This window comes from Quercus lobata, chromosome 4 (assembly GCF_001633185.2).
Source record: "Quercus lobata isolate SW786 chromosome 4, ValleyOak3.0 Primary Assembly, whole genome shotgun sequence".
Lineage (NCBI taxonomy): Eukaryota > Viridiplantae > Streptophyta > Magnoliopsida > Fagales > Fagaceae > Quercus > Quercus lobata.
In genome coordinates this window covers 13,382,034-13,454,122 of record NC_044907.1, presented here as the reverse complement: position 1 = coordinate 13,454,122, position 72,089 = coordinate 13,382,034, and the positions used below count along the sequence as shown (strand labels likewise).

The 72,089-nt window shown below is 32.8% G+C and overlaps 4 protein-coding genes across 5 annotated transcripts in view; 2 read left to right on the top strand and 2 right to left on the bottom strand.

Moving 5' to 3' along the window:
- The window catches only part of LOC115984632, a 6,707-nt gene extending 4,010 nt beyond the window's left edge, over nucleotides 1-2,697 (top strand). Inside the window, exons 13-15 of the mRNA XM_031107656.1 lie at nucleotides 1,093-1,158; nucleotides 1,376-1,450; nucleotides 1,935-2,697. Of these exons, the coding sequence (XP_030963516.1) occupies nucleotides 1,093-1,158; nucleotides 1,376-1,450; nucleotides 1,935-2,342 (549 nt within the window). The 3' untranslated portion in view covers nucleotides 2,343-2,697. The remainder of the gene's footprint in view (nucleotides 1-1,092; nucleotides 1,159-1,375; nucleotides 1,451-1,934) is intronic.
- A 13,547-nt stretch (nucleotides 2,698-16,244) lies between these two features.
- LOC115984631 lies at nucleotides 16,245-18,579 on the bottom strand. Its single transcript, XM_031107655.1, has 5 exons — nucleotides 17,948-18,579; nucleotides 16,992-17,704; nucleotides 16,853-16,941; nucleotides 16,498-16,746; nucleotides 16,245-16,415 (listed from the first exon to the last, which is right to left on the bottom strand). Exons 1-5 carry the CDS (start codon nucleotides 18,577-18,579, stop codon nucleotides 16,245-16,247), a joined length of 1,854 nt encoding a protein of 617 aa, XP_030963515.1.
- A 4,544-nt stretch (nucleotides 18,580-23,123) lies between these two features.
- Nucleotides 23,124-39,662, bottom strand: LOC115984134 (F-box protein At5g49610-like). Of its 2 annotated transcripts, none has more exons than XM_031107055.1 (2): nucleotides 39,597-39,662; nucleotides 23,124-24,689 (listed from the first exon to the last, which is right to left on the bottom strand). In XM_031107055.1, exon 2 carries the CDS (start codon nucleotides 24,653-24,655, stop codon nucleotides 23,411-23,413), a length of 1,245 nt encoding a protein of 414 aa, XP_030962915.1. In that variant the 5' UTR covers nucleotides 24,656-24,689; nucleotides 39,597-39,662; the 3' UTR covers nucleotides 23,124-23,410. The 2 variants fall into 2 exon arrangements, with proteins under 2 accessions (XP_030962915.1, XP_030962914.1); XM_031107054.1 differs by lacking the exon at nucleotides 39,597-39,662 and adding an exon at nucleotides 26,952-27,121.
- A 7,538-nt stretch (nucleotides 39,663-47,200) lies between these two features.
- On the top strand, nucleotides 47,201-54,999 carry LOC115988100 (probable inactive purple acid phosphatase 27). Its single transcript, XM_031111737.1, has 13 exons — nucleotides 47,201-47,550; nucleotides 47,668-47,755; nucleotides 49,208-49,474; nucleotides 49,607-49,718; nucleotides 50,964-51,078; nucleotides 51,254-51,386; nucleotides 52,185-52,372; nucleotides 52,839-53,025; nucleotides 53,150-53,217; nucleotides 53,759-53,849; nucleotides 53,945-54,133; nucleotides 54,504-54,584; nucleotides 54,702-54,999. Exons 1-13 carry the CDS (start codon nucleotides 47,201-47,203, stop codon nucleotides 54,753-54,755), a joined length of 1,923 nt encoding a protein of 640 aa, XP_030967597.1. The 3' UTR covers nucleotides 54,756-54,999.
- Nucleotides 55,000-72,089: the final 17,090 nt, after the last annotated feature.

Sequence of the window (72,089 nt, the reverse complement as noted above, 5' to 3'; positions counted from 1 at the left end):
ACTTTAGGGACAAAAATGAATACAAAATTTTAGGGTGCAATTTAGGTTTTAACCAATGGTTGCAGAATTTATGAGAACTGCACATATATTGCTAGTTTCTTTTCTGACTTGCAAATTAATACCTGCTTTTGGCTATGGTTTATGAGAACAAAGCACAGTGGCATGGTCTGATGCTAGTAGCTAGCCACAATAATCAAGGCTTAAATTGGCAACACATTAGCTTTCTTTGCATATAGGAAGAGGAAATAACTATTAATTTTACTGTTGGTTTGAAAGCTATAGGCAATTATGTTTGCAGTAGGAAAATCAGTCACAGCCAATATCCTTTTTAAAACTTTTAGAGTTATCTTTTGTAATTAAGCCATGTCAAGAGTATTCTTGTTTCCAGAGTCTCTTATATGGGCTTCCTTGGATTTTAAGCTAGCCCGTTAGCTTTTCCTTCTATTTTTCTTAAAGTTTTTGTCATGCTTCACCTTTTTGATTGTTTCCTGGTTTTTGGTTGGTCTGGAAATGGGGTCTTGGTGGATTAGGAATGGTTCCCTAGATTCTTTCCCTCTTGTATGTCTTTGTTTTGATTCTGAACTTTTCTTGGGTTACCGTTTATAGTCAAGGAAAACTGCATTAGGTTCATGGCTGTATTGTATTTCCAGGTCTTGCCCCTTACTTTACACCTTTTACAATTATTAATGCTGCATTTTTTGTATAGTTCTTCACCTTTAGTTGATGATGCAATAGAACATTAAAACATCACTTTATGTGGGTATCTAGAATTTCCTGAAATGTGTTACTTTGCAATTTTTTTACTCTTTTTTTTTTTCTTCATATGCTCTAAGTCACTAGAGTTGAACTATAAACAAAATCACTCGCCCTAAACCCATTCTTCCATCATTAGATAGGTTTTCGGTTTTCAATTCTGTCCTCACTGCTCTGCTAGGGGGAAAACCAGAAAAAGAAAGGGGGGGGTGGTGGGCGCAGTCTTCTTCCTTATGTTCAATTCTGCTCATCCCAAAGAGTACTTTTTGAATTTCCAATGTTGACTGGAATACATATATACAACATTACTGATTGGTCAATTTCATTTCTATTGATTAGCTTCCAAACAGTCACAATCTGGTTCAAGTAGGATCTCAATCAAGTTCAAAACCCATATCTGGTGCGGTAAGTGTTTATATTTTAAACACCTATAAAAAAAAAAGTGTTTATATTTTAAACTATATATTATTTAAGCATGCTGTTATCTCTTTGCAACGTTTGTTGTGATTAGAACTGATGAAACAGTGAAGCATATCAGTCTGTTTGACAATTACCACTATTGTTTGTTTTTCTATATATTATTGTATTGAATAATATTGAGAACATTTTGTTGATTGCATAGTGGACTAAAAAAGCAAAAAGAACTATAGGAAGGAAGAGGCCAAGGCAGCAGATCAACCCTACTGTACAACACCAGGTATGAAGGTATTTTTGGGGAACTTATATAATATAATTCTTGAAGTTCTTTGAAGAGAACTTTCAATTTGCCAGTATCTACAAAGCAATTATAATAATCACATTATTCGACAAACTTTAGTTCTAATGATTAGCTAGCAAACAATCAAAAATTCTGGTTCAAAGAGATCATCTATCAATTTTTGCCAAACCATATCTGGTCTGGTGACTAAGTATAGTTGCTTACGTTTTGTACTTTAGGGTCCCTAATTAAATTCAACCACTTGGCTATATTGACCAATGCAACATAAATCATATTATCTTTTTCCAAGGACAATTAATTCAGTCATGTGGTTCATTTATCAATGCAACTAGGTGGTTGAATCTAATTGGGGGACTTAAGGTTCACTACCTAAAGAACAGTATGCAAGTTTTTCCAGTTTGTTTTTACATGCATGGTGTAATGCTAGAAATTCTGCTTTGAGAACATTGTGTTCATTGAATAGGATTTGGAAGAGAATGAGGAAGGAGATGAAGCTCCTGATGAAGAGAATGAGGAAAGAGGGGAAGTTCCTGCTGCATTAGAGCAGAGAAGGCAATTGGGAGAGAGCGAGGAAGGAGGGGAAGTTCCTGCTGTATCAGAGCAGAGAAGGCAATTGGGAGAGAACGATGAAGGAGGGGAAGTCCCTGCTGCATTAGAGCAGAGAAGGCAATTGGGAGAGAACGAGGAAGGGGGGGAAGTTCCTGCTGCATTGGAGCAGAGAAGGCAATTGGGAGAGAACGAGGAAGTTCCTGCTACATCGAGGCAGAGAAGGCGAATCAGAATCAGGGGCAAGGAAGTTCCTGCTGCATCGGGGCAGAGAAGGCGAATCAGAATCAGGGGCAAACGAGAACGAAGATATGCTGGAGGGTAATAAGATATGGGACTTTGCAGCTGACTCATTCTCTTCCCCCATATAGACAAACCCTGCCATACCATTTGACTTAGTATTCCAGGTTGATAACTTTGTTCTACACACATACTTTTGAATGATCCTAAAGATTCATTGTTAGCTATCAGGTTGTGGAAGGAACAGAACAAGCTTTTAATACATTGAAAAATGATTAATCACACAAAAAAAAATGGTGAAAAGGTTAGGAATTTCAAATGTGATAAGTCATAAATGACTTATTGTCTCAAAAGTTTAAGTTGTTAAGAAATAGTTAATTCAATCATTTAACTATAATTCTAACAAAATGGAATTAAAGTCTTGATTGGGTTTGGAAGTTACGTACCTCAAAGTGAATTCTGCAAAGTTAGTCACTGTGTCCCTAGTAGGCAACACAATTGGTATTTCAGGGCTTGAATCTCTTCATTAGGGCTGTAAACAATTCAAACAAAGTTGAGTATTAAAATTCAGACTTGTTAATTCAATTTTATTTCATGTACAAGTCAAACTTGAGTTTATCATCAAATAATATCACATATGTAATATTGTGTCATTTTCATGTTGAACAAGCTTAAGCTTGTTCATAAGTTACTCGATTAACTTATTCTTATCTCATATATAGTAAAACCATCACTATATTTTTTTTTTTTTCTTTTTTTACCATTTTACAAATTTACAAATTTTACAATTAATGTACTATTTATATTATCAATAAACTACAAATAATAACTTATACAATATAATCTCAAGTCTATATAAATATAATTTTAAACAAGTATACGCATAAAAATATAATATATATAGTTAATTGAACATCATATTCAAAAGCTTATTCACGAGCATCTTATTATATTTGAGCTTAACTTATTTAATAGTAAAGCCTCAATTTGGACTTGAGCTCGGATTGTTTGATAAGAAAATAGATATAAACAAGACTTCTCTGTTTATAAATAGCTTCTACTCTTAGCTGAGCCTTTTGGTGCCCCCTTTTCTCTTTTGTGTGATTTTTAAAGAAAATGAAATGAATTTAATAAAGAATTGGTACAAAGAGAAATATACAAGGCTGCAAGTCTTTTTAAGTTCATTGGAGTATCTTTTGAACTGGATTGATCTATATATATTTTCAGTCACATAGGAAAAGTAGGACCAAAACAAAGGTTACATTTGTATAAAAACGTTACAGGTTTTTTTTTTTTTGGGATAGTTATATATATTATATTGCAACAAAAAAGCATACAAGAATTTTCGGTTTCCGAGAAAAATTTCTTAAAAATAGAGTGAAAAAAGTTAGTGTCATAGTGCAATAAATTATTTTCTTTAGAAATACGTTAGCAAAAAAAATCTATATTTTTTAGAAATTGCACTGGACTGATGCTGCGCCTGCGCATAAGCTTTTCGCCATTTAACCCTTTTTTTTTTTTTTTTTAATATTAAGTATTTAACACATGAGGAGAGAGAAGAAAATGTTTTCAAATACTGAAAGTTGTGTATATCTAAAAAAATCTAACTCTTAACTTCAATTATCTATTATATAACCAAAAATAAAATAATAATAATACTAATTAAAAATATTACTGTCAGTATAGTTATTTTCCATATTGATAAAGTTGCAGTTTCAGTTGTATGGCCAGAAAATAAATATTGTATTGGGAAAGTGTGTCAGTGTGTGTATATATATATATATATATATATATATATATATATAAAACAAACAAAATAAAAATTGAAATCAGCAATGGTAGGGGAAAAAAACATGGCTAACCAAAGCGAATTTGGCACTCCATATATGCTAAATCATTTTTGCATATATGAAGGGTAAAAAGAAAATGATTTAGCATATACGGAGTACCAAATTTGCTTTGGTTAGCCATGTTTTTTCCCCCTACCATTGCTGATTTCAAATTTTGTTTTGTTTTGTTATATATATTAAGGGAAATGTTTACTATTATCCCAAGAACATTGGTTTAGGAATTTTTATAAACATTTTATAGGAGAGTGATAAAGCAATTAAATTTTTTTAATGTGTTTAATAGTTGTTCTAAGGATACTCATTAACATAACCCATTTTTTAACATAAAAAACCGTCAATGATTTTCTTGGTGGAGCTGATTGCAGATGATTTTATTTTTAACAGGTTCGTTTTTGCATCCTCTATCTCTCTCTCTCTCTCTCTCAAATTGAAATTGAACAGTATGAAATCAAGAAAAGTTAAAAAAAGATAATAAAAAACTATAGTACGTAAGATTATATCATTTTTTTTTTCAGACGCATGTAAAAAATAAAAAAAGTAGGGGAGAGAGAGATATCACACATTATCAATTTATCATGCTCCAAAAAAATGGTCATATATTTAGTACACAAATAGCAAAACAACCCACTCTTGAAGAGATGATTGATAATATTTGATATACAGTCTTGCCCTCAATTTACATTCATGAATATGCATTAATAGCCTCATTCCTAATCATGAGATAAGATTATGACATTTTTTATTCACAAATGCATGCAAAGCAAACATGTAACATCGTGAACATATATATATATATATATATATATGCAAAATAAACAAATAAAGTGCAGAAAACAAGTATAATTAAGGAGGTTACTTATTATGTGTGTGCCGCTTTGATGACTTAAAAAATAGTGAGTGAGAAAAAGAACGGAAATTATTTAAAGATGATAAGAGGCTGATAAGAAGAAAATTATGCGCCCATGACGTGAATGAGTGAATGCATTGTCAAAGATATATATAAGAAAGAAAAGCCTAAAACAAACCGTTTTCGACCAGTGAATGCAATTAGAAAACCATGCAAAAAGTGAAAAAAGTGAATGTAAAATCAGCTTAGGGAGCGTGCTTTTATATTTTATATTTTATTTCCCAATATATATTATTCTCTTTTATATTTCAAACTTCATTGAAAAAATAGAAATAAAATCTTTTTAATTTATCAATGTTTTTTAAAGTTTAAAATTTATAAAAGATAAGAATAATAAAAAAAAAAAGAAAATTAAATGATAAAAAAAAGTTTTAGTTTTAGAAGAAAAAAAATATATATATACAGTTATCTTTCAAAAGTGTCAAGAGCTTACTTTTCATAAAAGATGAGTAAGTAGTAAAAATTTGGAAAAAAATTAAATATAATATACTCCATTATTTGATATCGTTTTCAAGTTAATTAAACTCTAATATTTTATAGATAAAAATGGTTACTGCATGATTTAAAATTGATATAATTTATAATATTGTGGGTTTAACAATTAACTCTATTTGAGGTTTATCTAATTATAGAAAATCATTGCAAGAGAATTGCATGTAAAATTTTGACAATTAAAAAAAATCATAACATGGCTAATTCATCCCAAAAAGAAAAAATCCTAACAAATAAACACAATTTAATAAATATGCTCTTCTTCTATAAATTTTTTGATTGTTAAAATATCTCTCAGTATTCACATAAGTGGCATTTCATTGTCCATATATATTAGTCTTTAAGGAGTATAGTGCGTTATGTTTGTGTACAATGTGTGTATTTACAAGACTTCTAGGACTTGCACACTCATATTCTCATAGCATACTCATACATTTCATATAATTATTAAGTTATTCCTGCGATACACAGATAATATTGTAATATTTTATATAAGATGGTTTTGAAGAATGTTATACATATTATATTATTATAGCACAATTGTTATAGAATTTAATTAGTAATGAGTTCATCATAAAAAGTAATAATTATAAAACAGATCATTATACAATCACCAATAAACCAAAACTCAAAAAAAAAAAAAAAAAAAAAAAACCATTAAACCAAAAGTCAATATGTATTTCTTTATTGAAATATCAAGAGACTTACTTGAGAAAGAAGCTTAGAGTCTAGAGAATGCGGATTGAATAGTCATGTTGTTTTTCCTCTACAAATTCAATTGCCATTGACTAAATCCTCTCCACCCAAGACAATACTTGCTTGATGCCTATAATCCAAAATTAAGATATACCATAGGTTTAGCTTTTGTTATTTTGAAAAGACCAGTCTACTCAAGCCATATGCTAAGATTAAACAAACTTGAAAAAGACATTGACAATGAGACTTTTACACTAAAATAAACAATTATCAACCTTTCAATTCTAAACTTCTAGCATCTTTTGGAAATCGATATACACAATAACATAACCTATAAAAAGAAAATAGCTAAACAAAGAATTTCACAATCTTAACCTTACCTATTGTAAGTGAAGAACTCAATTTTTGAAAGTAGCAAAAGATATCTTGAACTCATACATATCTAGGCCACTTAATGTGCGATGGATAGCCACTAGCTCTACAACGAAAGATCACAAGAGCAACAAGTTTCTTCTATTGGCATGATTTTTTAAAAAATTGTGAGCTTGGAAACAAAATTTGAGAAGAGAAGTAGTTTAGGAAATTTAACTATTAAGGGGTTTTTTATTTTTATTTATTTTTATATAGAGAAAAAAGGTGTTTTTCAGAGAGAAAGAAAGAGAATGGAGACATATAGTTAAAGTTGAAAGGGGAAGGCAAAGTGTGAGAGAGAGGTTGGGGAGTCAAAGGTTTAGGAAATCCTAAATTAATCATTACAACAGATGATAAAATACATTGTGTGTAAACAAAAAGGCAAAAACCAAAACATCATTTTTGGAGGCAAGCTGTGATTAGTGCATCTACACATTCACAAAGGCAGAAACTCTTTTAAATAACTAACGAAAAAACTTGCCTTACCAAAAAAGAAAAAGATTGATAGTGGAGGGAGACTCTACTACGAGATGTGAGTATGTAACTACATCACCATAAAATAATAATGGTTGCAATGGAATAAAATAAAATAATTATTATTATAGTAAATAAAAGATATGAATTTGTGTAATTGAGGCACCAGAAATGCTAAAGACTATCAAATTCGATATCATTAGTTATTAGTCCTTTTTTAAAAAAACTGAAACAACTGGTATACTAAATTAAAGATATGAAGAATAGAGAGAATCTGGTGTAAACTCAGACAATTAATGGAAGAGTTGGATTATTGTAGAAACTTCATAGAAGATGCCACTTGGCAAAAGCTTAGACCCTCACATAATGAAGTCTTTTTTTTTTTTTTTTGCTGGGTCACATAATGAAGTCTTTGCTTTTATATATAAAATAAAATATATTGATATTGATGATTTGGTCAATGATTTATGCATCTTATATTAGATTGCCTCCTTCTCAAAAAAAAAAAAAAAAAAAAAAAAAAAAAAAATAGAGTAGAAGATTAGATTGCCTTGCGCGCATATCTTTATTTCTAATTCATCCTTACTGGTATGTTATCAATTAATTATTTCCTTTATGTCTAGCTCTTTTGTGCTATAACTTATTAACAATGTCTTTCCACCATCACATCATGTGAACAACTTCTGCGTGCGGTTACTTGTCTTTCCATCACATAAGTACTTGTTTTTGTATTCAATTAACTCCTTATTATGTTTATATAGATAAATAAGATAGAAATTCTACTATAATCTAATTTAAGTATATATGTGTGTGAAACTTCTTTCTAAATATTTGAATCCCGACTCTTGCGCTCCATACTCCACAATCACTTATACTTATGGTATAACTATCATATCAAAGATGTGCAGTGGTTTAGTGGTTCCCTTATTATGTGATTGTATTATAGGATAGGTGAATTTGTTTATCATTTTTTTTCCTAAACTTTCAAACTGCCTTTTTCAATCCCTTAAAGACGAAAATATGGATGAGAAAAGAATTTCCCCCATCCCAATAGTTTAAGGATAAGAAAAAAAAAAAACATTTTAAAATTTAAGGACAAAAAGTTTATTGTTTTTAGTAGTTTAAGAATGAAATAAAATTTTTAAAGATTAGGGACAAAAATCAAAATTCATACAAAGTTTAGATTTTTTTTTTAATGAAAATAATATTTTAACCTTAAGAAATTAAAGGATTTTTTTTTTTTTTTTTTTTGAGAATCAAGAAATTAAAGGAGTTGAATAAGGGTTAGTGTGGGGGGAGGGGGGAGGAATTAGTGGAGGGAATATTTTCTAATTTAATGGAATCTGGATGTTCAACATCCATAATCCACATTGATAGGGAAACGAATAATTTATGGAATTCGAAACATTTGAATTAAATTGGAGAGAGAAAAAAATCTTTAAAAATTAAAAATAAATTCCAATTAGAGAAAATAATCAAGCAGATTCCATATATGTGGCATCTATTTTTTACCGTAAGCCCACAATCTGAACCATGAAGAGCCAGATTAATCTATATATATAATAATAGGTGAAGCAGAGAGAAAACCCAATTAGATTTCAATTGGATTCTCAATTTTGCGCCACTTGTCCTAACCAAAACTCAAAAAAAAAATTTAATTAGATTATAAATTTGACTTCAATTTTGTGTCATGTATCTTATCTAAATTTTCTAATTTTTGTGCCCAAATAAATGATGCATTAACATTTAACACGGAAGCCAATAAAACCACAATAATAATGCTCATTGGCCTAAGCAAAAACATCTTACCTGCACACTTTCATGGAGATTATAAATGGGACTCCAATTTTATGTCATGTATCTTATCTAAATTTTCTAATTTTTGTGCCCAAATAAATGATGCATTAACATTTAACACGGAAGCCAAGAAAACCACAATAATAATACTTATTGGCCTAAGCAAGAACATCTCACCTGCACACTTTTATGGGTGATCTCAATAGAGTCTAGAGCTCTTCTAATCCCACGACCAGAACCAAGGAGTCCAACAAGAAAGACTATAAAAGTAAAACATCATCTCCTCCTAATTCCATGTCTTCATCCCATGTCTCCTCCTCTCTCAACCTCTACCAACTAGATCCACACACTGCCCTCTCCTCCTCCTTACGGATTTTTTAGAGCAAGGCTGGGTTAAACACAATGTTCAATCCCACTCTTCCTTGCTTCACACTCTCATACATTAGCGCTTCATTGGCGCCTCCAAGAAGATTCCAAGCTCAATGATTAGTTCTTATTTTTTAATAGTTTTTAGTATGTCTGGATTAAGATTTTGTTAATTTGTTAAAAGTGACAAAAATATAATCATATATATTATATTAAGTTGAAATTCAATTTTAGAATTCAAATTGAATCAAATTAATTTCTAATTGTAGTTTAATTTTGTGCTATGTGTCCAATTTGATTTTTAAATGTTGGTGTTAAGTTACTTCCATTCACAATGCTCAATGTGGAAATTGAATCTACTAAGATAAACATCTTATCATCACAATTGTTAATATTTCCATGCATAAGCACGGACTATATGCTAGTGTAATATAACACTTCAACATTTAATAAGTTATAATTTCTTCCCATCAAACCCCAAATTTTTATTTTTCTTACTTATAAACAATTAACTGTTAAATTCCCCCAAGTATAAGGGTTGTTCAAGAATCGACCTCCTTCAATTGTAGCTGACCTCACCAAGCCGATTCAACAAGTACTGACAACTTCCGATGAGGTCAGGCGGCGGTCAATATACACCGAATCTAAGAAGTCTTTGAAAACCGCCTAAAATTCCAATGCACTGACTTCTCTTGTAGTTGATTCTCTCTCAATGCAGTGGTCGCCAAATTCTCCGCAACCAAACATATCACAAATCTCCAACAAAAACGGCGGATCCGCTAATGAAATCACCACAATATTGAGGAGTTTACAGTCCACAATAGCAATAATTGATAGGTTTTTTTTTTTTTTTTTTTCCTCCAAAAATCAAGGGGCCAGTACTGTAGGGTGTCCTCGGAGGGTCCCGAAAATTGGTTGCACAACCAAACACTAGGAATGACAATGACAATGAGGTAGGGTAGAGTCAAATCATGAATGTTTCGTCCCCTCTTTAAGGTGGAGCGAGGTTCAAGCCGATCAAATACGTTTTCTTAATTCTAATTAAATGGCTTCGACATAGAATATAAATAAATTCCAACTAATACATATTTAGAAAAGACTAAATCATATGTATATATTTATTTCGAGCAAGAAGAGATAAAATGGGGAATCAGATGGAACGGGGCATTTTTGCTATCCCTAATTGAGAGTATTCGGCGAAAAAAAAAAAAAAAAGAAGTAATGGAGAAATGGGTTGTAGAAACGTGAAAACGTGGTGGACTATAGTGAAGAGGAATCTGGATACCTGGTTTACATATCTAAGTTATTTGCTTGTTGATTTCTATCTTAGGGGTAGTATTTTCTGAAGAAACAATTTATTTTCTCTCTAAACATGCGTAGGTTAAGGCGAATCATCCCATTTAAGTGTAATTCTTGAACATTATACGTAGGTGTGCTTCTGAATCTTCCAAAAATCATCAACTTAAATTAGTGGAATGATTTTTTTTCTTTTTCTCCACTTCTTTTCATTAAGCATATAACATTCAAAGCTCAAAATTACGTGCCGTGCATGAACAAGGTTAGGTCCTTATTCTAACTAGAACAAGAAAATATTAGGCCCCTCATTATATCATAAGCAATTAGGAAGGAATAGTATCCAAAATTAAAATTTTCGATCAGAAAAAAGAAAAGTGTATATGAAAAGCTTAGATTCACAAGAAACACAATTGTATGTCAAAATATGCAGCAGAAGAAAATAGGACTTACCCGGGAAGATTACATGTAATAGATCTATGGCCGAAATCAAGCTTGGATTGATCTCATAATTTGCTGCCATCTGAGAGAGCGAGAGAGAGAGGATAATCTGCTCCAAAAAGTCATTGTATTATTGTGTGTAAAAGCATGAGAAAGAAGATGGAATGGAGAGGAGTGGCAGATCTATAAATAGATATTACATTCCAATTTTTACCTGGTTGCTTCAAAGAAAGATCTTGAATTAGATCCCAAACTGATGGTTCAGTGTGAGCTTATCCCATCTTGACTTTATTTGGCAGCAAAAGAATAGGTGAAGGTTTGTCCCTATAAAAGCGATCCAAACCAATCCCTTTCCACATTAATTGAGGACTGTAGAGAGAGAGAGAGGGAGATTCTCAACCCAAAAAAAAATAGAGAGAGAGAGAGAGAGGGGGGGGGGGGGGGTTAATGCATGTCTAAGGTATGGGTTAAAAAACCATTTCAAGAAATTTTTTATGAAAAAAAAAACAATTAATTAATTTGATAATTTTTTTTAATTTTTTTAAAAAAGTTTTTTATTATGCATAGTTAATATAGTATGCATTAAACAGACCATACATATATAATTTTTTTATTGCGTAATAAATTACCAATTATTATAAATGTTTAAGTTATTAAAAAATACCTAGTAAATTTAATTATTAAATGTAATTCTAATTTCTAACAATAATAATAAAAGTTGGTATTTGTTCATTTTCTCTATTTTAAAAAAGATACTTAGTATTACTAAGTGTTTGTATGATCGAAATTTATTTGGATTATGTTCTTAGATACGACTTTTTAATGATTCACCAAAAGAAAAAAAAAAAGATAAAATTTTTTAAACCCAATTGTTGATTTAAGTTTAATAAAATTTTATTTAACATTTTTTCCAACCCAATAAATCCATAATAAAATAAACTATACCAAATAAATAGCTTTTTTTTTTTTTTGAGAAACCCAAACAAATAGCTTGAACATTCTATAAAAATAAAAATAAAAATAAAAAGAGTAACTTGAAGAACGTTAGGTATAACAACAACATTTCACGAACATCAAAGCGGAACAACTTTCACTTTTCACATCTTTTGATGCACCGCACTGGTGACCAAGTCTCCATTTATTATCAATTAACATGGACCGAGCGGTTTGGTCAGGTTTGTAAATACCGCCCTCTCCGTCCTGCTCAGGAGTCACGACAAAAAGAACTGATTTCAATCAATCAATCTCAAACTTCACCACAGGTGATGCAAAATTGTACAAAAATATTTATTTAAAGAGTTTTAGTATATTTTAGAAAGTAATTAAATTTTCTTTTTTACAGTTTTTTCAATTGTTAAAAAAAATATATATTATTGACATAGCCTCTTATTTAACTACTATTCATTATATATATATATATTAAAATATTTTAAGGACAAAGGAATTAAGAGAGTAAATAATGGTTGTTATATATAAAGAAAGATAAACAATTAAAAAGTATAAATAAAAAATATTTTAATAAAATATAATGTAAGATAGATAATATAATATGAAATTAAGAGTGTTTTGAAAAGCAATAATGTAAAATAGAAAAATATAAGCTCTAACACAGTGATAAACCAATGAACCAAAGAAAAAGTTCTAAAGTTTTTAAACTCATGTGAGTTTAGTGGTCAAGTTCCTCATCTACCTTACCATAGCATTTGGATTTGAGTAGTATGGGACTCATTAGCGCCAAGGCCGCTAGTTAATGGGAAATCTTGTTGTATATTATGTTCGATATGATGTCATTTATCTCCATAATTCTACATTTTTTAATGAAAAAAAAAATCATAAAACTTGTTTTTTTATGAGAAGAATAAATCATAAAACTACAGTATGTGCAGTATATTTTATTTCTCAATTAAATTTAGAAAGAACAATTAAATCTAAGCATATAATAAAGCTAAACAAATTGTATCATTTTATTTTATTTCCTTAAAAAATGATAATATTATTTGTGTTTGACTAATCAGTATAGCTATGTATTTAAATTTAATTAGCAATCTAATATTACGCATAGTTTTAAAGCTTAGTCCGTTCAAAAAGTCAAAAAATGGGAAAGATTCAATATTTTTGAGGTTAAATTGGAGCTTTTTTTTTTTTTTTTTTTTTTTTTTTTTAGAAGGAAATTGGAGCTTAATTGAGGTCAGATTGTGATGTGATATATACTACATATTAATTTTCCATTCTTGAGCAACAAAATATGCGTGGCTCAATGGTCTAGCTTCAAGTCATCCGGTTGGACCGGGCGGTCTGATGGTGCTATTCTTAATAGTAAACAAGCTATCAAGTATCAACTTAGGAAAGGTTTCTTGAGACAGTTATTTTGGGATATGTTATGTGTTTTGTAGAAGCACATTTGGGTATTAAGACCACCTTTTCTTCTATTTTCCTTCTACAATAGTAGGATTTGGTCTAAATTGATGGCATCGTGTGACATTCACCAGATTGGTTCCTCTTGGTCAGAATGTTTCCAATGGAAAGCTTGAAGATTGGAGGATTTAGAGATATTATTTGTTTTTGGGATTTTTTTTTTATTTTTAATTTTTTTAAGCCAAGTTATAGCTACTGTGTTTAAACAAATATGGGGCTACCAGAGAGTAGTAGTATCAGAGTATCACATACAGTTGTAGAGCTATTTTAAAGTATGTGGTATCTGTATACTGTCACAGAAAGCAATAGTTAGACGAAATCAAGAATGATGATTATTCCAAAGTTTAAATTGTTAGAAAATGGTGAATTTTATCATTTAGCTATAATTCTAACAATGTAAGATGTAGATCACAAAGTAGTGTCAAATATCTTATAGTTATATAACAGGGTTCTCTAGCAATTTATTAAAAAAGAAAAAAAAAAGGGGGGGGGGGGGGGGGGGATCTCTAGCCATAAGATAAAAGCATAGGCAAAAACAAAATTAAAATCCTAAACTAACATAATTTAAATAACGAAGTCATCAAGTAGATCTCATTCGGTCCATTTTTGTTAAGAAGAAGGTAGAGATAAATAAAAGAAATGCAAAAATATCGCCACTTTAAAGTATTTTTAAACAAAAATACAGGTGTCAAAAAACATGAAAATCATGCTTTTATATAATATTTCTCTCATTGTTGTTGGTCTTTTTTTTTTTTTTTTTTTTTTTTTTTTTTTTTTTTTTAAGTTTCTCACGGGATAAAATGTAATTTTTGAGGACTCAAGCATATATATATATATAAAACAAAATTTGAAAAAAGTTTACTACACAGCAACCAAAAAAAAAGGAAAACTTGGGATCAATGGTCCCGGGCCTCCCGGCCCCTTTGGGCCTAACGTGAAACCACCCTGGATTGGTGGACATGTTATTAAGCCATAGATGATAATCATGATCCAAAAATCAGGTTAATGGTCTTGAATTTTGGAAAAAAAAATGCTTACACACCTCCTAAACTTTTAACTACTAGACAAGACACCTCTTAAACTTTTATACTGGCCAATTTATTCTATAAACTATACACATCTGTCAAATCAATACCTCTGTTAGTTTGGTGTTAAAAAATTAACGGTTAACTCATGTGAGAGACACATGAGATTTAAAAATTAACAAACTCAATTTCATTAATTTGAAACCGATGGAAAGAAGAGAAAGCTGGGTCTGAGCACTAGAGAGAGAGGAGAGAGAGACAGATAAACCAAAGCCATTGTGACAAGTAGCATCGTCGTCTCGTTGCCAGTGTCTCAACTGTGCCTTGTGGTTCCGTCACCATTCAATAGCCACCACATGGTATGTTTGTTTGCTTTTGTCTTTCTTTATTTCTTTTCCAAGTATTGTTATTTAAATCCATAAAGAACCCCCCCCCCCCCCCCCCCTTTTTTTTTTTTTATCCCCAGGTGTGAATTTCTATAGGAATTTTATTGGGTTGGTTTAATTTTTTGGTATAGGGTTTTTGTGAGCTTGTGTGCTTTATGGAAGTTAATAGAACTTACAAATGAAACAAACATTAAATTTGGGGTTGAAATTATAGTATACATATCAGGTGAATAGATTATACTCTTTATATTGTTTTGCAATTGATGTTTATGTGACCAGTTTTCTAGTGAATGTGTATTTCATTATTACTTTTGAGTATGCTATGCAGCTGTTTGATTAAATGTCTGATAGAGATATCTAAGAAATATAAGAAAACAGAGTAAGGCTTTCTAGATTCTCAAGTTTAGTCTTAAAGTTATGGCTTTTGGAAGTCTTTTTCTAGTAGGTGATATAGAACACTCATACCAATTCTTATATAATATAAAAAAGTATCACATTTTAGTCAATCAAGCCCAAAATTCACCAACATCAATCTCTGCGTGGTGGTGAAAAAAAAAATACATGATTGTTAAAGTAATCATGTAAATTTACACTAAAACTATTCATTTTGCATTTTTTTTTTTTACCTTTATGTATCCCAAGGATGAATGAAGAAAGTGGATAGTGATTATTGTGTGTAAAAAAAAAAAAAAAAAAACAGTTTAAAAATCATGATGGACAAAAAAAAACTTTATCCAAGCTTATGCGAATGCTGTATACTAGTCAAGTTTTGGTGTAGGTAGGAATTGAACCTCAAATTTCTTATTCAACTATTAGAGATACAAATACAAGTACAATGATAGACTTTTTGGTAGTTATTGTTTTACCAAAAATAATAAATATATTAAAATTGTATGCCATGTTTAAAATCTGGCAATCATGCCATATACTATTAAAGGAGAGTTTAAGACATCAAAAGATCAAAGTAGCATAATAAAAAGGAGAAATTAAGATACTAAAATATTAAATTAATATAATAATAAAAAATCAATTACTTATGAGCAAACTTAGGTATAATACTTAGGTGCTGTTCTATAAGTTTTCTTATTACAATTCAGCCATGTGACTATTCATAATTAAAAATATACTTATATTCCATGAGAAAAAAGTCACATGGTTGAATTTTAAGAGGAAAAGCTAAGGAACAGCATGTAAGTACTGTACCGAATTTTTGTTTTCTATAACTTATATTATAAGAAGTTTAATACCCGTCTCCTCCTTTTGAGGATTGGCCGCATCACTTACATGATAAGAAAAAACCTACCTCTTGGGAATAAAAAAACTAATTTCTTTTGTCTATAAAAAGGGCAACTCTTCTCATAAAGAAGGGTTTTCTAACTAAATATATATATATATATATATATATATTTCTTATTGAAACCGGAACCAATATCATTAATTTAGAAAAGAAGAATCCAAATACAACGCATCCACAGCAGGTGGAGGATCCTCCTCCAACCAAACAATTTCATTGTCAAGTAATCTAGCAAACCTAGCCAAAGAATGAGCAACACCATTAGCCATTAGCACTACGCCTAATACAATTATAAGAGATGGACCTGAAACCTGCAGCCAAACACCAGATGTCTTTGTAGATTAAGCCAAGTCGTGATAGGTCTGGTTGGGCCTGAGAAATCATCTTCATCACCAAAGCATTATCGCCTTCCAGTACTATCTCTGTAAAACCCGCATCAATGGCAAACTCAAGCGCTTTACGGCACGCCATCACTTCCACCTCCTCACTGTCACGCACAGCTCCTCCTCGTGCCGCTAAAGCAACCATGACGTCACCCTTTTCATTCCTAATCACCGCCCCATAACCTGATGCAGCACCCTCATCAAAACAAGCACCGTCGAAGTTCAGTTTGAAAAACGTTTCTGGTGGAGGCTGCCATGTCTGCTACACTGGACCATGATTCGGAATAGGCACATGCAAAGAGTCTTGTGCATCCGTATACTCCTTCAAATAGTCAACTGCACGTTGGGCTGATCTTAAGGGATGCTGGAAAACCCCTCCATGAATAACCGTATTCCTTTGGTGCCATATCAACCAACAAGTAATCCAGAACAGATTCCATTCCTCCTCGGAAAGCTTCACCAGAAGACCTATGACCAACTACAAAAAATCATTCTGTGCTGTACCAGATTTCTGAAGTCTACCCAAGCTCCCAGCCCAAACATCTTGTGCCGCTCCACAAGTCCAAAGAACATGCAGAACTGTTTCAGTTTCTTGATGACAGAGACAACAACGTGCATTCTCCATCACCCTTCTTCGAATAAGATTATCTTGTGTGGGCAGAATATTAAGACACGCCCTCCATGAAAAAATCTTTATCTTGCTTGGAACAGCTGCTTTCCACAGACATGACCAAAGGAACCCAAGTGCTCTGTGCTCTGAAGACTCCCCAGCATTTAACTCATCCTTCCTTAATTGTTTTGCCACAAAATACCCAGACCGGACAGTATATCTGCCTCTTTTTGTAAAAGACCAAACCAACCCATCCTGAGCAACCCGCCTACTTAAAGGAACTTGAAGTATCGCTTCCGCATCAAACTGGTGAAACAAGGCCATTATTCTTTCTCTATCCCACTGATGAGTCTGCCAATCAACTAAATCAGATACTCTCCATTCCCAAATTTCCTCCTCTGGTGGAAACAATATTTTTTTTGTTGGATGGTTTGGTAGCCAGCAATATTTAAGCACACGAATTGAAGCCCCATTTCCTACTCTCCAATAACACCCTTTCTTCAAAATTGGTTGAGCTGCTAACAAACTTTTCCAAACATAAGAGCTATTTTGGCAATCCGTAGCATCAAGAAAATCACACCGCGGAAAATATTTGGCTTTAAAACACCTGTACAACAAAGAGCCTTTATCCTGTAACAACCTCCAACCCTGTTTTGCTAGTATAGCTAAATTAAATGATTTTAAGTCTCTGAAGCCTATTCCGCCCTCTGTCTTTGGCTGCGTTAAAAAACTCCAACTTTTCCAGTGGATTTTCCTTTCCTCCCCAACCTGGCCCCACCAAAATCTAGCACACATAGAGTCCAACTCATCACATAATTTCCCCGGCAACTAAAACACCCCCATGGTATACGTGGGAATGGATTGAGCCACAGCTTTTATAAGAACTTCCTTGCCAGCCTTAGAAAGCATTTTCCCCTTCCAACCCTGCAATTTCCTCCAAACCCTTTCCTTCAGGAAAGCAAAAGTCTCATATTTTCTTCGTCCTATCAAAGTAGGCAGCCCTAGATAATTATCAAACCTCGCCACTTCCTTAACCTTTAATTTGTCAATGATCCATGTTTTCTGCTCCACAGACACATTACTACTGAAATAAGCAGAGGACTTCTCAAGATTTATACATTGGCCCGAGGCTTCAACATACAACTGTAGGGTATCAGACACCACCTGCACTTCATCGTTATTAGCTTGACAAAAAATCAAAGAATCATCAGCAAAGAGCAAATTAGAGATAGACGGCGCATTTCGACATAAAGCCACCCCATGTAGTCGTCCTTCAAGCTCTTTTCTAGCAAGAAGTGAAGTAAAACCTTCAGCACATAACAAAAACAGATAAGGGGATAGCGGATCTCCTTGACGAATACCCCTAGAAGGAGTGATATTCCCATAAGCTTTCCCATTTATTTGGACAGAAAAGGAGGGTGTAGTGACACAACTCATGACCCTATCAACCCAAATCTCTGGAAACCCCAATTTAAGCATCATGCCTTTAAGGAAACCCCACTCCACCCTATCATAGGCCTTACTTATATTATTATATTATTTTGTCTTATGAGTAGGGCTAACTTAATCTCTTGGGAGTAGTATACCCTAGAAAATTCACTTATTAGAATCCAATTTTGATTAAAATTACTTGCAAGGTTTTTTGCGTTGGGTAATTACTTGAATTTCAAATCGAGATTACTTTCAAAGTCTTTTGTACTATCTTTTTGGAGCAGTATAACATAAGAAATTTCACTCATTGGAATCTAATTTTGATCAAGAAGTCTTCTTTCAAGGTCTTCTCCAGGTATTTTTCTTGTTTGCGGAACATTGGCTAGTTTGCATAATTACAAAAACAACAATAACAAGTTTTAATTTTTTTTAGGTCAGTTATAAATCTTTAATGGATTAATTAGAGTCGGTCGCATCTATATTTTTATTTTGTAATATTATATCTAAAGCTATATTCTCTATTACATCCTTTAAAAAAAAAAAAAAAAAAAAAAAAAAACATGTAGTATGAGTACTTGAGCCCAGGCCCACTTGTGATCTCTACAAGATGAAACATAATCACAGCTGTCCATGTTTGCACACTCAAAATTACGAGAGCCCCAAAGACAAGCTTGGCCTAATATTTATCAGTTATCAAAAAAAAAATCTTGGTCTTATGATACACTCTTTAACCCAATTGACATACTTTGGTGGACAACCAACAGCCATCAATATTATCAATATAAAATTTCATTCAATGTAATTTTAGGCCTTTTCCAAATCAACTCTGAAAACACATCTAATCTTCCCAATTTTTCTTCCCTCTGTTTCAAATAATGGTGGCAAGGTAGATTTTCGATTTAGGTCATAAATGAATCGGGTATATCCGTATATAATTACCCTTGCAACCTACCCATTTAAAATTCATTCATATACATTATTACAAACACTAAAAACTAAAGAAATTACCAACCAACAAACGTTGAGATTTTTTTTTTTTTTTTAAGAACACAAAGAATAGATAGAACTGAGATTCCAAAAATCCTAGCTCTGAAGTACTAAGAAAATTGGAAAAAATGTGTAATAATAGGGAAGAATACCGACATTCTTACCAGCTTAGGTGGCTTTGTTTCTCATACATGATAAGATCTTTGAGAGCTCTCATCTAAAGAATTCATAATTGGTGATTGGTGCTGGTAAAACGTTTAGGTTTTGGGGATTTGCAAATAGATTATAAAACCATTACACTTTATGATATTTTTGCCACCCCTAAATTTTCAGGGGTAACCCCTCACCAACTCACGAGCAAGTTGGATGAAATGCTTTCAAAGATACTCATCCCCTTGACAATGTCACAGTTAATTGTTTCATTCAAGCAGCCATGGAGTCTATTAGCAAGGAATTTGGAAATACACTTATATAGTAAATTACTTTTTTTTTTTTTTTTTTACAGGTAAAAATAATATCATTCAAAAGAAACTATGTAATGAAAGGAACACAAAGTAGCCTAAAGAATTACAAAGGGGTAATATCTACTTATGAATTGGCTCTATGAAGGAGTGAATAGAAATACTATCGGTAAGGCTTGATGCAAAAGGCCACTCATAATATATGTTCGTAATCATCAACTCTTGAGAGTTCTCAACTCTGAGGATCGAAATAATCATAGAAAAATTTTCTTCCCCAAGAAATCCATCAAATTGGTATAAGTCAATGCCAAGCACACATTTTGTTGCACCACTAACCAAGAATTTTGATTTTAAAAAAGAAAGTTAATCCATCAGGTCCACAACTCCCAAAAGAGAATTTTATGTGGAGATTTTAATAGATTTTCTCCTACTTTAAGAAAAAGAAATGACGAACTTCTACCTCAACTGGGAAAAGAGAATCCAAGTTCAACTAGAAAAAAGAGAGCAACACAAAATCTCATTTTAACTAGGAAAATGAAAACAGTAAAGATACATAAAATTTGTTACAATTGATATGCACCAAACATGCAAAGCAATATGCTCGTGCTCTATCAATTGGTAATCTTTCTCAATTGATTTATATTGATCTTTCTCAAAATACGTGGTTTGTGTTTTATCTTTTCTTTTGGACTGGTTTGAGCTTCAAAGAGAAGAGTTTATGTTTCGGCACGAAGAAGAAAGTGAACAAATAGAGAACATGGAAAAAAAAAAAAAATCATTTGGAGAGAGTGAACAAACGGCAGTACTTGCCATTTGTATTTAAGTAGCAAATTGGTAATTTTCAAAAACTTTTGAATGTGCTTGGCAATTCTCCAAACCTTAGGGGAGGTTACTGGAATTTACCCAAATAAAAAATAAGTAGAAATTAACGTCGTCAAACAGTAAAACCTTCCATTAATATAAATATGTTTGTTCTCGTGAAGCTCATCCTTGCAATAGCAAACTTCAAGGGAAGTTTTCCATTTCCCTGTCTCCGATGAGTAGATCACAAAGGAGTAGGAATTTTGTTCATGTTTTGGACGCTGAATCAATGCTGACCACTTCAAAGCAAGGCATCATCTTTGCTGAAGAACCAAATGGGTAGAAAGCCAATCCAAAGACGTTACCAACATGACAGTCAGTAGGTCACAAGGTTAACCGTTCCTGGGTCATTGGGTTCCAAACAACTATGTCCAGCACCTCTACATGCCTAGTTCGACGACTTCTATAACAGATGAGTCCATCACATGAAGCCATAATGACAGAAGTCGGTCGAGGGAAACTTTCTTCCATCAATTTAAATATGCCCAATTCACCATTAACACTAGCGTAAAGGAAAAAATCATCTCCACATAAATTCCCCCCACACTCCTTACTGACACATCAAATAAAAACTGGGACAAATTTTGAGATAAATCCAAAGAGTTGGTGAAATGTTTATTTGTATGAATTTACGTGTTTCTTTCCTAAATGTCACGTGTTTCTTTCCTAAATCTAAAGAGTTTGACAACTCTTTTAGTGTTCTTAACAATTCGCCACAAATGATATACTGAAGCCCACAATGTCACTTTGCAAAGGGAGGCAATAAAACTTTCTCCCTCGAGATTTTTGATACCCAAGCAGGCCATACCATCCTATTTAGTAGGGAAATAATTCACCAGGCAACCCCCACGACATGCTTCTAAATTATCTTTGTAAAGAGCACTCAAAGAACAAGTGACTCCTCTCTATAACCCCTCCTACAGAAAAGACAAGCACAGTCCCCTGTTAAGCCCCGTTGCACCTACCTTGCTCTTGTTGATCATATGTCCTATTTACCAAGTTGCCCTTCAACAACACCTCATGGACCTATGCTACCCACAAGAAACCAGCTTGAGTGGACATATTCAGTATGTGGTTTGTAAGTACAGCCATATTCCAATTTTCCACCCTTTTAGGCCCCAAACCTTCCATTTTGAGTGCATATTTGATCCCACTGAAGGCTGAGGGAGCACTGCATGAACATTCTTGACCAGTATAGGAAAAAAAGAAAAGAAAAAAGAAAGATAAACCTTATATATCAAAAGAAAAAATACATCACAAACCCATCCCACCCAACCCACGCAACCCACCCATTTAACATTCATTCACATACATAATTACAAATGCTAAAAACTTATAAATTACCAAGAAACAAACACTGAGGAAAAAAAAAAAAAAAATTGGAGAACACAAAGAACAGATGAAACCAAGATTCCAGAAACCCTAGCTCTGAAGCACTAAGAAATTGGAAAACAATGTGTGGTAATGTGGAAGAATGTTGGAGTTCTTGCTGGCTCAGGATGCTTTGTTTCTCATTCATCATGTGGTAAGGAATTTGTAATTGGTGATTGGCTTTGGTGAAACGTTAGGGTTTTGAGAATTCACAATCAGTTATGAAGCTGTTGCACTTTTGGATCAATTTTACCACCCCTAAATTTTCAGTGACCCTCACAAACTCATGAGCAAGCAGGATATTTTCAGAGATACTCATCCCCTTGACAAAGTTTTTGTCAGAGTTAATATGATTAAAAAAAAATTAGTCGGTATTAATTATTTCATTCTAGCAGCCATAGAGTCTATTAGCAAGGATTTTGGAAATACACTTATGTTGCACATTGCAACATGATATATGTCTGTAATCATCAACTCTTGACGGGTTCTCAACATTGGGGATCAAATTGATCACAGTGGAATTTTCTTCTCCAAGAAATCCATTAGATTGGAATAAGGAAGTCACTGCCAAGCACACATTTTGTTGCACAACTAACCAGTAAATTAAATAATAATAAAAAGAACCTGAATCCATCAGGTCCATCACTCCCAAAAGAGGATGTAGATATTTTCTCCTATTCCTTTAAGAAAACAAATAACGAAATTCTACTTCAACTAGGAAAAGACAAACAACACAGAATCCTAATTCAACTAGAAAAAGGGAAAGATCGTAAAATCCAAATTCAACTATAATAATAAAAAAATAAAAATAAAAAACACAAAATCTCATTTTGGCTAGGAAAATGAAAACAGTAAAGATGCAAAAAATTGCTTACAATTGATCTGCAACAAATATGCAAAGCAATATGTTCATGCTCTATCAATTGGTTAAAAATTAGAAGTCAATGATCAAAATTACATGGAAACCAAAAGTTCAACAAATCCCATATAATCTTAGCAACAAATACAAGAAGAAATAAATAAGTAGAAGTTAGTACCGCAGGCAAACAGCATCCCCCATGGGGCCATGTCAAAAAAAAACTTAGGCCAATGAAATTGACCGGTCCATGCTTACTAATTTATATAAATGCACTGACTACTTCCATTTCAATGAGCAGCGGTTTAAAAATGTGGTGACCTTAAAGGGTTCTTTCAATTTTTCTCTAGGTCTTCCTTGTTTTCAATTTTTTTCTAGGTCTTCCTTGGTAATTAAAAGATGTTGAAGCAAAAGAAATAGAAGCACTACCAGAATTCTGTTTCAACCAGGGAATGCCAATTGTTGCCAAGGTTGGTGTATATGGGAGCACAGTAGCCTGAACTTTAGTCATGTGCCTCAGGTACGAACCATTAAAGAAGAATCTTAGCCTTCCAATTTTGAAATCGTACGAACATAACCTACCTCGTATAGACAAATACACAACTTCATCATGGAAAGTTTGAGCATCCACTACAAACGAATCCCCAATCATTTCAGGAGAGTGCCGTACACGATGGATATAATGATCCCTTGATTCTTCACCAAATTGATCTATATTTATATGGTGCTTAAGAACCCAAATGGGCTTGCAAGGATCTGTTAACATCCAGACCCTAAGTTCAGACATATCTATACACACATAATGAAGATACCCATCTGAATCCCCAAGGCAAGCCAATCTTGCACCTCCATCCAACCACTTAGAACCTGGCACTGTAATGACTCCAGATAACTCCTCATCCACCTCAAAAGTGATAATGTTCTGATTGCTCGTCAACCAGTAAAACCTTCCATTAACATAAATATGTTTGTTCTTGTGAAGCTCATCCTTGCAATAGCAAACTTCAAGGGAAGTTTTCCATTTCGCAGTCTCCGATGAGTAGATCACAAAGGAGTAGGAACTTTGGTCATGTTTTGGACGCTGAATGCTGGCCACTTTAAAGCAAGGGATCATCTTTGTGGAAGAACCAAATGGGTAGAAAGCCAATCCAAAGATGCTACCAACATGACAGTCAGTGGGTCTCAAGGTTAACCGTTCCTGGGTCATTGGGTTCCAAACAACTATGTCCAGCACCTCTACATCCCTAGTCCGACGACTTCTATAACAGATGAGTCCATCACATGAAGCCATAATGACAGAAGTCGGTTGAGGGAAACTTTCATCCATCAATTTAAAAATGCCCAATTCACCATTAACACTAGTGTAAAGGAAATAATCATCTCCACGAAAATTCCCCCCATACTCCTTAAACTCTTGAACAAGGAGTCCCAAAATGCATCTTGACCTCTGATGGTGAATACGCACAAAGGATGGATCAGATATAAGGCCCATCCATCTCTTGGAGACACACTTGCACCTTAAAAGGTTCTTAGCTGACAAGCGACTTAAAATTTCCATTGCTAAATCTTGGTTTGAAAAAATGACTTCCATTTTTCTTATGAACAAAAACCCAAGTTATAACAAGCTGCAATTGACACAAACAAGAAAGTATTACTATAAAGTATAAACCCAAGTCATAACAGAGATAATCACTTCAAAAATCTGCAGTGACACCAAATTGTAACAATATAACAGAGGTCCAAACTAATGTCCCAGTTAGTACAGTTTTCAAGACCTGTAAATACAGTTCATTTTTGTCCTACATTGACATTTGACTCCAATTGAAGAAGCAGAGTGGAAGACATTTGGAGTGTTTAATTTATTCTCCAAATTCCATTATATGTTAAGGGTCACATAAAAAACATTTCATAGACATATTTGACCGGGATAAGTTATTATTGTATTCAATCAGTTTCCCATAATGCTTCTCTGTTTCTACAAAGTATGGAGGATGCATAGCTAGAAACTCTGTTAAAAAGTAAAGTTGGACCCTTTGGAATTCCAAAGGAAAATTAAGGCAGCTATGGCAAGTTTTGCCCAAAGAACACAAATGATAAGTATAGTATAGTAAGGGATAAGGAAGCAGAGTGGTGTCCGCCGGGGCTGGATTAAGTTCAATATCAATGCTGTTTGGAGGAAGGGAAAGGCACAACACAAGAAAATTGGTAGGTTCGGAACTAGATCAGAATATTAACTATATTAGAAGTGTAAGAAGGAGTGCAAGGATGCCAGGTTTTGTTTGAACTAAAATTTTTCTGCTATTTCGGTCCCTGAGTCTCTCCCATCTTTTGTATCTGATGTTTTTTTTTATCAGTAAAATAAAATTTTATTGAAGAGGAGAGAGGAAAACAATAGGTCCAAGTATACAGGCAGTGTACTACGGAACCCTAAAAACAAGAAAAGAAAAGAAAGCTTGAAAGTATATCAGATAAAGTGCCTACCAATTGTGACTTAAGTTGATTCATCAAACATTCTTTATCTTCAAATATGCGTGAGTTCCTTTCTCTCTAAGTCCAAACAGCCACATCAAAGAAGTAGAAATTACTCACCATATAGGCAGATATCCAAACTAGACCATATCCTCCTACCAGATTTTCACACTCAGTTATTCATATAGTTAAAATTGATGTAGGAAAATTTGGAATTTTTGTCTATGTCTGCTAGTGGTGGATTTAGAACAGTTACAGAAAAGGGTTATGAGGTTTTTTTTTTTTTAATAAAAACTCAAAAGTGGTTGGGTGAGTTACATGAAGGTTTTTTGCTATAAAAAAGTATGTGGTTTCAATAGGGAAAAAAAAATAATAATAAAAAAAAAAAAAATAAAACTTTGATTTTTGATTGAAAAGAGCTTAAGAAGAGCTGGGAATTGAATTTCTGCACAATTTGTGAATAGTGTGCAGTTGAAAAAAAAAAGAACCATAATCAAATTTCTCCCAAACCTCAAAACTCAATATTTCATTGATCAAAAATATTAAATTCTTTAATAAAGTTGTCTTTGAAAACCAAAATCATGAAAATTCTGAGTCCTAATTTCTCAAAAGATTTTTAAAATGCAAGAAAAAAAAAAAACCAGCATTAACATAGTCCTCTCTTAAAGTTGATTTCTCTCATTTTAAATTCCAAACTTCTCTCTCAGCAACCAAACAAAGCAAGAAGATTAATCCATATAAATTCTCAAAAAAAAAAAAAAAAAAAAAAAAGAATCTATCTTTACTACTTAAGATAGATTTTTTTTTTTTTTTTTTTTTTTTCTTATAAGTACCTGCAAAAATATTTTAAAGCTTATCTTTTTATTTAAAAAAATGTATTAAAAGAAATATGTGCCTCCTCTCTTATAACTACAACCCCATCCCCTATCTCAAATTCTACACTTACATCACATAAATAGACAACTGATCTTCCCACGCTAATGCTCTCAGTTTCTAGCCTTTTTTAGTCCCTCAAATTCCTTTCTAAACTCAGTAAAATAGGCCTTTGCACAGCCACAGCATTAAATTCTCCAAAATATAGTTTTGTCTTAGAAAACACGAAGCATGAAATTCAGAGGCCTAAACGTCTCAAAAGTTTTGAAAAACAAATAGGATTAAAAGGGATTCCATAAAATTGTGACAATCATAACATAGTCCTCCTCTTGTGACAGTAAAATTGATTTCTCTCAATTAAATTCCAAATTTCTGTGTCTCAGTCAAACGGAGCATGAAGATTCATCAATATAAATTCAAACAATACAAAAGAAGCTACCTTTACTACCTGTGTGGTTTTTGCATCACATCAAAGAATCATTCAGAAAGAGAAAGATGAAAGTTCTGATAATAAAAATCAGATGAAACAGAGTTTTTTTTTTTACCTTTTTAAATAGCAGAGAGACCGATCATAGACTATGTTTTCCGGAGAGTGTGGAAAATAAAACATCATCGTACGCCGACCAAACTGGTTTTTAGATTCGGCGATATGTACTTAGTGAAAAGTGTTTAACTTCGATGGTTTCTAGATTCGGTGATAAGTTATAAGTGTTTTGTGGTGAGTTATAACTTAACTCGAGTTAGTACTTTTCGGGTTCCATGCATTCATGTAATTATTACGATATAGTGCCTGTGAGCTGTGAGTTGTGAGTTGTGACTTGTGATTGTGAGATGTAAAAATTTGATAAGTTAAAAATAATAATAATAATAATAATAATAAATGGTTTGATCCTCAACTTTATATCTCACCCACTAGTTTAGTATCAGTATACGGTACAATTATAAATATATATGATTTGAATTATATTTAATGTTTTTTTTAAAAAAGAAAAAATTATACCTATTGTAAAAGTTACATATTTTTAAACTATAAAAAGGCTAAAATGGATAAGTAACCCTATGATGCATTTGAGAACTTGGATATGGATTTGAAATTAATAGATTTGAAATCAAAGGATTTCAAATCTATTGATTTTAGGAGTTATTTTAAATTCAAGCATTTTAAAGGTTTAAAATTCTTGATGGATTTGTCAAATCTAAATTCTTGACATTTTTTTAAAACTTTTTAAACAAGTTATTTAGATTTTAATCACTCAAATTCAAATCCAAATTTAAATGCCCTAATTATGTCATCCAAACATGCCACTATTTTCAAAAATATGTAGGAAAATGTCATTTAAAAAAAAAAAAAAAAACTATTTAGCAAAATGTTGTTGTTTTGAAACTCAATTTTGGCAAAATTGAGTTTTTCTAAACTGGATATCATTAAAATCAAATTCCATGTGCTTTGTGCCATGGTGGATGTCGCTAATGCGGCTTTTCCGAAGAACTCATTTTTAGAAAAATCGAGTTCGGTACAATTTCTTTTTGAAATACAACTTGATATATGTAACCTCAAGTTCTTTGATAAAAAAAAAATTTAAAAGAGATCAATACTGAGAGCAATGGTCTAGTAGTTTTGTGCAGTAGTACCTTAGGCTAGTATTGATCTTTCTTTCTGTTTCTTAGATTCTCACACTGATGCAAGGGAAAGAGGAAAGGCCCAAAATGTACTACCTCAATTAAAACTTATAAATTCACCTAATTGTGGTTAAACTAATGGTTAATGGTGGTTTACCTAAAAACAAAAAGAATAACTTTGAAAGACATTGGGCTATTGTATTGCGGCCACTAGGGTTGCTAGCTATGGCGATGGTGGACTACTAATTCTATGGAAGTTAGGGACGGAGTGAGAACTTGGAATTATGAGAGGCGGCTCTACTGCTTGCTATGTGCGATGACTCTAGCATTTGACTCTGCTACTTAACCACTATAGATTTTTGTTTAAAACTTTCTAAAGCATTAGGTTGTTTGTTTTGAGTAAAATAGGTTGATTGGGTATAATTTTTGTTAGCTTTATCATTGGTAATTTTTGTTGTTGAACTTATTTTTTTAGGCTTGTATATTTTGTTTTAGATTTAATCTATTAATTTTTTATGGCCTTTAAAAGGTAGAGAATGCTAAAACTACAAAATTTTTACAAATTGCTAATGTGGTAAATGATTATTGGTAAGTAAAAAGTAATGCAAGTGTACGAACTAATAATAATTTGCTACCACAATAGTTTCTAAAAATGTTGTAAAAAAGTTTGTGGCAATAATATTACTCTTAAAAGAATTGATGACATTGTTAAGGGGGGTAAAGTGTAATTTTATTAAAAAAAATGCTAAAATTAGTACCTATTAATATATTAATATTTTTTTATTAAAAAAATATGGAGGGGGTCATTGCCCCCCAAGTCCATATGTAGCTCCGTCCATGCTGGAAGCCATCCTCATATACATGAAAGATAGCACAAGAACAATCTCAAATTATGTACACAATCGACTCTCTGAGTTTGTTGTAAACAAACAAATCTTTGAGTTCTATTATTTCTCTATTACAAAAATGTTGATGGGTTTTTTGTGAATGATAAAAAAAAAAAAAAAAAAAAAATTGAAACAATTCCATGTTGAATTAGCAATAAAAATTACTTTATTGGATGTGGTTTTTTCTCATTTTCTCCAACAAACCCACACAACCAGTAAACCCACACAGCCTGCAACCACTACCACAGTAACATCGAAACTCACCATATAGCCAGCAAACCTACACAACAACCAACCACCCACCACAATCAGCAACCATTGAAACCTAGCCCAAGCACCACCATCAGCAATCATTGAGGTCAACCAACCTAGATCAAGGCCACCACCAAGGAAACCCAGCCATCACAAAAAATAAAGGAAACCCAAACACCACCAAGTAAACCGAGCCACTATAAATCGAGTTTCGTGTTTTTTTTTTTTTTTCCCTTAATTGAGAACACCACATCAATGACTTTTGTCGTGGCAGAAATCACACAAAACTCAATCATAAGGAAATCAAATTCGATATAGATATAATATTCATAAAATTGAGTTTCGAAAAAGGGATAGTTTGCAAAATAGTTTGAAAAGGACATTTTGCTACATATTTTTCAAAATTTGGGTATTTACCCGTTTTGGCCGCCATATATATATATATACACATAAGTTTTACTTCTTTCTTTCTTTTTCTTTTTTGGATATACACATGAGTTTAATCTAGTTGGTAATTACGCGTATCTTACACGTAAAATACGCGTACGTACATAACAATTAATAAAACTCCCGTTTGCCGATTTGTTTCCAACTATACGGTAAATTAGTAAATTATGCGTTATTTTGGAATGAGAGTTTCATTCCCGTTTGTAATGCACAAAAGTTATAAACTGCGGAAACATACGGGCTATAAAATACTAAAGAGATAAAGTTGAAGTCAACTACAACAATAAATGATTAAACAATTCCTAAGAAATAGCCTTAAAAGAGTGAAACACGTATCCTTTGTTACAATTCCTAAAATATAGCAATAAGCAATTAAACAATTCCTAAAAAATTGCAATAAATGATAGCTAATAATTCAATTATTAACTTTTGAATGAATATTAATTATTGAGTAATGCTACAGCCACAAATTATTTTACAACATTTTTACAAACTATTGATGTGGCAAGTTCTTATTAGTTCTAATATGGGCCCACTACTAACATCACATTTATGCTTATCAATAATTATTTGAAAATTACTAAAGCCACATCAGCAGTTTGTAAAAATGTTGTAAAATAGTTTGTATCTATAGCATTATTCTTAATTATTACTTAATAATGTTGCTATTAACGTCTATTGAATGCCTTGTGTGTGTTTATTTCTAAAAAAAAACAGTTTTTATACTAAATAGATTATTCAAAATTAAATTGGTGAGAATCTTATGCAATATAAAAATTATTGTATTTATTTAAAAAGAAGTATATTTTCATAAATAAATTTTAAAAAGAAAGTATTTGACAAAGTAATGCTTCGTCCATAGTAATTTCATAACAAATTTTAAGTGATAAGTTATTAATGGTTCTAATTTGAGTCACCATTAATATCACTAATAGCTTGCCATCTAGGATTTGTTGTAAAATTATTGTGAAAATATTGTGGATGTAGTATTGTTCTATGACAAATGTTTCCATATTTTAAATGGCGATTTTTTTAATAATAAACGTGTTATACACGTACCGTTATTTCTCCATTTCTGTATTTTTCTGCCAAATTTTTAAAACGTACTTTTCTTAAAAATGCCGAATTATATCCGTCCGTATACTTATCGTAATAAACACGCATCATATTTTACTAACTATGGAGTTTATTTTGTTTTATTGGGCTTTCTATAGTTTATTTATATTAATTAGACTATTCGTCTTTTGCACAACATTAACTCACATAGAACAAAAAAATAAAAATAAATAGGACACGTGGCAAAATTATACAACAATTAGATCCAATTTAGAATCTAATTGGATTTTCTCTAAGTTTTAACTTTATATATATTATGTTAGTTTGGCTTATTAAACATAGAGGAAATAGTTTAGTCAGGACATTTGGAGGTACTAAAATATTTTTTTCTTGCAATTTTTATGATATTAGCCACACCAAGTTTCTCATTACATATATAATTTTATAAATTACTATTGGATACTACATATACAATAGTAATTCACAATTATTGTTTGTGAAATTCTACTAAATAAAACACAAAATAAAATAATATATTGGTCAAATAGTATCTCCTAAATTGAATGGAGATAGGTGCATGAAATCGTTCAGCTCAATTACAATTTGTTACATTTAATATATTTGCCAAAAAAAAAAAATCTGAATAGAAATAATTTAAAAATTATGTCTATTAGTTCAAAGAAAAAATAATAACAAAAATATATATAATTTAATCTATATGGAAAGCTAACAAAAGAAAATTTCAATTTTGATTGTAATTGAATTTTTCTAAACTTTGGTTTCATAACACACACACACAAAAGAAGAGGATGAGTTAAAAATAATGATAAAAAATAAATAAATCTCAATATTATTTAATAGTTTGAGATATTAAAAGGGTAAAATATTATTTTTGGTAAATAAACTTTAGCAAAATTAGTTATTCATCTTGAGACTTTGAAAAAAAAAAAAAAATTCCCTCTTTAAACTTTGTAAATAGTTTTTATCAATTGTTTAGAGACAAAAATTGTAATGAAAGAAAACATTTAATAGTTTAGAGGTGATTTTTTTTTTTTTTTTTTTTTTTTTTAAAGTTTAAGGATGAAAGTGAAATATTTTCAATAGTTTAGGAATAAAAAACGAACTTTTCTATAGTTTAAGGGCAAAAAATGAACTTGTTAAAGTTTTTGGACAAAAAAAAGAAAAAAAAAACTTTTAGTAAAACTTAGAGACTAAAATAATATTTTAACATTGGTTAAATAAAAATCCCATATATTTTTTTTTTTTGAGTTCAAAAAATAATAATAATAAATAAATAAATCTCATATTACATGTTTGGAAGTTATTTACTTTTTAAATTTTTTTTAATTGTTACAACAGGTTGAAGAGGACGGATTTGAACGCAGATTCTCCTTGTTCAAACATACGCCTTCTTAGTTAGGACTCCTTGAAGGCTTTATAAAAATGATATAGTGGATACTGGATATTAGGACTAATTTAATTTCATCGAGACCAAAAATTCTTGCTAATGATAAAATTTAAAATGAGATTTGTATAATAATTTAAAATAAAATATATTTTATATTCATTAATTTGATCCATTATATACTCTTCGATCATAGAACAACTTTAAATTCAGTTAGGGCTTGAGAACCCAATTAAGCTTGCAATTTTCAATTAAGATTAAAACCATAAGTTTAGATATATTGACAGATTCATAATGATTTAATCCATTATTGCATGTTCTTTAAAATAACTTAAAACTTTTTTGATTAAGACACCAATTGGTTTTTTAGTATAGGTGGAAATCAAACTTAGATCTCTTATTTGAGAACAAAAAAACTTTATTAACTGAGCTAATTGGAATTCACAAACAGCTTTAAATTCAGTTAAGCTTTAAGAATCTAATTAAGCTTGTAATTGTTAATTAATATCCAAACCATAAGTTTAGATATATTGGAGTGTCATTCTTAAAAAGTACGGTATGAAATTGGTTTTTTTGGTGTTTTGTTTTGTTTTGTTTTTGTTTTTATTTATTTATTTATTTTTTTTTAGAGCATAGTATTTGCCTATTTGGTAAAAGTGATTAAAAAGTATTTATTTTATTTTATTTTTAAATGGAGTGTTTGGCTAACGCTTATCAAAATTGCAGTTTGAGATGTAAATTATCAATATGGACTATATATATATATATATATATAGTTTGGGATCAAATTACACCTAATATAACTCTAAATAATATTACATCACTTAATAACTTGTTATTAAATTCGTACACATTTGGATAGTGTTTATGACTGGCGTTTTTACGTTTTGCTGAAAAAATGTGAGTCCCATGGCATTGATCATGGACCCACAAAAGTCATCCAAACACAAATTTCAATATAAATTTGGGTCTCACAGCACTATTTACACATTTAAAAATTATTTTACTACAGTGTTTTCAGTTTTCAGCAAATAAGCGGTATCCAGACACACCCTTCATATTTTGAAAATCAAACCGTTGAATTACATGTTTTATATGTTCTTAATATTCATGCCAATTTTCATTATAATCAGATGTAATTTACCATTCAATTCATAAGCTCATCTTTTGTGTATTATTTTAACCAACAAAAACTTGAATTTAAACTAGGGGTGTCCATGGGTCGGTTTGGGTCAGGTTTGTGCCCAACCCGAGACCGACCCGATAAAATCAGGTTGAGAAAATCTTGACCCGCCGCCGACCGACGAGGGAGTCGGATCGGCGTGGTCGGTTTTGCGTTGGAAACACAGTCGGTTCGGTCGGAATCGTCCACGATAAAAATCCAGCCAAAATAGTTGATTTCAAGCGAAAAAACGCCAAATCCAGCGGAGATCTAACCGAATCTGGTGAGATCTCACTAGATCCGGTGAGATTTCCCTAGATTTGGTTGAAATATCACTAGATCTACTTAATAAGTCGCCGAAATATAAAAATTTGTTACTAGAATCTAAAAATTTGAAGTCAGAATCTGGAAGTTTGAGGCTGGAATCTGGAAAATTTTGCCGGATTCTGGTAAATTTCACCGGAATCTAGAAATTTCTGCTGGAATCTAGAAATTTTTTGCTAAAATTTCTTAGTACATCGGTCGGATCAGGTTTTTTCGGTTTTTTGGATGAAAATCGAGACTGACCCGCCGGAGTTGGTTTTTGGAACAAATGACCCACCGTCGACCGATGACTTGATTGGGTCGGCCGGTTTTCAGGTTGGATCTGGTCGGAACCTTCGGGTGGGTTGGGTCGTCAGATTGGATGGACAACCCTAATTTAAACAATTGATTGATGACATGGTTATTGATTTTTGATCATCTTTAAATTATGTAATTATGAAGAATATACAAAGATAATGTAATACATTAATGAATTTATCAAAATTCATGTATAATTAAAAATATATTAGATTGTGTAATATTACTTAAAATTACACTGGATTGAAACCCCTCACACTCCTCTCCAAGCCATTTATAAGCGACCTTGTTTATGGTTCTCATTTGGCTTATAAACTGGCTACCCTTATTTCCAAGAACATCATCTCATGCCAATTTTGCTAACAAAGCTAGATTGAACTCCTTGAAACTTCTAAAACCTGAACCCCTTAACTTCCAGATGGATTCGTCTTCATTAAAAACAAGTTCATAAACAGTGAAAACAGGTATCGAACAAAATATGAAAAATGCAGATTCAAGGAAGATTTATTGCATTGTCCTTTTCCTTTTCCTTCAGCAGATTCAGCTTGCCTTGGATTCTAACTAGGTTTTCAGATCTTGTTGGCTCCCAGATTCAATCTTTATTCTTCAAAACATTAACTAAACTAACTTAACCTCAATGGCATTTGCATTTGCTGTATGTAAGACTATTCTATGTCCATAAATTTGATACAAAATACCATCAAAGATGCCATCTGTCTAGCCACACAAAAAAAAAAGGGGGGGGCTCTTTCATCTCAAAACTTTATAGCATAGGAACTGTTTAGCCACTTCCCTAAGTTTCAATAATTTCCTCCACCCCAATGTCACTCTTGGGGACCTTCACTATCTAGAGACATTTAGCGAGTTGCCTTCAACAGCACCTCATGGATCAATGCTACCCCCAAGAGACCAGCTTGAGTGAACATATTCAATATTTGGCTTATAAGTACTGCAATATTCCAATATTCCACCCATTTAAGTCCCAAACCATCCATTTTCTGAGTGCATATTTGATCCCACTTAGGGAACACTGAATGAGCATACTTGACCAATACATCTGGGCGCTATGGAGCATCGAGTGAATTAGGAGTTTGCCTATGAAAGAGGATTGCAATCCAAGAGTTAAGTCTAGTACTGATCTTCTCGGTTAGGGGATTGCATTCCTTTGAGCTAGGCTTTCTAGTGATAAAGAGGTCTTTCAAGAAATATGATTGGGAGGTTTCCTGCTTTGAATGGCTGAACAAAAAGGATTTGTTGCTGGAGATTAGGAGTTACAGTAGCACAAAATACCCCGCTCTTGTTCCCAATTATAAAAAATCTAGCTAGAGAGACCATTATCTCTTTCAGGACATCATTTATCAGTTGTTTTAAAGGTAGATCAGCAACTACAAATAGTAATACCACCTATAAAGGTCAAATAAGTAATTCACTGCCCCGCACGTTGGGATGGAAAGTTCTGAGATTCACTAAGAGTGCGTTTGGGAAGCGCGTTTTGCGCTTCCCAAACGCACGTTTGCGTTTAAGAATTTTTTTTTTTTTTTTTTTTTCAGCGAATGAACAGCAAAAGTACTGTTCATGCACTGTGCGGGAGACAATTTTTACTTTGCAGAGACAAATTTTACTGTTCATGCACTGTTTGAACACTGTTCATGAGACCCACAATCACTTTATTCAGAAAAAAATATTAAAAATGGGTCCCACAGGACCATTTACACATTTAAAAATTATTTTGCTACAGTACTTTTCAGTTTTCAGTTTTCAGTTTTCAGTTTTCAGCTGTATCCAAACGGACCCTAAGAGTGCGTTTGGATTGGGCGTTTTCTGCCCAATCCTGCGTTTGCGTTTTTCAGATTTTTTTTTTTTTTTTTTTTTCACGCATTTTGGGTGTTGCGGCTACTGTTCATACACTGTTCAATGAACAGTAGCCGCAAACTTTGGACCAATCACAGCACATCGTGTACTGTTCACGGACCCACAAATTTCACTTTTCAGCAACTTTTTCATTAAAAATGGGTCCCACGATACTATTCACACATTTAAAAATTATTTCGCTACAGTGTTTTTCAGTTTTCAGTTTCAGTTTTCAGTTTTCAGCTGTATCCAAATGGACCCTAACTCTGGATCTCGTTATATTAATAAAAGCCTCCATTTCAAGGATAAAAGGATAGGGAAAAAAGAGCCCCTTGTCTAATACCTTTCCCACACTTAAAAAGTATCCAACCAAACCACCATTTATAGTTATAGAGATTAGAGAATTTTGGGCTTATGATACACCTTACTTATAAAAAGAAAAGACACCTCGCAAACCCATCCCATCCACCCATTTAACATTCATATACATAATTACAAACATTAAAAACACACACAAAAGAAAAAGAAAAAAAGAAAAAAAATACGCTGAAAAAAAAAATTTGAAGAACACAAAAACCAAATAGAACCAAGATTTTGGAAACCCTAGCTCTGAAGCACTAAGAAAATTGGAAAACAATGTGTAATAATATTGAAGAATGCCGGCATTCTTGCCAGCTTAGGAGGCTTTGTTTCTCATTCATGATAGGATTCTCGAGAGCTCTCGTTTAGGGAATTCGCAATTGGTGATTGGCTTTGGTGAAACGTTTGGGTTTTGAGGTTTTGCAACTGATTATAAAGTGGATGCACCTTTGGATCAATTTTAATAGATTTTCTCCTACTCCTTTTAAGTAAAAGAAATAAAAAACTTCTACTTCAACTAGGAAAAGAAAAACAATGCAGAATCCTAATTCAACTAGAAAAAAGAAAACAACAAAAAATCACATTTTAACTAGGAAAATGAAAACAGTAAAGATATAAAAAATTTGTTACAATTGATCTGCAACAAACATGCACAGCAATATGCACATTCTCTATCAATTGGTTAAAAATTAAGAGTCCTGATTACTTGGAAACCAAAAGTTTAACAAATCCCATATAATCTTAGCAACCAATACAAGAAAAAAAAAGAAAAAAAAAGAAATCAGTATCACAGGAAAACAGCATCCCCCTTGGAGACAAGTCAAATAAAAACTTAGGCCAATGAAATTGACCGTTCCAAGCTTACCAATTTACATAAATGCACTAACTACTATTTCAATGAGCAGTAGTTTAAAAATGTGGCGACCTTAAGGGTTCTTTCAATTTTGTTCTAGGTCTTCCTTGTTTTCTCTAGGTCTTCCTTCGTAATTAAAAGATGTTTAAGCAAAAGAAATAGAAGCACTACCAGAGTTCTGTTTCAACCAGGGAATGCCAATTGTTGCGAAGGTCAGTAAATATGGGAGCACAGTTGCCGGAACTTTAGCATGATGCTTTAGGTAAAAACCATAAAAGAAGGATTGTAGCCTTCCAGTTTTGAAGTCGTACGAACATAACCTACCTCGTATAGTCATATACACAACTTCTTCATGGAAAGTTTGAGTGTCCACTGCAAAATAATCCCCAATCATTTCACGAGAGGTCCATCCACGGTGGATATAATGATCCCTTGATTATTCACCAAATTGATCTATATTTATATGGTGCTTAAGAACCCACGTAGGCTTGCAAGGGTCTGTTAACATCCAGACCCTAAGTTTAGACATATCTATACACGCATAATGACGATACCCATCTGAATCCCCACGTCAAGCCAGTCTTACATCTCCATCGGACCACTTAGGACCTGGTACTGTAATGACTCCAGATAACTCCTCATCCACCTCAAAAGTGATAATGTTCTAATTGCTCGTCAACCAGTAAAACCTTCCATTAACATAAATATGTTTGTTCTCGTAAAGCTCATCCTTGCTATAGCAAACTTCAAGGGAAGTTTTCCATTTCCCTGTCTCCGATGAGTAGATCACAAAGGACTAGGAATTTGGGTCATGTTTTGGATGCTGAATGCTGACCACTTTAAAACAGGGGATCATCTTTGCAGAAGAACCAAATGGGTAGAAAGCCAATTCAAAGATGTCACCAACATGACAGTCAGTGGGTCTCAAGGTAAACCGTTCCTGGGTCATTGGGTTCCAAACAACTATCTCCGGCACTTCCACATGCCTAGTTCGACGACTTCTATAACAGATGAGTCCATCACATGAAGCCATAATGACAGAAGTGGATTGAGGGAAACTTTTATCCATCCAGTTTTATATGCGTAAAGGAAAAAATCACCTCCAGAAACATTCCCCCCATACTCCTTAAACTCTTGAACAAGGAGTCCCGAAATGCATCTTGACCTCTGATGGTGAATGCGCACAAAGGATGGATCAGATATAAGGCTCTTACAGCTCTTGGAGACACACTTGCACCTTAAAAGGTTCTTAGCTGACAAGCGACTTAAAATTTCCATTGCTAAATCTTCATTTGAAAAAATGACTTCCATTTTCCTTATGAACAAAAACCCAAGTCATAACAAGCTGCAAACGATACAAACAAGAAAGTACTGCTACAAAGTATAAACCCAAGTCATAACAGAGATAGTCACTTCATAAATCTGCAGTGACACCAAATTGTTACAAAATAACAGAGGCTCAAACTAATATCCCAACTAAAACAGTTTTCAAGGCCTGTAAATAGAGTCCACTTTTGTACTATATTGATATTTGGCTCGAATTGAAGAAGCAGAATGGAAGACATATGGAGTGTTTTATTTATTCTCTAGATGCCATTATATGATATGGGTCACATAAAAGGGATAAAACACATTTCATAGACAAATTTAACAGGAAAAATTTATTATTGTAAACAAGCATGTTCCCATAATGCTTCTCTGTACAAAGTATGGACGATGCATAGTTTGAAGCTATGTAAAAAAGTAAAGTTGGACCCCCTTGAATTCCCTAGGAAAATTAAGGCTTTTATGGGCAAGTTTTGCCCTAAGAATGCAAATGATAAGTATAGTATAGTATAGTAAGCGATAAGGAAGAAGAGTGGTGTCACCTGGGGGCTGGATTAAGATCAATGGCGATGCTGCTTGGAGGGAGGGAAAGGCAAGTTTTGCTATGATAGAGTAGAAGAACCGGGGTATAGTTATTCATTGGTTGGATGAGTTACATGAAGGTTTCGATTGGTTAAATAAAAAGTTACATGAATCAAACATCTCCACAATTTGTGAATAGTGTGCAGTTGAAAAAGAAAAAGAACCAAAATCGAATTTCTCCCAACCCTCAAAAAACTCAATATTTCATTGATCAAAAATATTAAATTCTTTTATAAAGTTGTCTTTGAGAACCCAAATAATGAAAATTTTCAGTCCTAACTTCTCAAAAGATTTTAAAAATGCAAGAGAAAAAAACAATCACAACATAGTCCTCTCTTAAAGTTGATTTCTCTCATTTTAAATTCCAAACTTCTCTCTTAGCAACCAAACAGAGTAAGAAGATTAATCTATATAAATTCCAAAAAAAAAAAAAAAAAAAGGGGAGAAGAAGAAGTAGAAGCTATCTTTACTAGCTCAAAAGTTTTGAAAAACAAATAGGATGAAAAGGGATTCCATAAAACCGTGACAATCATAACATAGTCCTCCTCTTGTGACAATAAAATTGATTTCTCTCAATTAAATATCAAATTTCTGTGTCTCAGCAACCAAACAGAGCATGAAGATTAATGAATAAAAATTCAAACAATACAAAAGAAGCTACCTTTACTATCTGTATGGTTTTTGCATCACATCAAAGAATCATTCAAAGAGAGAAAGATGATAGTTCTGATAATAAAAATCAGATGAAACAGAGAGTTTTTTTTTTACCTTTCTAAATAGTAGAGAGACCGATCATAGTCTATGTTTTCCCGGAGAGTGTGGAAAATAAAACATCATCGTACGCCGACCAAACTGCTTTTTAGATTCGGCGATGGATTTTTTTAAAAAATAACTATAAAACCTAAACTATATTATTAGTTAGGCAACGTTTCAAACATATTTGGTTTTTAACAATTCGAGTCTAGAGGACTTGATTTTCGGGTTATAAATCGAGTATATTGTACTTGAGTTTCCTATTTTGCTAGCAACTGAGGTGGACAAAGTGTCCACGTACACCCAGAAATCGAGTTCATTGGACTTGGTTTTTGTACATAGAAATCGAGTCCGATGGACTCAGTTTTTGTACATAAAAATCGAGTCCTCTGAACTTGGTTTTTGTACATAGAAATCGAGTCCACTGGACTCGGTTTTTGTACATAGAAATCGAGTCCATTGGACTTGATTTCTTTTCAGCCCTCCACCTGTCCTAACACAGATCGCACTCAAAAAACTTTCAAAACACACTCACAACAGTCTCTCACTCTCATTCCCTCCCACTCTCAGTCTCTTTCTCACTCTTACTCTCACTCTCATTCCCTCTCGCTCCATCTCTCACTCTCATTCCCTCTCGCTTCGTCGCTCTTAGTCTCATTCCCTCTCGCTTTGTCGTCGTCCGTTGCTCTTAGTCTCATTCCCTCTCCTGCCCTCTCGCTTTGTTGCCGTCACCCCTCTGCTCCGTCACTGTTGCCCCCTTCACTCCGTCACTGTCGCCCCCTCTTGCACCATCGCTCCGTCTCTGCCTCGCTCAGCCTTTCTCCCGTAGACAAAAGTAAGGACTCTCTCTCTATTCCTTGCAACTGATAGCATCATATATGGGTTTGCTTTGATTACTCCTTTTTTCTAGGTTTATTGGTAATGGATGATTTTCTATTGGCATGCATTGTACTTGATAGCAACACAAACAGTGAACAGAACTATATGTTTGCATTAATATTGTGTTTGAAAACATAATTTCTTTTTAAATATATCGAAAGTTGAGGGTGAAAAAAATCTGGATCCTAAATATCTTCATTATAAACACTAAAAGATACCAATTAAACTATTAAGGCTCTTGGCACAAGTCTAGTGTAAACACATTTGCCTTGAAAGTTTACTGCAAATTTTGAAAGTTTGTGTTTCAAAATTTACACTAAACTCATTTTTCCAAAACACGATTTAAATGTAAAACACAAAATTTATAAATTTCAAATGTTGCACTTAACTTGTATATCCACATAAAAGTTCAGTGCAAATTTTGAAAATCTATGAAAAATTATTTAATGTTACACCCACCTAAATCAATAACTACTAAACTTATTAAAAACATGATACCACATTTAGTCTTTAGATTGTGTTTTCAAAACATGATTTAAGTGTATAAAACATAATTTCCAATTTTTAAAATATTATTTGGAAATCAAGTCTTAAGTGTAATTTTGAAAATTTTGCAATCTTTGCAAAATTTATTAAAATGTACATAGCAGCACCTTTAAAGTTTAAACATACTCTTCTTTTTTCTGTTCCCCTCCCTAGACTCTATCCACATTACTGTTGGGGTTTATGTCTTAAAATCCAATTTATTGGCATGTCATAAATAATTAAGTTGTTTAATTATATGAGACTATTTATGAACTAATGGGACATTATCTTAGTTCATGAGATGCATAGTATGTGATTTATGTGAAAAGTCACAGAAAGATATAAATCACAAGTTCTTTGTAAACTCAGAATTTTAGTTCGTAGTCGGTGATGAAATTGGGCATTTCATCTGCGAAGACTATAACATATCAACTAAGATAATTTGTCTTGATCATGGAAGTGGAGACTTCTAGTTGATATATTGATATGTTTTAAGAGTTAAGACATATTGAACTGGACTGCTGTGAGATTTATTATTCTCGTAACGATTGTCAAATGAATAATAAATCTCACGACTTCTATTTACATCAACTCTAAATCCTGAGAGAATAATGGACCTGATCATGAGGTGTAGGTTGCTTTGATATATCAAGAGTGAGATTTATAAGACACGATCAAAACCTCAGTATGTTGGGCAGCCACATTTAGTATTGATGGAACATATATTCTCAAAATAAAATTCATAATCTTTTAACGGAGATATAAAATATTCCCTTAAGATAAGCTTAATAGGTTTGGTTATTCAAAATGTTGGGCCCAACCACTTTAGTAAGGAGATACTAAAGTATATATTTATGAAATTGGATTTCATGAATATATGATGAATAACATTGAGGATTAAATCGGGTACTCAAGGATTAAGATGTAGTAATTTTCAAAGTGGCAGTCAACACTCATGACTTTGTATTACTATGAATATTTTAATGAAGGGGTTGTATGTATAATAAAGTCTTAGGATATAATTTATTAATAAGGCCTAGAGTGCAATTATATTCTTATAGTGGTATTGAATATAATTAATGGTAACTTTGGACTTGTCAAGAGTTGACAGAAAAGCCCAAGGTCCATTGGAACTAGAGTCTTATTTATTCCCTTTGGTCCCATCTCAAGCCACAAACAAAAATCCAATTGGGTAGGCCCAAAAGGCTAACCCAATTAGATAATCAGTCTTTATTTAATAAGAGTTATTAAATAAAGAAATTACTAATGTAGTTTGAATGCACGTATGATGAAAAGAAAAGAAATCAATTTTTTCTCTATAAGGAGAAAAAGAAGGATTTTTCTTTGATAGTCTATGTACAAAGGACTGATTGAGAGACCACACATCTTGGACACCATGTGAAATTGAGATGAAGATTAAAGGTATTCTCAAGTCATGGTTTTGAAATTCATTGCATCAAGGTACGCTTTCTATTCTTTATTCTAGAATTCATAGTTACATGTTATCTTTCATGATTGAAGTAGATCCGTGATTGTTGCTTCTGTTATGTGTTTTGTATGAGATACAAAACCAGATTTTCCAACAATTACCATTTTACTTTCTCCTTTCTATTAAGTGTTTTTAAATACAGATTGTTATGAAAACCAAAAAACTGTAATGTTCTGATTTGTCAGAGCATTGCTCTAACTCCTTAGAACACATTTGAATGAAAATGGAGAAATGTAGAAGGCTTAATTTAGCTCATACTAAGTTTTTGGCAGCATATTGAGTTTTTTATATGTATGTTTATTCCCTGTAGTTGATTGTCATACTTATCGTTTGTGCAAGAAATTAAGCTATACATTGAGATCCTTGTCAATTTAACATATGCTTATATTACTCTTGACTCCCTAAACTTCGTGTAGTATGGCTGCTGTTCTTGCTCAGATCCCTGATGAGTTCGGTCCTGGTCCCATTGAGGATTCGGTGTTAAGGTTTGTAAAAGAACATCGATCGTGCGCTGTTTGGGAAGGCAAAGTAAAATTAAAACCGACCACCTACTAAATATTCTCTTCTTATCCTTTTACATTATATTGATTTTTTTTTTCTTTCCATTTCTAAAATTCTAAATTTGTCAATGGTATTACTAGCTTTGAATGCATAGTCATGCCCATTAGTTGGGTTAAGTTAGATTGGTTAACTGTTGCACACCCTTATATAAAGGTTACACTTAGATAATTAAAGACATTACCATTGATAAGATTTAGAGAGGTTTGGCTGTTTCAATCTTTTAGCATTGGACTAAGATAACCAAATTGAACTGTGAGTGTCAGAGAGAATCAAATTTTGATGTATGTATTTATTGTAAACATGGTGGGTAATGGGTTTGATTGCTATTATGGCAATGTTTACACTAGCATGCATGGCATAAGTAGCAGGATAAACAAATAATTGCATGTGAACCGTCCACATCCCTCCACAATGACTCTGACTTTAGCACCACAAATGCATGTGAGTAGGTGCAAATGACGTTCTCCAAACTATAACATGGGTCAATATATGTAGTCGCATCTTGCTCTAAGTGCTGAAGAGCTTTAATTGCATGTGAACAAGGGATCTTTCGATTTTGCCACTTTCCACAACAACATGTTTTGGCCATTAGGTTTACTTCATGACTATGGTGTCCCCCTCCTGAGCTATGGATGTTGTATACAATAATTACTTGATATATAGCATTCAGATAATTAAATGCATTTATTTGGTGTGTAAGAGATTTTTGTAGGTTTTGTCCATATATTTTTAAGGCATATTTACTCCATACCTTGCCCTTTGAGAGATCATGAGTAATTTTTTTGTGTTGATCATGGAAATACACAACAAGTTTGCTCCAAGTGAATTCAACCATTGCAGCAATGGGTAGGCCATGGGCACCTTTGAGTACTCCATTGAAGCACTCTGAGACATTGGTTGTCATAGCCCCATAATGGTATCCACCATCATGTATCTGGGTCCACATGTCTAGATCCTCTTTCATTAGATATGTGTATGGCATGATGGATGAATCGGGTTCACTTTCCTACCGCTCGGTTCTCTGTTTCTTCCTAAGGGCCTTGATCTCGACTTCCTTGATAGGTTGCATGTACAACTCAAACTTAGCTTCCTGAGTAGCATACCCCGCTTTCAAGGCCAATGTCTTTAAAGTGGCATCTTGAAAATGCGTGTTGAAGTTGCTAGCAACATGTCGAAGGCAATATCTGTGAACTACTTGTAGTCGTCCATCATCATCTCTAGGCCAGTTTGTAATTGTGTTTTGAATACCCTTATATCGGTTAGAAATTACGCAGATGTCTTTATCTGCTATCACATCTTCCAGTGAGATCCTGAGGTGTTCTAAAAACCACCCCCAACTAGGCCCTGACTCTTTGTCCATAACGGCAAAGGCAAGAGGAAAAACCTTGTTGTTGGCATTGGTGGCCATTGCAATCAACAACACCCCTTGATATTTACCATACAAATGAGTCCCATCAATACTGATCACTGGCTTACAATGTCTGAATCCCATCAATACCACATGCATGACTCATCGACACTTTTGACAAACAGTCTACTTTTGGTCGACCTACTAGTCATAATGTTTCTGTTATGCTTTGCGGTGTAAATTGTTAATGCACTTTCACTACTTCTTTATTCACAAAAATCAACCCTTTTGCAAAATTCACGTCCGCATTCCAAGAAGAACTAAATACTTGCTGAACAACTTCAGGATCAATCATATTTTCCCAAGTATTTACATAAAATGATGAGGCAGGAGGTTCATAAACGGGGGTCGCATTTGTAACATGCTGAACTTTAACAATAGCATCCGCATCATCTTCATCACATTCAGACATATCATCAACATGAGAAATGGGAGTAATTTCTTGGTCATCAACACCCCTATCAAAGTCGCCTCGCTCAATCCTTTCGTCGTAATCATCTCTATCATCAAGATCTTCACCAAAACAGTCTTCGTCTTCATCTTCAACTACTGGAACTGTAGAGGATTCGCCTCGATGTGTACAAAATTAATCTTCATATCTATTTCTAGGTTTGCTCTCAATTGTTGTTGGTGTCTCTTGAAAAGGGGGTGTATAGCCTCCCAATGTGGTGCATCGATTATCTAGGACTACAAACTGTAGAGATGTAGTTGTTTGTACAATTTCCTCTATGCCAACTTCTACACGCAGCTCTAAAGTGACGTACAACTCAAAATCTGCTACTTGTTCCCATTTCTGTATCTTATTAAACATGAATTTCACATGTTTGTCCTCTGTTATCACCATATATCTGTAATTAATGCATTGATTGAGGACTTCATATGGAGAACAGAAAGTAATATGTATGTCATGCAAAGTAGGGTTCACTTGCAACTCTTCCATAATTTTTACTTTCAAATCATTCAGGGTCTTTAGCTTACGACCTATCATCATATGGTAGCACTAGATACCCGGACCTTGAAATGAGAATTCGTCATAAAGGTTGGCATTGCTAAGGGGTCCACCGTAGTATATATTTATATGAATCATTGTCAACCTATAAATCATCAAGTGCAATGGTGTTAGCAACAAATTTATAACGCTCAATCAACATCAATCACAGAACTTTGCGTATGAAATGCCAACAATACTAACCTCAACCAAATTTGCATATACTCACCTCAGGTCACATACAAAAGTAGTCATTACCAATTTCATATTCTTTTAAAATTCCAAATCATTCTAGAGGCATGACTTTCAAAACCCATTCAAATAAGTTATGATGAACAAAAATATTATATACCAACCAATTATCTATTGAAATCTCTGTTACAAATCTTAAATAAATATATCTTGAAATAATTTATGGTAAAAAGACTACAAATACCATCTTAGGTATCAAACTCATAATCCATTTCATATCCATGATAAAGACCTAAAAGTACTAAATATTCCTAACAATTGATCACAATATTTAGTACTAAATGTTCCCAATAATTAATCATAATATTAATTTTTTTTAAAAAAACTTAGCATATTATCACAATATTTACACTAACAAACTTTTCTCCTAATTTGATAACATATATCAATTTCAAACTTATTTTTCTTTCTTAAAACTAAAAGTATATAAGATAAAAACCCTTGGTCAATCTGATAAACCCATTTCATCATGTTTTCACATAAATTTTATTGGACGAATCCTCAAAATTGACATTACATGATGCTTTTGAATACTAGTGACATCTGAAAATTGTCAGAAAAAATGAGATTGCTTGGACAGATAGTCTTTGTATAAACTACAATAGACAAGCTCTAGCTGATTCCATTCACAAAGGAATATCCATATTAGAAATTTGAAATTTTTTTTTTTTTTATTTGTCATCACCTCCCTCTAGAATTAATATAATTAAACTATGTTAATTGATTGAGGACCAATTAACCATGTAAAAGTCAAAGACAACTCCTTTTATGGCATTAATCTTGCTAACTTGCAACTACAGAAGTAGAAATTATACCATGTTTTGGCTACATGTAGTCTCTCTTTTAGAGTAGTTGGGTCCCACTGATGTGTGGGACCCACCTACCTTGAGAGAGAGAGAATACATGTAGTCGATACGTGGTATAACTCCTCCTAAATAAGACACTACTTTCCTAATAATTATCGAGTTTTGAAGTCAAATACAAACCCTTAAATAAAGTCATAAAATGGAATATTATAGATAAACAATCTAAAACGTATTCGTTTAGATAATTAGGAGTCTTGGACAAAACTTTCTATGGATTATATATATGAGGTGATAACGAAAAAGAAGTCAAAGTAAAGAGGCACACATCAGCACATGCATCAAGACAATTCATACAAGAAAAAAAAAAAAAAAAAAAAAAAAAAAAGACTATTTGCTAGAGTTGCCATATCTCAATCATAAATCATTAACATAACCAATAATATCATGTTACAAAACCAAACTTCCCTAGTACAATTCACCTAGATATGTATGCATTAGCTGTGTCTATGCATTATCCTAAGCAGCATCATTCTCCAAATTTTGGGTCTACCATTCCATAGTTTTAATACTGAGAATGACATAAAAGGAGAAGTAGGAAAACAAATGCAAAGTTAAGAGAACCCAAAAACCATAACAATTTCTTCAACTTTAGATAAGAGCTTTTGAGTAATTCTTAGTTTTTTTTTTCTTGGTCCATTGCTGCCTTCTTTAATGGAAAACTCCACCCCTTGGTTGCTTAAAATTTTCTTCTTACTCACTATCATTCTTGGTTATTCTTCTTCTTCTTCTTCTTCTTCTTCTTCTTCTGCTTCTTCATCATGGTTGCATCCTTTGGCTAGCATCTCCATGGCTGAGCACCAGAATTACACTGCAATATCAGACTTTCGTCTACTGAACAGAAGAAAGTTGCTCAAGTGTGACGGTCCAAACCCTCAACTAAAAATTAGTGTTGATCCAAACTCTTCCCTGTCAAATGAAGAATACCTCACGGTTACTGTTAGTGGAGTTCTGCTTCCTTCTAGTAGCGATTGGGTTGCCATGATATCACCATCTTCTTCCAAGTAAGAATTATATAGAAACCTTTTACAAAACTTACACATTTAATGTCATCTATATATTCTTTAGATTATATGTTACTATGTTTGTTTATTAATTTGTTCTCTAATATATAAATGCAGTGTCACAGATTGTCCATTGAGTGAGGCTTATTATGCACAAACTGGTGACCTTAGTGATCTTCCTTTGCTATGCCAATATCCTGTTAAGGTACTACGATTCTAAATTTGAAAGTCAAGCATGCACTAGTAAAGATGCAGATTGTATAGAAGGTTTTTAATTTTTACTTTTTTTTGAAATGAACAAAATAAAAGAAAAATGGAATGACTGACATGTTTTGTTAGATAGCAATAAGTTTAAGGACACAACAACAACAACAACAATAATAATAATCATCATAGAAGGGACCACATAAATTGGTATGTGTATTCTCATTGGTAAAAAAAAACGTAATTCTAATGGTGAGTTTATGTTAAAGTGAGGTTACTCAAATGAAATGATGATATGCTTTGTTAAAAAACAATAATGCTCCGTTTGTTTTGATTGAAAACATAATTATGTGAATATAAATTTCATTGTTTTCTGGTATTTGGTAGTATCATTAAAAAATAAGTTTAAGGTAAATTATTTCTTAATTTATTTTATTTAGCTTGGTATGAGATAGAGTTATTTTTCATTATTATTATTATTATTATTATTTTGAAAAACAATTCTGTATTACATTGGACTAAATAAGAGAAGTTAAGATATAATTTTCCAACTTATTTTAAGGTTGCTACCAAACATGGAAAAATGGAATAATTTCTAAAAAGTTCTCTTTTTGAAAAATGAATTATTTTTCAGAAAATGTTTATGTCGAAACAAATTGAATAATAATAATAATCATAATTGATGAGGTGGCATGTGTGTTCTTATTGGTGCAAATGAACGTAATTCCAATTAAAATTTGTCATATCAATAATTATGAAACTAATAGTGAAAATTATGAAGGGTAAGAATAGAATACTATGGAGATGCAATAATTGCGTACTCCCTCTTACACAATAGCATGTCACACTTATTAGATTCATGGTGAGATCAATTATTCACGTTATAGGAATGAACATACATTTATGTTACTCTCAAAATATTCTATAATTTTTCATAAAAAGGGTGAAGATTATTTTGTAGCATTACTGGCTAAAGAATATATTAGCTATAAATTTGTAGTTGACTAGTTGTGCTTTGCCACGTCATTTAGGAAGAAAAATCAAGTAAAAATTATATAAGGAGAAGCTATTACTTAATGTTTAGGACGGCCGCGTATATTTAATACATTCAGGTAGGTAGGTAATATGTCATAATTAACTAAAAAAGTCCGAGCAAGTAATTGAAATTGCATTGGAGTGACTTGAACAATTGACTATAACATTATTATCAACATATGTATCATTCTATCTTATAATAATGGACATTCCTTGTGGTTTTTCACATATGTAGTTGATTGTCCAAACCATTGAATTACATAATTGATATTTGTGGTTTCTTTTACTTTTAGAGAAGAATATAACTAAACACAAAACATGGATATTCTAGCCATCAAAATAAAAATTCAACTTATAGATTTATACATAAAATTGACTTCCAAAACTATGTATTATATATGTTTATGTAAAATCTCAGGCTCAATACGTGAAAAATGATCCAGACTATCTCAATTGCACGAAGAAGGATTGCCAGGAATCTGTGCTTGGTAAATGTGTGGTGGCCACTTGCAGTGGTTCCCTAACATTTCATGTTATTAATATAAGAACCAACATTGACTTTGTGTTCTTTGCTGGTGGCTTCGACACACCTTGCATTCTGACTAGGTCGAACCCTTTGGATTTTACTAATCCAAATATGCCACTATATGGACATCTCTCAAGCATAGATTCAACTGGAAAATCGGTAAGGAGCTTTTAAAATAAAAAATAAAAAATACTTGTTCTTGATTTGGTTTTCAAACAGAGATAGATACAAAGAGAAAAGCCAACATAAGGTTCCTTATTTTGACCATTTACATATTGGCTAGTGGTACAGATGAGATTAACATGGGTTAGTGGGGATGAGAAGCCTCAACAAGTGCAATATGGAGATGGCATGTCACAAAATTCTGTAGTTACTACATTTACACAAGATGACATGTGCAGTAGTGAGTTCCCTTTTCCATAGTTTATATTGTTCCCTTCAAATTAGCCAAACAATGGTATGTTAAAGATTTATTTTATATAATCTTAAAGGGTTGGCTAAGTGATTCCTAAGTTCTCATGATATCCATGAGATCTTGGGTTCGAAATATCTTGCCAGCATCTTGGAGAGAGATTCCTCTCAGTAATAACCAGGGGTAGAGCCAGAAATTTTTGTTTGGTGGGGCCAAGTTGCAGTACTAATATATTTATCAAGACAACCTCCACATACATACATATATATATACACACACATATATATACACACTTTTATTTTTGATAAGTTATATATATACACACACCTAGCAAAAAAAAAAAAAAAAAAAATAGAGCTTAGTATTTTCAATCAAAATTATGTTTGATGGTGATCTTTCATAAAATAAAATTAATTTTTTCCACTTTCATAGTGAAATTCTTAGAAAATTTTATTTTAAGTATAATTTATCAAATTTTACACTAAAGTAAGTAAAAAATATTTTAATTGAACTAATGAAATTTTTAAAAATATGAATTATTCAAAACTTGGAGGAATAAATTAGTCTCCAAATATATTTGAAACTATTTTGCTCTAACTTATTATGTGGCAACTAAAGATAAATTTCATGTATAGTTTTAATGACAAGATTTTTTTAATGAGTCAATGACTTATTAATCGCCACATAACGGGTTAAAAAAGATAGATTCAAACATGTTTGATACCAAATTTTATCAAATATTTAACAGATATAAGAGTACGTTTTACAATAAAAAATAAAATTGCGAAAAATAAAGTTATATCTTTGTTAATATAAGATCAATTATTTCTTTTAAGAGCATCATTAGACTAATTCAAATATTTGAGGGGGTCAACTCTTATTTTTATAGACTAAATTTTGAAAACATTAAAATAATTATATATATATATATATATTTTTTTTTTTTAAAAAATTCAAAATTTTGGGGGGGCCATGGCCCCCCAACCCTTCAACACAGCTCCGTCCCTAGTAATAACCCAGTGTGTGTGGGACCCGTCGGGGGGGCTGCATGTGCTCAAATGAATAGTCAGATACTTGAAGAGGTCTGAATACCCTTATTTATATATATATATATATATATAATATTTATTTTATATATATTAAGCCAATTTGATATTCTATTTTTTATCTCCAATTAGTTGTCCATCTTCTCTACTTAATTAGATTAATTTTTGTGTATGAAACTGATAATTATAGGTTCGACTCTACCGAGTCCAGCCAAAGACTTCGGATGGCATGACCCAGGCTTCATTCATACAGCAGTGATGACAGGACTTCAGCCTTCAAGCAACTTCTCCTACAAATATGGAAGGTATGGTTAGCATCTCACAATTTATCACATAATTTACTATGTCATCAAATGTTCATCTGTCAAATTGTTCTGAACAAAGGTTTTTATTTTTATTTTTAGTTTATAAGATTAACTTAATTAATGATCATATATAAATGTTACAATTGCTAACATATCTGGCATTACGACAATGTAGTGATTCAGTTGGTTGGAGTAATCAAATCCAATTCAAGACTCCACCAGACGCAGGATCAGATAAACTCTATTTTATTGCATATGGTGATATGGGAAAGGCTCCTCTTGATTCTTCAGTTGAACACTACATTCAGGTAGGACGTGTTCAATATGCATAGTACCCTTATCTTATGGTTATAAATTCTAAAAATTATAAATTAAAAGGTTTGAATGTATAGATTAAGAAATATTAATTCTTCGATTATCATCTGTACTACTACAAATTTAGTATTAAAAAAAATATTTCTCAGTGATTCATGGTGGAGTTGACACAAATTTAAAATTACTTTAAAAAAACTAATATTTGCAAATAATTTGATAGTAAAAAAAAAAAAAATCAAATAATAGAGCATTATATTCACATCATTTTTTTGTCCTTAGGACACTCATTAAAATAATCGAGTAGTAAACTATAAAATTCATTGGAGTTTTAGCATGATGATAAAAAATAATAATCATTGAAGGGACCACATAAATTTTAAATTCTATAATGTATATATTAAAAAAAAAATATCGTTGAATGTCAAAAGTTTATTTGCATTGACTATACATTTTTCATCTACCAATGTACGATTATCACATCTTCATGAGTGGATTAAGGGTACCAGTTTAACAAAAACTAATATGGCTTTTATAAAAATTTTAGAGAGTTGGCTTAGTAGTTTTTAAGGTCATGTGAAATTTTTGAGGTTTTGGGCCGTGTTCGAAACATCTAACCCCCATATTGGTGTTACCCCTAAATTAAAGGATTTCTCCCTATAATTGGAACTCTTTTTGGCAAAAAGAAAGAAAGTTACATCCTCACCAAAGTGAAGAAAGTATAATCTATTAATTATATATGTTCTTCATATTCTCATATTTAGGATGTTCTTAATAATTTCCTGAACTTATAGCCAGGATCGGTCTCAGTGATTAAAGCTGTGACTGATGAAGTGAATTCTGTAAATGTGGACTCCATCTTCCATATTGGAGACATAAGCTACGCTACAGGTTTCTTAGTAGAATGGGACTTTTTCCTTGAGCTTATCAACCCAGTGGCCTCTCAAATTGCTTACATGACCGCAATTGGAAACCATGAGAGGTAACCTTTTTGGCTATATATGCTTCAATTCTGTTCTAATAAATCATTTGGTTTGATTAATGTAAAATTAATATATGCAAAGATTAATAATGTGTTAACAATTTATCATTGTTTTGAATTTTTTTGTATCATTATTTTGATTTAGTTTTTTATGGTATTCTTCAACCTCTAAATGAAGCTCAAAGAATTAATTGAAGCACCTAAATTAGCTTGAGATGCATTTAATTGAGCAATCATTAAAACTTCTATTATGTTTTTTGCTACTTATTCACAACAAATGTAATTCTTGAACAACACATTATTTAATCAGTGTTAGTTCTAAATCTCAAATTGGTTGCTAGGCATATATATGTGACCGGAAAATACATATACATACAAACACATACATAATTGCTGCTGTTGTTATTATTACATATGGTAATCCTAAGAACAATTGGGATTGACTTAATGTTTTTTTTTTGGTTAGGGACTATGTAGACTCAGGATCAGTATATCTAACTCCTGATTCAGGTGGAGAATGTGGAGTTGCTTATGAGACTTATTTTCCAATGCCAACTTCGGCAAAGGATAAGCCTTGGTATTCCATTGAACAAGCTAGTGTTCACTTCACAATAATTTCAACTGAGCATAATTGGTCAGTGAATTCTGAGCAGGTAATTACAAAAAGATCATATCTTGTGTTATTATCATTCATTTTTTTCAATGGAGTTCTCTAATCATTTGATTTGATATTGCCTTTTCTCTTACTCAACATGTCATGGACAAAATGTAATACAGTATCTATGGATGGAAGAGGACATGGGTTCAGTTAATCGATCAAAAACTCCATGGTTGCTTTTTATGGGGTAGGTATATTTCACATACATTGAAAAAGAGGGGGAGGATGGGTGCTCAAAATTACTAATTTATCCTCAAACTATATAGTTTAAGTTCAATTTAATCACTCAACTATTAATTGTGTCAATTTAGTCCCCCAGCTTTCAAAACAAAATCAATTTCATCCTTAAATCTCCTATTTGTTCAATTTTAATGAAATTGTCTAGTTAATGTAGAAAATGGAGCACAAAGTCAAAAAATTATTATAGAATGTGTACAAAAGTCTATATTAAATTAATCAGCTATTAATTCTATTAAAATTTAAAAGGATAGGATCGACCAAATAATCAAAATTCACTTGATTTTGAAAGTTGTGAGACTAAATTGACATAGTTGACAGTTGGAGGATCAAAATTGAACTTTATCCAGCAGTTGGATAACTAAATTAGTTAATTAACAAAGAAAAAAAAGAACCCTTCTACTTTATGAAAGTGCTATATAGGAGTGTATGTCAAAACAATTGGCCTGTGTAGTAGCTTAATAAGTGAAGTGTAAATTTGCCAATTGCAGGCACAGACCAATGTACACTTCTTCAAACGCTGACACTAGTGTTGATCCACAATTTGTTAATGCTGTGGAACCATTACTACTCCAGTACAAGGTACATTCCTCTATCGAGCTTGTATGTTGAATTATCAAATTGGTCATTTTTTGTTTGTTGCTTTTCTCATATGCAATGTTGGGAATATGAACTAGGTCGACCTGGTTTTGTTCGGTCATGTTCATAATTATGAGAGAACTTGTGCTGTTTACCAAGGAGAATGCAAGGCCATGCCTACAAAAGATGCAAATGGGGTAGATACTTATAACAACAGCAATTACAGTGCCCCAGTGCAGGCAGTGATTGGTATGGCTGGTTTTTCCTTAGACAAATTTACAACTGATGTAAGTTGCTCTCTATCTTCACATGTATACATTGTTAAATTACTGATTGTCTTAAAATGTTAAACTATTGGAATGTGATATATTTAATCATTTAACAAATACTTCTAACACTCTCCTCATGTGTGGGCTCAAACTCCTTTTTAATAGGTGAGACCCAATACATGATATTTTAAATGAGAGATATAATGGAGGAGACAGAGATTGAACTTAGGATCTCCTATTTTGATATTATGTTAAATTATCGATTTTTTAGAAGTTATATTAAATTACTAAGTGTCTAAAAGGTATAATCATTTGACCAATCTTCTAACATACGTATATTTGTGTATTTTTGATAAATGAACTTGCAAATTACTTTGTTCATGAACAGTCAAATAGCTGGAGTTTATCTAGGATTTCAGAATTTGGTTTTGTAAGAGGGAATGCAACAAAGGAAGAGTTATATTTTGAGGTCAGTATGCTCAATTCAACTATAGGATTTGACAATAGAATTTATAGACACTTTTTTGTTTTTTTGCTTGTATTTCGTGTTATTTATATGTTTGTGTCTTGTCCTTTATTTTGGCAGTTTGTGAACGCAAATACAAGGAATGTTGGTGATAGCTTTCGCATTATGAAATAGCAAGGTCCCTCGTATAGTCATATGTATAGAACCTTATCCATTACCCACATATATGTTATATATGGACCTCCCAAGGTCTTTACTGTACATCAATTCTTTTCAAATAAAAACCCCCATGTCTTTGCAAAAAATACAATGAAATAAACTATTGTTTACGAATATAGGACTGGCTTTTATAACCAAATGGAAGAGATTGTTTAGGGTTTGGGAATGGCTAGTTTATTATATAGATTGATGTGATTAATTTCTAATTTATTCTCTCTTTTCTATTTATTTATTTATTGTATATAAGAGCAATGCTTTATTAAGATTTTATAAAAGAGTTATTTCTGCATGTGTTGAAACAGTAGTTCTATATATGAATATATCTTTATCAAATTCAAGCTTTGTTTTATTAATTAGCTAGAAGCATAGAAATATAACAAAACTTTCTTGCTTTCTTTCTTTTTGAAATGCGTTAGATAGGCAACAGAATTGTGGCTGAATTTCTTAATCTATATGTCATGGTGTTTCTTGATAGTACGTTTTTTTTTTTTTTTTTTTTTTTTTTTTGAGAGAGATTCTTGATAGTTATTGTAGTCTAAGATTTACTTAAAAAAAGCTTTTTCTAATTCAAGCTAAGCATATAGATGGGGTTTCAAACTAAGGAGCATTAATCCTTAAAATATTTAGAAGGAACATTTGTATGTGGCTTAGTAGTCAAGAGTTTGATTTTCCTACAATTGATTCGTCCTTTTTATTTTTTATTTATATATATATATATATATATAGATATATATATATATATATATATATATATAGATATATATATATATGAACAAAAAAGGGTAGGGGGTGAGGGGCGACCAACGTGGTAATCCTACTTGGGTGTGACCATAATAGCACTCTATCCTCTGGGTCTGGGGCCCTACTGGATGCAAGGGGACAATGGTGAACCATAGCTTTCCAACACCATAAGAGACACTAATAAACCTTGAGCTGCTGAGGAGGGCAACTCAATTAAGTCCACATTCGGACTCGAACATTGGACCCCACACTCAACGCATCTTGTGCATCAACCAAGACCACTAGACCACACTAAGGATGACAATTTTTCCCCGCCCTGCTTAACCCGCCCCTTCCCGCTTTGTCTTGCGTGTGTTTTCCTTGCCCTGTAAAGATAGTGGGGTGGGGATGTGGCAAGATTTTAGCCCCACACCACGAGGTGGGGCAGCAATGAGTTTAGACTTTTTAGACCCACCCTGCCCCGCCCTACGCTGCTAAGGGTTATTATAATTGTAAATTTTTCATTACTTAAAACCCTACTATTTAAACAAACATATCAATATTAGCTGATTTTATTCTACACAATGTGGTTCTTTGCCTTTATTTTGTTATGTGTTATACTATGTATGAGATTTTATTTTATTATAATTGTTTTGTTAAACACTTGGATATATTATTCAATATCTTCTAAAAATTGACTTGATTTAATGGGATAAATTTAGTCGTAATTTCAAGTATACTTTTATTAATGAAATAGGTTTCATTAAAAAAATTGTACTAGTTGTAAGACAAATTAACAAAAAGTAGAGTTTTACGGGGTGGGGCAAGACTTTGCAGGGCTCCAAGGGGCGGGGATGGGGTGAGAAATTTTTCCCGTCATGCGAGGCAAGGTGGAGATGAGGCAAGACAAAACCATGCGAGGCCGGGATGAAGAGCCCATCTTTCAGCCTCGTCAGGGGTGGCTTGATGCATTTGGGGGTCTAAGGTGAAAATTGATTATTTTATTTTAGATGCAAAATTACTACTAATTAACATGAACTACGTAGAATTTTTTCTTTTTTTTTTTTAAGAAATTTTATAGACAAAAAAAATTTTGACAAATTTTTTCATACTTATTGATGTGGTAGATTATAGTGGTAAGTAAAAGAGTAGGATTAGTGGTAGACTTAGATGAGAACTAGTAAAAGTTTGTTAACTCACTTCTTATTATTATTCTTATTTTTTTAGAAGTGCAATATTCACAATATTTTTTTACAACAAATTCTAGATTTTAAGTTGCTTTTTGTTTTCTAATTGAAAACATCACTATAATTATTTTTTTGCTATCAATAACAACTTGTAATAACCTACTACTTAGCATTAGTTGTAAAAATGTTATGAAAAATATTGTAAACGTTGCATTTTTCTCTCTTTTTTATTTGTTTCTCATATGGAAAAAATATTATTTTATTTATTGATTATAAATAACCCTATTGGTTAAAATTTGAGGGCATTTTTTTTACTTGGAGCCTTAGGTGACTGCATCTTTTGCTCACCCATTCAGCCGGCCCTGAGCCCCGCCCCATCCCAACACACCCCTACGTGGTTACAATTGATTCGTCTTAATGGGATAAAAAGTGAAAGAGTATATATATTCCAATCAATTAGTCAATATTGGAAAACTGGGTTTTTTTTTTTTTTTTTTTTTTTTTTTTTTAATACTAATCTTTCCGGTTTAAGGATTTCATCATAATCTCTTTTTATTCACATTTTGTTTATAGGTTGTGAAATATCTAATGTTAAAGAACTACATGGTGATAATATGCTTGATTTGTTGCTTTCACATTTGATACGACGTTCAATTTTAGTTCTAATAAGTAATATCACATGAGTTACTCAAAGAATTTTGAGGATCAGCCATGTTATAACTATTTTGTGTGTGAGCTTTGTTGAGTTAATAGCTCAAGCGTAATGACATTAATGGGCGGCACCACATTGTTTTGTGCCTCCAAACCCAATGACGTTAATCAATGTGGCTTTGTTGGAACTCTAAGGACCAACAAACCGATTGAGGAAGGCAACTGTAACGACATTAATGGACCATTTTGAAGCCTATAATTTTCATCAGGAAGCCCTTGACATTTTGTGCGCAAAATCTAAAAACAAATACAGGCATAATCATCTTGAAGAAAGAATTAAACCTCATAAGCCATGCTCAATGGAAAACCTCTAATTTATTAGCCTGCTTGAGGTGTCACGGCCGTTATCATTTTTATTTAAACTAGTCGTGGATACTACGCATTACACGTGATAATATTTTAGGGTAGTCTCATCAAATTTATTTATTTTGGACTAATTTAATAAATAGTAATGTAATTCATAATCATATTTTTATTTACTATATAATTTTTCTCAAGAATTCAAAAGGTAAATTATCAAAAATATTAATTTTTTAATAAAATTTATTTATAATATTTTGTGTATCATTACAATGTATATAAAATTTAGAAATTATTCTTTTAGTTTTAGAAAAACTTTCTCAAACCCAGTTTTTTCAACCATACAATCAAAAACACCAAGAAACTTATCTAAATATATATAAAACTCAACAAAACCACAATTCAAAATAAAAAATAAAACAAAAAGAAAGGGAAAAATAAAATATTGTAACTCTTTTTCCTTAAAAAAAAAAAAGGGCAAAAATACACTTTTGGTCCCTACATATTGGGCCAAATTCATTTTTGGTCTCTATTTTGATTTTACTACTATTTTAGTCTCTAAAAACAGAAAATCAATTTTATTTTGGTCCTTACCATCAACCCACTGACAAAAAATGCAGCATGGCAAACAGAGTGCTCTATTGGTAGGCTTTCCATAAAAAAAAAAAAAAAAAAAAAAAAAAAAAAATTAATAATTGATCCTATGTGTCATTAGCCACACATCTATATTATATCCACATCAGCAAAAAAATTTCATTTGACTTTTAAATAATGCTATGTCAGCGTTTTACTTATTTTTTTATTAAATTTTTTTAAAAAGCCAAAACACAATAATTAGTCAAAAAAAGGAAGAAAGAAAGCTAAAATTAGTTTAACTTTATTTTTCTTTAGCTTTGTCAAATTAAAACAAAACCCTCTGTCATTTATCCTTAAAAAAAAAAACAAACAACCAAACAAACATATACTCTCTAGAAGTGCAAAAATGGCAATCAAGCGAAAATGGTGGAGAAGTAGTTGTCGTTGGAAGCATTATCGTTGGTGTTGGTGTTGGAGTGGGTGCAGAGGAGGTCAAATTGGAGGTCGGAGGTGGTGAAGTCGTTGGAGAAGAGGTTGTAGCTGCAGGCTCTCAAGGTGGAAAGCATCGACTCCATGTCACCGCTAAAGATGCAGTGGACTGGTTTCACGCTGCCAGGGAGTAATAGTAGCAGAATTACCATGCCTAGAGTCAGAGTCGTGATCTTAATCGCCATTTTTGCACTTCTAGACAGTCAAAGAGTCACTATTTTGATTTTGTTGCTGGTTGTTGAGAAATTTTGGAAGACTGTGGAAGATTTAATTCGGTGGTGGTGCTTTGCTAGTTGCTGGGTTTCTATTCTTTTGCTTGAGTTTGATGTTCATGTTCTTTGATTTGGTGGTGGTGATTTGGAGGTTTTTGTTTGTTTTTTCTATGGGTTTTTCTGTGTTTTTTTTTTACCGAGAAAATTTATGGGTTTGAAGGCTAAGGTTTGCTTTGCTGGAGATATGGGTTTGGGGTTTGGTTGAGATCTAAGTTTGGGGTTTGATTCTTTGCTAGAGATTGATTATGGGGGAAGAACACCAGGGAATAACACAAAGAATATGAAAATGTTTTCTGGAAAAATAGTGAAAGGAATAAAAAGAAAATAAGACAAGAAAGACATTTATTAATTTTTTTTGGATGTGTTTGGTTATAAAGAAAGTACAAGAAAGACAAAGAAAATGATAAGAAAATAAAGATTAATTTGCTAAGAATATGAATTATATCTAGGAAGAACACAAAGAACATGAATATGTTCTTTCAAAAAGAAAAAAGATTGGAATTAAAAAAAAAATCATTTTAATTAAAGGAAAGTAAATTTTTTGTCTAAAAGAAAGTAAAATTTTTTAATTTGTTTTCTATTTTTTTAATTAAAACCAAAATTAAAATTGAGGAATTAAAATTTTTTTAATTTAAATGCAAACGTGGCATTTAAAAAATGCCAAATAACTTCTTTTAATAATATTTTAATGTTAGCGTCATGTCAGCAAGTAGGACCCTCCGTTTGCCACATAAGACTTTTTTGTTAGTAAGTTGATGGCAGGGATCAAAATAGAATTTACTAGAATAGTAGTAAAATCAAAATAGGGATCAAAATGATAATTGACCCAAAATGTAGGGACCAAAAATGTATTTTTGTAAAAAAAAAAAAAAAAACAAGAATACAATTACAAAGAGGAAAAAAGTAGAGAACTTTTTTTTTGAAAAAAGAAGAAGTATTGTGTTAATACTGTCATAATCTAATTTAACTTCTAACCCAACCTGTGAAAAATGAATAGATAAATAAGTAATTTTTAACTCAAAATTGAATTTGTTTTCTTAAAAATCTCAAGGAATATACCAATAAAATAAGGAAGATAAAGAATGATATAAAATATTCGTAAACACTTATAAAAATTACTCAAGCATCTAACAAAGACATAACAATTTGTTACTAATCTCTAAAACAAAATATTTACAAATAGTGAAAGGAAAATGCACAAAAACCATTGTTTTCAACTTCACTAATTGTTCATCAGCTTTTCCAGACTATCCTTTTATTTTCCAAATAAACTAAAATCTAATAACAACACAAAATATGACATATTATAATATGATTTTTCTCCAATTCAAATCAACAATAAACACCATTCATTGAAAGTGTTTAGTATTGTAAATAAAATTATAAAAAAAATACTTACATCAACGAACATATATGAATTAGTCAATAATAGGACAATAAGAGCACAAACCTTTAGTAGGAGATCCTCTTATAGGTAGTTATCAAGTTGTATCTTTTCTACCATCAATGATTAAGAAAAATGCCAACCCCTATGAATACCTTTATATAGAAAATTATTAAAAGTTAGAGTTCTAAAAAAAATACAAATATTAATCAGCATAAGGTAGAGATGCAGGAAGAATAAAAAAAAATCCAACAAAAATTGAAATAAAAATTGAGAGAGAGAGAGAGAGAGAGAGAGAGAGAGAGAGAGAAATATGCATAAAATGTTAGAAACTGGCAAATTTATAGTAAAAAGATGAGAACAAGAAGAGCCAAAATAAAAGAAAATAAAGGGGCAAAATAATATGTAAAATTAAAACCGCCGAAGATGAATATATATAGGCAATAACTTTGTTTTGATTTTCCATCGATTTATTATTTAGCTATAATATCAAAATTAAAGTTGAGAAATATGTAAAGTTAAAACCGACTAAGATGAATTATTAAATCCATATTTATATATTTAATATTGTAAAGAAGTTAAAGGTAAAAAATAAATATGAAAAATACTAATTATGTGGCCAATGATGTGGCGGTGAGGTGGCTCAACAGGAGTGTAGCACTAATAAATGTCATGCTTCAGTTTTTAAATATAAATAGATAGATTGCAAAAAAGGGACGGAACAGGAAATTCATCTTTGGGGTTATAATACAAATGATATTTCTTTCATCATTTTGGAATGAAAATTTATAATGAGTTCAATATTAAATTAATGTAGAAAAAAAGTAGCATCTATTTATTGTTTTAAAAAAATATAAAATAAAAAGATGCAAGGACTCCCAACTGAAGAAGAGGGAGAAGACTCTTCAGAGGTGAGAGAGGAGTTGATACGGGTGGAATCAGTGGGTGGGAGGTGCGTGCATTGCCGCAATGGGTGGTCGATCGTTGCGAGGCATCAATTGTATTTCATTAGCTTAAATAGTTTTTAATTTTGAAAGAATAACACCACAACCTGAGTTTTTTAAAAAAAAAAAAATTTTTCATTTACATGTGGGGATTAGAAAAACATCTATATTTTGCCTTTCATTTGGTTTTTTCACATATTATAATTTTTTGTTTTTTAAAATTTAGATTTCAAAACATATTTTGTAGCTCAAATTTCTTAAGTCTCCACATGTTGTCTTTTATATGTATACCTTAGTACAAAAAAATGTGCATATGTGTTAGGACATATGTGAATCATGTTAGGAGTATATGTCATCTAGAATTGGCTAATCCTATGACAAAACGTACTTTACTTGTAATTGGGTAGATCTAAGATGTGTTTGATGCTTCAAGAAACAAGATTTCAAGTCTAAGTGTTAAAGCCATGCAAATTTGTCCAAGAATCAAGTGAAGAAGTACTGGATTTTAAAACTCAACATATAGCATCTATTGAGATTTAAAAGGCATGTTTAGCCCGATGCTGGATAGATAGCCTATCTATCAAGATTTACGAAAATCAGTTTTTTAGATCTGATTTCACACATATCTATGTGTATTTGTTTATGCTTTCTTTTCTCACAATCCTAAACATATATAAGATTTATTTTAAGGGTTGTCAAAGGGTTGTTGCACTTGTTGTTGCAAGCATATTATGACCGAAGACAAAGTTTCTCAAGTTCATCTTTCTCTTGAAGAAGTTGCTACATTTGTATGCCATAGGGTTTTGTAATCAAGGAGCTTCGTGATCTTCATCATGTGGATGAACTGAAGAACTTTACAGCCAACATGCTTCTCAAGTTGGTATGTTAGTCACATACTTGGATCCGTGCATTGAAAATGAGAGATTGTCACTACAGAACAAGTCCAATTGGGTATTGAGATAAGGGTTCAACTGTAGGTTGGTATAAGGTACTAAAATTTCTTTACTTGTAACCTTGTAACCGCTTATTGTGATAATAGTGGATTCTTGAGAGTAGTGAACTTAAAATCACCTAGTGAGGTTTTTGCCTTGGAGGTTTTCTCCATTCGCAAATAAATCGTTGTGTCAACTTTATTTTCCGCTACATATTAACTTGGTGATTTGTTTGTGCTACCACGCGTATTGCATGTTAATCAGATTAATTAATTAACTTGGCTAATTAATTGGTTAATTCATCACAAGGAGTCAATACATTCTTAGCCTATCAATATGGAATGAATTAAATATATATATATATATATATTAATTTCCTTTGTTACAAGTTTATGTTTAACATGTTTATGTATAAATATATGTTTATAGAAGGATAGTTCATCACTTGTACAACCAAGAACAATCCATTCAAGAAGTATGAAACTTAACAAATTGCTCTTATATCACTAAAACATATCCAACAATAATTAAAATATAAATATGACTTAATTTAACTTAAACTAGCTAAGAAAGGTCTCAAGAGCTCTCCCCCATTTGAAACATCCTAAATTAATGCCTAAGCCCTTGAACCAGCCTTCTCTCCCCTCTTATAAGTCTTCAAACCAGGTTATCTCCAAGTCATTACATTTCTTAGAAGTAATATGTATTCCCTGTGAAGATCTTTTTATAAACTTTTTTTTGGGACATCGAAGTACTTTCAAGGGTGACCATATATATGATGTTTTTTTTTTGGAACATCGAAGTGTTTGAGAGTATTTTTAGGAACATTAAGCGCTCTCCACATCACATTCATTTAATCTTTTTAGGCACTTGAAAGGCAATGGTTGATAGGGTGATTAATATTTTATTATGTTTTTACATTTAGCAAAATCAGGAGTCCCTAGAGAATCAATATTAAAGGTTAGTTGGTTTTATATATGCAAATATGACTAAATTTTCAAAATCTGTTATTCCTTTTAGTCTTCTTTTATCACATTTACCAAATGATGTAGTATGTTTTTATGAACTTAACACTAAATTAGTTGTCTAGATGGAAAAATTTAAAAGTTTGTAGCCAACATCCTACATAAATTCTTCCAAAAATATCTCATAAAGTTGACATCTCGATCCGAAACAATAGTGTTAGGCAATCAATGTAAGCAAACAATTTGAAGGAATATTTTATCTATTTATAAAGCATTTGAACAAGTATATGGCTTGTTCTGAATAATAATAATAATAATGAACATTTTTAACCAAAATGTTAAAAGTCTTTGTAACCATGGTTTGTTAAGGTAAAAATCAACAGCAAAAAAAAAAAAAAAATTATGCATATGGAATGTATAAAATATATATATATATATATATTTTTTTCATTTGTTACATGTTTATGTATAAATATATGTTTATAAAAGAAAGTTCATCACTTACATATATATATATATATATATATATTTTTCATTTGTTACATGTTTATGTATAAATATATGTTTATAAAAGATAGTTCATCACTTGTATAGCCAAGAACAATCCATTCCAGAAATCTGAAACTTAACAATTGCTCGCACATCACTAAAATCGATCCAACAAAAATTAAAATATAAATAAACGTAATTTAAGTTAGACTTACTAAGAAAGTTCCCAAGTTCTCTCCCCTGTATGAAACATCCTAAATTAATGCTTAAGCCCTAGAACTAGCCTTCCCTCTCTTCTAATAAGTCTTCAAACCAAGCTATGCCCAAGTCATTGCATTTCATACCAGTACCTTGTATTCCTTGTGAAAATCTTAGTATGAAGATGCAATGCCACTAATAAGCAAAGGATTAACCATTCATTTCATGTGTCTAAAGCATTTATACATTGTGCTTGTTTCATTATTTGTTAAATTTTAATTTATTATATAAGCTAAGTTTGATTCAATTGTTTCCCTAAATGAGAATGTAATGTACGTGATTGTAGTTGTACTGTGTGTAGATTTTTGTATTGAATATATATTTATTTTAATGTTAGTGTTTTAAAAAATTGTGTTACTTCTTAGCAAAAAAAAAAAAATTGCATTACAATGACATTGTCTTCTCAATCATTGTTGTGTTACTTTTATCAAGGCCGTTATCATTTTTATTTAAATTGCAATAAATGGATGGAAATCTTTGGGGTTATAGTAAAAATGATATTTCTTTCATCATTTTGGAATGAAAATTTATAAAGAGATTCAATATTAAATTAATGTAGGAAAAAAAGTAGCACCTATTTAATGTTAACAAAATATAAATAAAACAAAAAGACACAAAGATTTGCAACTAGAGAAAAGGGAGAAGACTCTTTGAAGATGGATTCAATAGGTGAGAACTCAAGGAAGAGGTCGAGATGGATTAACAATGAGGTCGGAAGTGGAAATATCTTGTGTTCCCACCATACCATATGACGGAATTCCAAAGTCACGCAACTAGATCATAATAACATCTAGATCTTTTTTGTTAAACACTATAGCCAAGGAAATGGTGTTTGAGGTGACAAAACAACAAAGAAATGGAAAAGGGTTTTTTCTGGAGTCTAAGCTCTAATACTAGGGTAAAAGTGTACAAATTGAATTGTGTAAAATATTGTACAAGTTATTGCCTTTATAGAATAACATTTTAATGATATAAAATTAAAATAAGCATATTATTGCGGTGTTTATGAAGAAAACATCTAGGGTTTAAATCTTTCCACGTCAATTATCAACGTATATATATTAAACAAAAAAGAAATGTGTAATACATGTAATATATAATGCACCTAAGCCCATTGGGCTTCTATTCTAAGTTTTAACACAATGAATTAAGGTAGTCTATAAAGAGAGCACAATTGGTTGAGTACCATGTCCAAAGAAATATAATCCATTAAAAGCCATATATATATATATATATAAGGAAAATGGTAAAGCAACAAACTATTTCACAAACTGTTATCATGGTGAATGGTTATGGGTAAGTAAAAAAGTGATGTTTAGTGGCAAGTCTAAATGAGAACCAGTAAGAATCTGTCACACCAATAATTTGTAAAAATGTCATAAATTGGTTTTTAACTATAGCATTACTCAATATTTTGACATAAATGCAATATTTGTTAAGGTGGAACACTAAATGAAGAGTATCAATAAACTTGCTGCATGACAAAAACTTAGGTTATTTCCTTAATATTCTTCTACAATATATGTATATATATCATAATATGTGAATTTACTCCATTGGTATATTCAAAGATCTAATACCATGAAATAAATGCAAATTTTATTAAGGTCAAAGCTTAAACGAAGAGAGTATCAAGGAATGTTCCATATGGCATAACCTCTCTATCACATGTGGCTGTAGCATTTTTCTAAAAGATTAGTTCACTGAATGTTCTAATGAAGTGGGTTTCTCTGTGCTTGGAAGTGGGTTTCATATCTAACTTCCTTACACAGTAGAATTAGTGTGTCCCTTCAACGAAGGTGAGTTAGGTTCCTGGAATAACACTGTTATTTCTAGGTTTGTGGGGTTTTTTTCCGGGGAATTTGGGAAACACTCTTAGTAGTTGTGAGCATGGAAGACTTGACTCAATCATGGAATAAGCTCACTCTTTCAGATAAAGAGGGACCGGGTTGCTGCTTACTTGACGGAGACAGTTGTGAGACCTTCTCCATTGCTGCAAAGTTTCTCACTAAGCGAGCAATTAGTATGGAGGTAATTGCGAAGACTTTTACTCCGCTGTGGAGAACCAGAGATGGTTTTAAGATGCAGAGTTTCGGAGATCACAAGATTCTTTTCACTTTTGAGAAAAAGGAAGATGTTGATAGGATTTTGGAAGGAGAACCATGGAGTTTTGATAAGCACTTGGTGATAATGAGTCGATATGAGAATGAGGTCCCAATGCATGATATAAAGTTTGAGAAGACAAAACTATGGGTTCAGATTCACGGGCTCCCAATCAAATATATGACAATTGAAGCAGCGAAAAAAATTGGTAGTGTGTTGGGAGAGGTTTTTGCCCCGACGGAACCAAAGTTTTTTGATGGTGGTCACTTCATTCGTATTCAAGCTCTTATTGATCTGTCCATGCCTCTGTGCCGAGGCAGGTTGATATCTATTGGAGGAGGAGGAAAGTAGGTGTGGGTCGCCTTTAAGTATGAGAGGTTGCCAAACCTATGCTACTGGTGCGGGGGACTTACACACGATGACAGAGATTGTGACTTATGGATTGATAGCGAGGGCACACTTACACCTGAGCAACGTGAGTTTGGACCACATTTGAGAGCTCCGCCGTTTGTCGCTGCAAGGAAAAGCTCAATTGTAGTTCCTGGGTTCTATGTCGCAAAGAAGAAAGGGAGCTCAGGTGTATCGGAGGGCGGAGTTTCAGGCCGGAATCCTATTTCTGGCAGAGGAACATCACCGGAGCTATCAAATAATGTAACAGTTTGCAATGAAGGGGTTATTAATGTAGCCCATTATTCCTCATTAAGTCCAAATGTAGATGAGGAAATCAATATGGCAGATACGGTTGAGAAAGGGTTTCCTAACGGGAAAAACACTGAGAAAATTGGTCAAACCGAACCAAATATGGAAGCTAATAATGACAGAAATCATTTGGCACATTTATTGGGAGCGGCTAATATCATGGGATCAGACCTAAGAGGAATCAAGTCTCACGCCGCTTCTGAAATTGAGCCAAACGAGTTTGAATTTCATTCAAACACATTTAATGCCTCAATTACCTCACAGTCCGTTGGCCACACTAAATTCCAGGATTTCAATGCTACATTAAAGGAGATTGACACGGCTATTGCTCAGTTTGATAACGGGAATGTATCTGAATTAAAGTCTAATAAGGAAACTGCACGTGCCACTAATTCTGTGCAACCAAAATCTAGTGAAGCACGTGACACAAGCAGGGATGTTCTCTCCTCCACCACGCATCGTGTTCTACCAACCTGGACAAGGAAAAAACGGGCAGCAACAGGCAGCCAAGGTGTGGTTAATGAGCTCCTCTCCAGTAGAAAACGTGAACTCTCAGAGAAGGAGTTATCCTCAGATTTCCCTAGCAAACGTCATCAGAGTATTCACAATGCCAAGGATGATTATCTTGAAGTGGTGGAGGCTGTTGAACAGCCCCGCCAAGCACAATGAATTGCCTCAGTTGGAACTGCCGTGGTTTGGGGCAATCACGGGCAGTTCTTGAACTCACCGATTTGGTGAAAAAACACGCTCCATCCATTCTCTTTCTGATGGAAACAAGATCTAAAGACCACTATCTTAAAAATCTCTGTTCAAAGCTTCACTTGGAAAATGTTTTTATTGAGTCTCGGATTAATACAGGAGGAGGATTGGCACTTTACTGGAAAGAGGGGATTGATCTTAAAGTTCTGGACTCAACACCAACTTACATTGATGCAGTAGTTAACCCAGGAATGGATGACGCCTGGCGGTTCACGGGTTTCTATGGGAATCCAATAACAGCCAACCGGGAACATTCTTGGGCACTACTTAAACACCTTTGCATAAAAATGGATTTACCATGGATATGTGTAGGGGATTTCAACGAGATCACCAAAGCAGAAGAAAAGAAGGGGGGTGCTCACAGACCAGAAACTCAGATGAAAGCATTTAGAGATGCCCTGGATTTTTGTGGATTCCGTGATTTGGGGTTCGTTGGTTCACCATTCACTTGGTGCAATAACCAATTTGATGGAGAAGTAACATGGATTCGTTTGGATAGAGGGGTGGCAACACCGTCATGGTCACATTTGTTCCCCACAGTTCGTGTTCATCACATACCAGGTACATTATCTGACCATTGTCCTTTATGGTTATGCTCTGATGATGAAAATGTTAGATTTTACAAGAAATCCAGGCCTTTTCGTTTTGAGGCGGTGTGGCTAAAAGATGAAAGATGTGAAGGTATTATAAAAAAAGCGTGGAGTGACAGAACTACGGGGGAACCAGTTGACAAACTAATCCGAAAGGTAGATGCCTGCAGATCAAGTCTGCAAACATGGAGTAGAACTTCTTTTGGCAATATCCGTCGATTACTAAACCAAAAAAAGAAACAACTAGCACAAGCTGAAGCTATGTCTATGGCCGGAGATCATCATGATCAGATTCGTGTTCTTAGAAGTGAAGTGTATGAACTCATGGTGAAAGAAGAATGCCTGTGGCACCAGAGATCAAGGGTTGATTGGTTGAAGAGTGGTGACATGAACACAAGTTATTTCCATAGCCGAGCAACACAAAGGAACAAGAGGAATTTTATTTCCAAATTGAACATGAATGATGGATCGGTGGTGACAGATGAAAAACAAATTGGTGAGGCTATGGTAGATTATTTCAAACAGATTTTTGCTTCCACCATGCCCTCGAACTTTGATCAGATTCTCCAAGGCATTGATACAAAGGTCACTCCAGCCATGAATGCAGACCTCACAAGAGAATTTACCGCAAATGAAGTTGAATTTGCTTTGAAGCAAATGAAGCCCCTAACTGCTCCAGGACCGGATGGTATGTCCCCAATTTTCTACAAGTCTTGTTGGAATTTTATTGGTCATGATGTCATTGATGCTTCCCTAGCAATTCTAAATTCGGGTAATATGCCTGCTAGTCTCAATCATACTTACATATCACTCATTCCAAAAATAAAATCTCCAGAAAAAGCCACTGATTTTAGGCCAATAAGTCTTTGCAATGTATTATACAAAATTGTCTCTAAAACCATAGCCAATCGCTTAAAGAAACTTCTCCCCAAATTGGTGTCAGAATCCCAAAGTGCATTCATGTCAGATAGACTTATATCAGACAACATCCTTGTAGCCTTTGAAACCCTTCATCACCTTAAGATAAAAACAAAAGGGAAATCCGGATTCATGGCCATTAAGCTCGATATGAGCAAAGCATATGACAGAGTGGAATGGGCATTCCTAGAAAAAGTAATGGAAAAATTGGGCTTTGATAATAGGTGGATTACACTTGTTAGTTCCTGCATTCGATCTGTCTCCTTCTCTGTGTTGGTTAATGGTGAACCCCATGGTAATTTCACTCCTAATAGGGGACTCCGTCAAGGAGATCCACTGTCACCTTATTTGTTTCTCTTGTGTGCAGAAGGGTTACATTCACTTATCCAACAAGCAGAAATTTCAGGCACAATCAAAGGAGTCTCCCTTTGTAGTACAGGTCCAAAAGTTTCACACTTGTTCTTTGCCGATGATAGCCTGCTCTTTTGTAGGGCAAATTCACAAGAGGCTAGTTCTATCATGGAGATTTTGAAACAGTATGAAGAAGCATCAGGGCAACAAATAAACCGAGAAAAAACTCAACTCTTCTTTAGCCCCAATACGGATCCACATGTGCAAGAGGAAATCAAGACTTTGCTAGGAGTGGCAACCACTACTAATTATGAAAAATATCTCGGTTTACCCTCTTTTGTGGGAAGAGGAAAAAAACAAAGTTTTGGCTACATGAGGGAGAGGATTTGGCATAAGATGCAAGGGTGGAAAGAAAGGTTACTATCACAAGGCGGGAGAGAAGTGTTAATTAAAGCGGTCCTTCAAGCTATGCCCACTTTCACCATGGGATGCTTCAAAATCCCAAAAAGTCTTTGCAAGGATATTGAATCCTTAATACGGAAATTTTGGTGGGGTTATAAGGGGGAAGCACGAAAAATTCATTGGGTGGGATGGAAAAAATTATGCAAGCCAAAGAGCCATGGAGGGTTGGGATTCAAGGATATTGAACTCTTCAATATTGCTATGCTAGGCAAGCAAGTTTGGAGATTGATCCATAACAAAGACTCTCTATTCTACAAGGTGTTTAAGGCCAAATTTTTCCCCAATTGTTCAATTCTGGATGAGGGGGTAAAGGAGAATGGTTCATATGCTTGGCAAAGCATTCTAAAAGCACGAGGGGTGGTGAGGATGGGATCAAAATGGAGAATTGGAGATGGACATTCTGTCAGGATCCGTGGGGACAAGTGGCTACCTGATTTGTTCTCTAGCCGAGTGGTGTCTCCACAGAAAAATTTCCCAAACAACACTCGAGTATGTGCTCTTATTGACGAGGAAAATAGATGCTGGATGAAGGACCGGATACGTGAGGAATTTCTGCCACATGAAGCTGAAGCAATCCTTAGTCTACCTTTGAGTTTTAACGGCAAAGAGGACAGGTTGATATGGGCTGAAACGGCGAATGGTTATTACACCACGAAGTCAGCATACCGACTACTTTTACAGGCAGCAGAGGCAGCGGCTCCTGGCACTTCAAATCCAGCTGATCAGAAGCCTTTTTGGCAGGAGCTTTGGTCACTGAATGTGCCAAACAAAATTCGTCACTTCTTGTGGCGCACGGCAAACGACTCCCTTCCAACAAAAAAGAACCTGCTGAAGAGGAACATCATTCAAGACACAACTTGCGAACGTTGTGGAGGTGAAATTGAAGATGGAATCCATGCAATATGGGGCTGCCAAATGATCAAACAAGTTTGGTGGGAGCTGGAAAAATGCAGAGAATTCTTGAACGAAAAATTTGCTAGTTTCCATGACTTGCTGCAAGGAATCCTTGCCCAGAAAATTCCGAATTTCGCTGAGCTATTTGCCTTTATCGGGTGGAGTATTTGGCATGATCGAAACGCAAGGAGGGTGGGCTCACCTTCTCTGCCAACTGAGAAAATTTACAGAGTCGCCGTGGAGCGCTTAAGGGAGTTTCATTCAGTCCAAGAAGATCCGAGAACTCAGTTACAGGTGCATCACCCAACTCACTGGCTGCCACCGTCGCCCTCAGTCTATAAGGTAAATTTCGATGGCGCCACTTTTCTGGACATCGCTGCTGCTGGTCTGGGTGTGGTTATACGCGATTCAGAGGGTTTAGTCATTGCAGCGCTATCAGAACGAATCCACTTGCCTCCAACGGTAGCAGCTTTGGAAGCGTTGGCTTGCAGAAGATCAATCGTTTTTGCAAGGGAACTTGGGCTGCAGGATGTGGTTTTCGAAGGCGATTCAGAGGTTGTCTTTAAACTCCTCACAGCAGAGCAACCTTGCATGGCAGGATTTGGACACATTATTGATGACTCACGATCCCTAGCAGCAGTTTTCAGGTCGGCTACCTTCACTCACACCAAGCGCCAGGGTAACAAAGTTGCAGACAAACTCGCTAAGCTAGCGAAAAATTTGTATGAACCACAAGTATGGTTAGAGGAAATTCATTGTAGTGTAACAGAGCTTGTAACTGCAGACAGGATTTCCATGCATGTTTAATGACAAGTTTCTTTCCGGTTTCTCAAAAAAAAAAAAAAAAAAATGTTCTAATGAAGTAAATGCACATATTAACTATCAATAGGTGTACATTAATTCCTCTATTCAAAAAAGGTGTACATTAATTATTTATATAAAAATAGTTTACGTGGTTAATTTTTTTTTAAAAGAATTATGTAAGAAAGCATAATCTTATGTAGGAGATCCTGAGGTTATGTCCTGTGATGCTTTGTTATAGTAATTTTTCATTTAACTTTCCACTATACATTCTAAAAAAAAAAAAAAAAAGTTAAGCTCGAGTTAGTCTTACTTAAATTAGCTTTGATGAAAGACAATCAACAAAGAAAGTCCCACATCTAATCATCTTAGAGGTTATTTTCCTTAACTCTAGTCTACGAATTGGGCTCCATTGACTTCATTTGTGTTGATGAGTTTCATGTACAACACAATTATCCATTTCATTCCCTTCATTCCCTTCTTTG

Coding starts and splice junctions, on each gene's coding strand:
- LOC115984631 (XM_031107655.1), bottom strand. CDS start 18,579: ATGATGCTTAAATTGGGGTTTCCAGAGATTTGGGTTGATAGGGTCATG. Junction 16,942..16,991: donor GGGTAGACTTCAGAAATCTG/GTACAGCACAGA, acceptor CTTCTGGTGAAG/CTTTCCGAGGAGGAATGGAA. Junction 16,747..16,852: donor ATTCATGGAGGGGTTTTCCA/GCATCCCTTAAG, acceptor CCAGTGTAGCAG/ACATGGCAGCCTCCACCAGA.
- LOC115984134 (XM_031107055.1), bottom strand. CDS start 24,655: ATGGAAGTCATTTTTTCAAACCAAGATTTAGCAATGGAAATTTTAAGT.
- LOC115988100 (XM_031111737.1), top strand. CDS start 47,201: ATGGAAAACTCCACCCCTTGGTTGCTTAAAATTTTCTTCTTACTCACT. Junction 47,756..49,207: donor TATGCCAATATCCTGTTAAG/GTACTACGATTC, acceptor GTAAAATCTCAG/GCTCAATACGTGAAAAATGA. Junction 54,585..54,701: donor AGGAAGAGTTATATTTTGAG/GTCAGTATGCTC, acceptor TTATTTTGGCAG/TTTGTGAACGCAAATACAAG.